General features: G+C 39.4%; 2 protein-coding genes and 1 pseudogene across 2 annotated transcripts; 1 reads left to right on the top strand and 2 right to left on the bottom strand.

Annotated features, from left to right (window-relative positions):
- Window positions 1–6208: 6208 nt before the first annotated feature.
- Window positions 6209–6435, bottom strand: LOC122732580 (metallothionein-2-like). The gene has a single exon (XM_043972819.1). The coding sequence runs from the start codon at window positions 6395–6397 to the stop codon at window positions 6209–6211; it is 189 nt and encodes a 62-aa protein (XP_043828754.1). The 5' UTR covers window positions 6398–6435.
- Window positions 6436–23437: 17002 nt separating this feature from the next.
- Window positions 23438–24254, bottom strand: LOC122732276 (annotated as a pseudogene).
- Window positions 24255–48951: 24697 nt separating this feature from the next.
- Window positions 48952–52577, top strand: CXCL13 (C-X-C motif chemokine ligand 13). Its single transcript, XM_043969772.1, has 4 exons — window positions 48952–49092; window positions 50339–50468; window positions 52020–52100; window positions 52439–52577. The coding sequence occupies exons 1-4, from the start codon at window positions 49026–49028 to the stop codon at window positions 52494–52496; spliced, it is 336 nt and encodes a 111-aa protein (XP_043825707.1). The 5' UTR covers window positions 48952–49025; the 3' UTR covers window positions 52497–52577.
- The last annotated feature ends 19512 nt before the right edge of the window (window positions 52578–72089 follow it).

Below are 72089 nucleotides of genomic sequence, written 5' to 3'. Positions count from 1 at the left end.
CACAACTTGTTTGACCATTCCCCTCAATGGGCATCCCCTCAATTTCCAAATCTTTACCAACATAAAAGGAGCTGCTATAAATGTTTTTGTAAAAATAGGTCCTTTTCCTTTAAAAAAAAATATCTTTGGGACACAGACCTAGAAGTGGTATTGCTGGGTTAAAGCATATGCATAATTTTATAATCCTTTGGGCATAGTTCCAAATTGCTCTCCAGAATGGTTGGATCAGTTCACAATTCTACCAACAGTTCATTAGTGTCCCAATTTTCCTACATCACCTCCAACATTTATCATTTTCCTTTTCTGTCATATTAGTCAATCTGATAGGTATCTGAGTTGGTATCTCAGAGCCATTTTAATTTGCCATTTCTCAAATAAAAAGTGATCTAGAGCATTTTTACATGCCTATAAATAGCTTTGATTTCTTCAACTTAAAAATGCCTGTCTATATCCTTTGACCATTTATCATTTGGGGAATGACTTGTATTCTTATAAATTTGACTCAGTTCTCTATATATTTGTTAAATGATGCCTTTATCAGAAAAATTTGCTATAAAAGTCTTTCCCGCAGCTTTCTGCTTTCCGTTTAATCTTGCATGCATTTGTTTTCTTTGTACAAAAACTTTAAAATTTCATAAAATAAAAATAATTCATTTATATTTTGTAATGCTCTCTATCTCTTGTTTTCCTTTATTCATAGATCTGACAGGTCAACTATTCCATGCTCCCTTTATTTCCTTCCCTTTATGTCTAAATCATATTCCCATTTTGACATTATCTTGGTATATGGAAGGAGATGTAGGTCTATATCCAGTTTCTGTCCAACTGTTTCCCAGTCTTCCCAGGAGTTTTTGTCAAATAGTGAGTTCTTGTCCCAAAAGCTTGGATCTTTGGGTTTATGAAACAAAAGATTACTATGGTCATTTGCTACTATGTATTGTGTACCTAATCTATTCCACCAATCCACCACCCTATTTCTTAGCCATTACCAAATGTTTTGATGATTATCACTTTATAATACACTTTGAGATCTGGTACTGCTTGGCTACCTTCCTTCATATCTTTTTTTTCATTAATCACCTTGATATATTTGACCTTTTGTTCTTCCAGATCAATTTTATTATTTTTTTCTAGCTCTATAAAATAGTTTTTTGGTAGTCTGATTGGTATGGCTCTGAATTAATTTAGGTATTGTCCTACCCAACCCATGTACAATTAATATTTTTCCAGTAGTCCAGATCTGACTTTATTTATGTAAAAATGTTTTGTAATTGTGGTTATATAGTTCCCGGGTTTGTCTGGGCAGGTATACTCCCAAATATTTTATGTTATCTATAGTTATTTTAAAGAGAATTTCTTTTCCTATCTCTTGCTTTTGGACTTTGTTGGTAATATATAGAAATGCTGATTATTTATATGGGTTTATTTTATATCCTATAACTGTGCTGAAATTGTTAATTATTTCAAGTAGTTTTTTAGTTGATTCTCTATGATTCTCTAGGTATACCCTCATATCATCTACAAAGAGTGATAGTTTTGTTTCCTTGTTGCCTATTCTAATTTATCCAATTTCGTTTTCTTATTGCTTATTTCTAATACAATACGGAATAATAGCGGTGATAATGGGCATCCTTGCTTTATTCCAATCTTACTAGAAAGACTTCTAACTAATCCTCATTACAGATAATGCTTGCGGAAGGTTTTAGATGGATACTACTTTTCATTTTAAGGACAGCTCCATTTATTCTTATGCTTTCTAGTGTTTTCAATAGGAACTGGTATTGTATTTTGTCAAAAGCCTTTTCTGCATCTATTGAGATAATCATATTTTTGTTGGTTTTATTATTGATATAGTACCTCTTTTAACAGTTGGCCTATTCTGTTTTTAAAGTATTCTTTTCTTCACTATTTTTGTGCCTCCTGTACCAAGCTATTGATTCTTTCTTGTAAGATTTAAATGAGGATTAAATGAGATAAAATTTGCAAAGCACTTAGCACAGGGCTTGGCATATAGGAGGTGCTTATCTATTTATTGCTAACTCATATGATCTTTTCTCACTATTCATTTTTCTCAAATACTACTCTACAGCAATTAAACTATTACACTTTCTGAATAGACTCTTTTCCTTGGGTTTTCATGACAACACACTTTATCACAGTTCTCTTTCTACCCATCAAATTGATCCTTCTCATTCTTCTTCCATGTACACTTCCATGTACGCTTCCATGTACCCATCCACACTCCACAATAAATGGACATCCCCCAGGGATCTGTAGTGGGTCCTCTGCTCTTCTCTTTCTGTCTCTCTGTCTCTGTCTCTTTCTATAGCTGTCTTTCTCTGTCTCCCTGTGTCTCCCTGTGTCTCTGTCTCTTTCACTATGTCTCTCTGTCTGTCTGTCTGTCTGTCTCTCTGTCTCCCTCTCTCTCTCTGTTTCTCTCTCTGTCTCCCTGTGTCTCTCTGTCTCTTTCTCTGTGTGTGTGTGTCTCTCTCTCTGTGTCTCTCTTTGTCTGTCTCTGTCTCTCTCTGTCTCTGTCTCTGTCTCTCTCTGATTTCATCAGGTCCCATTGATTCAACTTTCATTTCTATGCTGATGACTGTTAGGTTTGCACATCCCATCCTCCTCTCTCTCCAGTCCTACATCACCAAGTGCCTGGTGGACATCTCCCTCTGGGTGTCCCCTTAACATGTCAAGTTCAATGTGGCCAAAACAGACATTATTATCTTTTCCCTAGCCCCAGCATTACTCCTTACATTCCTGGCTATATCAGTACAGGACACCACCATTTTTCTAGTTACCTCTAGCTGAAAATTTCAATGTATGATAGATACTAATAAGAGTCCTCTATAAATGCGAATTTTTACAAAGTACTTTATTCATAACAGCACTATCATGGAGGTAATGTGAGGTATTATTATCCCTGTTTTACAGATGAGGAAACTGGAGAGCAGAAAATTTGTCACAGGGGCAGTTAGGTGGCACAATAGATAAAGCACCAGCCCTGGATTCATGAGGACCTGAGTTCAAATCCAGCCTCAGACACTTGACACATACTAGCTGTGTGACCTGAGCAAGTCACTTAACCCTCACTGCCCCACCAAAAAGAAGAAAGAAAGAAAGAAAAAAGAAAAAGAAAATTTATCACACAATAAATAAATGTTTGGAGACAGGTCTCCAAATGGAGGCTTCCTGATTCTAAATCTTGCTTTCTTTCCATCATCTTCTATTGCCCCTTGAGAAGTAACCAAGCATCTGGGGATACAGTTTTTTACTTGGTGTTAGGAGCTGGAGATGTCCATCTCTTCTCCAGCTTCTCAGAACAGAGTCACATCCCCTGCTGGGTCCAGCCCACTCTGGATATCTCCAGTTTGTAAAATATTGGGGCACACTTCTGATCCTCCCATCATAATGTCTCTTATACCTTTTTAAAAGAAAAGCAAATGGGGCAGCTAGGTGGCACAGTGGATAGAGCACCAGCCCTGGATTCAGGAGGACCTGAGTTCAAATCAGACCTCAGACACTTGACAACTACTAGCTGTGTGACCCTGGGCAAGTCACTTAACCCCAATTGCCTCACCCAAAACAAACAAAAAAAGAAAGAAAAGAAAGTTTTCTAATATTTCTGCAACCCTTCTTCCATTTACATGAAATGAGTATGGTCTTTTTAAAAATTTCAGTTCACATTTTTTTATAGAAAAAGGCGGAAATATGGCTTTTCCTAATAACCTAACCACTTCCCCAATGTGAGTAAAATCAGGAGCCTGTTGTTGTGGTCAGGGTAGAGTAGGTGGGATTCTGGTGAAGTTTTAAGAATGCTTTAGGATTGCTATAGAAGTAAATCTATCCATTCTTCCTGGATCTTTTTTTTTCTTTATTAATAAAGTATTTTATTTTTTCCCATTACATGTAAAGATCTCAACTTTTGTTTATACAGGCTTTCCAATTTCAGATTTTTCTCCCTCCCTCCCCCCTCCCCTAGACAGCAGGTAATCTGATATAGGTTTTATATATATATATATATATATATATATATATATATATATATATATATATATATATATATATATATATATATATATAACATGAATCCTATTTCTGCATTAGTCATGTTATAAGAGAAAAATCAGAGCAATGATAAAAACCTCAAAATAGAAAAAACAATAGCACCAAAAACAAAAGAAATAGTATGGTTCATTCAGCATCTATACTCCACAGTTCTAATCTATCCATTCTTAAAACATACACACATACAACTTGAGAATTTATATTAAAAACTTCTTAAATTTAACTATTTGACCATATTGCATTTAAATAAAATTTAATTCATTTTCAATTTTAATTTAATTTATTAAAATTAATATTAAGATTAAACAGCTGGGAGCAGCTAGGTGGCACAGTGGGTAAAGCACTGGCCTGGATTCAGGAGGACCTGAGTTCAAATCTGGACTCAGACACTTGACACTTACTAGCTGTGTGACCCTGGGCAAGTCACTTAACTCTCATTGCCCCACAAAAAAAGAAGAAGAAGAAGAAGAAGAAGAAGAAGAAGAAGAAGAAGAAGAAGAAGAAGAAGAAGAAGAAATGATTAAACAACTGCTTAGCAAACAAACATGTAGCATTCTTGTCATTTTTTCTTGGCATGTAGCAGGAGCTCAAAAAAAGTTCATCCCACACCTTAAACAGCCAGAGATTAATCCAGGAATTTCTCATACATATACCTGAGAACTGATTGTCAGAGGCCTAGATTCCAATCCTGGCTCTTGTAATGATTCCCTACATCACCTTGGGAAGGTCCCTTGAGTTCTCTGTACCTCGGATGCTTCTTGGGTAAAATGAGGAGAGACCAAATTGCCAGGGTCCCCTACAGCACTAAAATTCCTATGACATTTATACATAAACATTGATGTGATGAACAACAAGAAAAGATGAGTCATAAAAGAAAAGGATTGGCTGATCCTAATTGGTCGGCTCCATTCCGCTAACTTAAAAAAAAAAACAAACCAAACCCAAACCTCAAACCACATTAGTTTGTTTTTATTTATAAATAAGCATGTAAACATAACCCTTGTGGCAGGACCTAGGTTTCTTTTGTGGGTATTATATTTCACTTGGTCCAAGATCTACCTCAAAATCACATTTTTTCCCCCGGAAGGTATTTATCCTTCCTTTCTTATTGCCTTTTTTCCTTCCTCCCTCTCTTCCTCTCTCTTCCTTCCTACCTCCTTTATCTCCTTCTTGTCTGACTCCCTTATTTTTCCCTCTCTCCCACCCTTCCTTCCTTCTTTCCTTCCTTCCTCCCTCCCTTCCTTTCTTCCTTCCTCCCTCCCTCCCTTCCTTCTTTCTTTCCTTCCTTCATCTCTTTCCTTCTTTCTTTCTTCCTTCTTTCCTTCCTTTCTTCTTTCCTTCTTTCCTTCCTATCTACTTTCCTACCTTCCTTTCTTCTTTCTTCCCTCCTTCTCTCTCTCCCTCCCTCCCTCCATTTTGGAACTGGTGTACATAGACTTTTTAATTTCCAAAAGGAGATAGGGAGAACCTTAGCAACATCTTGCTGGTGATAGACTGTTTACCTGGGGTGCACAGACCTGCCAACCAGAAACCAAAAAACTTCCATAGTAGTTAAGGGAAACATATCAGGTACATGCATAGGAAATAAATGTAGCTACAGTAATAATGATATTATTAGTTTTTATTACTTAAGGGATAATATACCTGAGATTTATGGGCCATTGTTTGTTTTTACTTTTTCTTATTGTTTCATTGTATTAAATGTCTTTCTTTTGAACTAGTTTGCTGTTTGGCTGACATATCAGGGTGATTTGTGAGCAGTGATTTTAGGGGATACAGAGTACCTTGAACCTGGATGAGCCCTCAGGTGTATAGTTCTTTGAATTGTAGCCATTAAATATTAAGAATACTTTTTTGGGGGGCAGCTGGGTGGCACAGTGGATAAAGCACCGGCCCTGGATTCAGGAGGACCTGAGTTCAAATCTGGCCTCAGACACTTGACACTCACTAGCTGTGTGACCCTGGGCAAGTCACTTAACCCCCATAGCCCTGCAAAAAAAAATACTTTTTTTTACTATTGTTCAATAAGTTTATTTCTATTCACACATTTCAGAGGGAAAAGGCAGTAGAAAATATGTCCATAGTATGCAAAAGCCAAATCTGTACAGATTCCTCTGTTTACATGCACAAGGAGGCAGTAGCATCAGTGACAGCAGCTGCAACTCTCAGTCTGGGGGGTTTTACAGACACCGCCCTGGGAATACTTGGCACATCCTGCTGGGCAGCAGGAGCAGCAGCTTTTCTTGCAGGAGGTGCATCGGCAGGATTCGCATTTGCAGGAGCCTGCACAGTTGCAAGAGCCACTGCTCACGCAGTCACAGTTGGGGTCCATGTCTGGTAGGGAGATGTCAAGCACGAAATTCTCACAGAAGAAGGATGGATGGGAGAAAGATGTTGTCAAGAATACTCTTTTTTTTGAGGCAACTGGGGTTAAGTGCTCTATCCACTGCTCCACCTAGCTGCCCCAAGAATACTCTTAATGAGGGGCAGCTAGGTGGTACACTAGATAAAGCGTCCTGGAGTCAGGAGGACATGAGTTCAAATCTGACCTCAGACACTTAACACTAGCTGTGTGACCCTGGGAAAGTCACTTAACCCTCATTGCCCTGCCAAAAAAAAAAAAAAAGAATACTCTTAATGACAGATTCCTAGTTCTTCCTAACCCTAACCATCATTTTCAAATATTTTATTCATTCTCCAATGTCCCTTCTTTCATCACTCTTCTCTGGCAAAACAAGGCAGATGGTTCTATTTCAGTGGTGTTCAAGAAGAGCTGGTTACCATCTCCCCAGAGCAGAGTCAGAGGAGAGCAGTCTGACAACAATCACTGCAGCAGCTAATCTTAATTGCTTCTACCACACACTAAACTCCAGCTCTCTTGGGGAGGTTATTCCACAGTCTCTTGGAAATGGCAGTGAAAGGGAGGCTGTGGATTCTTTGGATAAACACGAGCTTGTTCATTTACCAGGACTGCAAAGCTCTTGGAAGAGTCAGCTCAGCGCTTTGTGAATCATTCATCCCCTCTGTGAATATGAACAGTCAGTAGGCTTTGGCAGAGGCACCTTCAACAGTGCTGTGGAGGGGACTGACAGCGCAGGGGGCTGCCTACCCTTCTACTGCTCCTGCTGCAATGAAGCATAATGGGGAGAGCATCAGATTGGTCAGAAGAGGGGGAGAGCTCATTTCTTTCTCAGCTAAAGTGGAAGGGTAGAGCACAGTAGGAAGAGTATGAGATTTTGAGTCAAGAAAGATCTGGGTTCAAATCCTGTCTCTGACCCTCACTGGCAGAACACCCACTCTCTACACCTCAGTTTACTCATCATCAAAACAGGTTAACTACTTTAACACCTACTTCCCAAGGTGGTCTTGAAAAGCAAAGATAAGACATCATTTATTAATGTGATGGTTATTACACATTTTTGTGACCAATCTTCCATTGAAGTTCCTTCATCTTCGAGTCTCAATATATCCCCTCTTTAGTTCATTGCTAGAATTGGTGAGCCTCGGGGCTCCCCAGTCTTTGCTGACTAAGCTTAAATGATTTGCCCAAACTCATTCAAGCCCAAATCTATGACCCCAAACCTAGCTTATTCTGGACTGCTCCATGTGATATTTAGGGTCCTCTAGGTTGCCTCTGACAAGCTCAGGGTGGCTTGGTGCTGGCCACATATACACAAGAAAGGTGGCAATTTGGAACCAAGGATTGAAGGTGGAAGGTAATGCCTTGATGAACCTGGGGAGGGGGAGACCTGTTCCTTTGCTCTCCCCCTTTCTGTTCATTAGCATGGGACACCTAAAAGAATCTTGGGTTTGACAAAATCTGGGGGCTGAAGACCCAGACAGTCCTTGGTGGTTTGTTGAAAGAGAATTCCCTAAAATGATTCTCTTTGGGGGGTAATTGTATCAGGAGCTCTGTGCATTTAATGTCTTTCCTCCCAAGTAGTAGGTTCTTAAGATCCCCCAAAATGATTCTGAAAGGAGTACAATCTGCTAATCAGTTATTAATGTTAAGTCAGAGGCTTGGGACAGACATTTTACCCTTGGTGAACAAGGAGGTTACAAAGAAAGACCTGGAGGCTTGCCTGCCCAACTTTGCTAGGTGTTATAAAAGAGCTTGGCCCCTGGGGTGTAGCTCTCCTTTTGGAGAGGAAGAGGCCCCCAAAGCCAAGGCTGTGAGAACTGACAGACTCTTCATAGGGGAGAACAAGCACCTAAGAGTTTTCCCCAGTCTGCTATGGAGTGTGTGGAGTGTCTGCCTTCTTAAAAGACCTACAACTTCAGCCTCTGGGCCAGAAGTCAAAGGAAGCACCTGAGAGAGCTCACTCTCTCCCATGGGAAGGAAGGGGCTTCTCAGCTAAGGCCTCAGCTAAAAGCAGAGAAGCTCCCCAATCCTGCACCCAACAGAGCCAGTCCCGGCAGCAACCAGCAAAGACCAGAGGACAAGCAAAGGAGCGGCCAGCAGCAGCCATGCTAGGCCTGGAGGGAAAAATGTCCAGCAGGGAAACTGCCTGCCTGCCAGTGTCTGAATCCACATGAGGCCAGGGGAGAGCAAGTCTTGTGGGAGCATATATGTACCACAGCAATGCATTTTTCCTACATACACACCCCTCCAGGTATACGCTGTAACCACACGTGCTCCCTATGCCTGTGCCCTTCCACTTGTCTTCCCCAAACACATCCACGCTTACCACTGATGATGTGTACATTTGTGAGAGCACGTGCCTGGTTCATGGGGGAAGTGTTCTTTCTCTTCTTTTATTGCTGTGTTATCTCATTAAATGGCTTTTCAGTAAGGTAATGATGTACTCTAGTTGACTAATAATAAAATAGTAAACACACTCGTAGGGGCTCATATGAAAATTTTAAGTGGACACAGACCCACAAACTACCTTGAACTTGAGTTGCATGTCTGGGTGGGAAAGGACCCAAGTATGAGCTAATGCTACACAAAATTGGGAGAGATTATACCAGGTGTTTTCCTCCATAGCTGATCCTGAAGCCAGAGAAAGGGGGTCAGGGTGATGTGGAGATCTTATATCTAGGTCCATAGAGCCCCAGTAAAATAGATTCACAGCTCCCTGTACTTAAACCCACTTTCCCCAGCTAGGAGTTAATCAGCCAGAATTATTCTGTTGTTTGTTTTGCTCTAGACTGTCGTAAAGGAAGAAAGCTCTGGACTTAGTGGAAATATAGTCACCAACTTTTCCACCCAGATGAAGAGGGGCCACTTTCCTTTCTCTAGTAACTCTAGTATGTGGGTTAGCAAGCAATATCATTCCTGGACACCCAAGACTATAAGTGTCATCTGGGTTAATTGAACTAATGGCTTTATAATAAATAGGTAAAGAATTGTACTTTTTTTAAACATCCTGGATTAGAAACACGATGCTGCCTTTCTGTTAGAGGCTTGTTATAAAACATTTACATCCTGTAACAAGTAAATTACTGTTTTTAAACATTGCTGTTTAAAGTACCCTTTCTCTGTGGGTTATAAAAGCCATTCAGAATTTAACTCACAAGCTACCAATTCTGATCATTTTGGTTAATTCTCCATTCTGCATTCTTCACCCATTGAGTGCAACATTCACAATTCTCTTAAGGCATGACTCATCAGTAAGATTTCGGTCACTGTAGCAAGCTGAAAGAATAGTGGGTTACTTTTGGTTAGGTATACTTTTTTTTAGCAGCAGCAGCAGACAAACCATATAAGGTAAGCATCTACTATCTGTCCAAGCATAGCACTAGCCCTGTGAAGACCTAAATCTTATGCCATGGACTGGTTACCAGCCAAAATGGCACAGTTGGAAGAACCTTTCAATAGAATGAATCACTTTCTTTTTAATGGAAAGAATTGGGGAAAAAAATTTTTTTAAATCCCTGTGCCTATAAGGCCTCATCATTTCAGGGAGCCCCAAATATCCATGACTGTTGTATGTTCCACTCCAGTGCTAAAGCGTGGTGTTCTGGAAATAAAATACTAAGCAATTTATTATGATGGAAGGTTTGTTCCCCTGAGGCCCTTGGTATGTTTCTTGGGAAGATTGGAAGAAGTGAAAATCCCGATAAGCATAAGCAGGGTCAAGCAGTCAGCTCTACAAGGAATACAGAGTGCTTCTCTGGCTGAAAAAAAACTGGGGTTTCTGTAGGGAGTCCTTGAATGGTTCTTCTCGCTGATATCAAATGAAATGATAATTATACAGGGAATATAATCAGAGAAAAGAGAAATGTAGAAGTTGAGGGACAGCTCACTGAGCAGCAGAAATCTTCATGTTTGAGCATGGACTTTGACTGAAAGCTGTTTAAAAAACGTCTATATTTTAATTGACTCTGACAGAGATTGCTACTATAATACACACCCACCAAGATTTTATAGTCTTATAAAACTGGGCCCATTTATTCCCACAAGTGCAATTTGCTTCCCTCAGCTCTTGCTTGCTGTGCCCTTGCCAGGCATCTTAGATTCTTGCAGGATCTTAGAGTTGTGTAAAGGAATGCCCATTAAAACATGCCTTACAAATGGTTGTCTGGTCTTTACTCAAAGACTCCCTAAGAGAGAAGGAAGCCACCATCTCTCAAGAGAGCCTGTTCTACTTTTGGACACTCTAATTGCTAGGAAGCTTTTCTTGACCTCAGGCCTAAATTTGTTTCTTTCCAACTTCCAATGGGCAACCATTCTGATTGCCCCCCTCTGGACATTTCCACAAATTGAATTCGTCTTAAGTTGTTCCAATCAATTGATAAGTTTATATGAATGACCTCATGTGCCAGATACAGCGTTACATGCTGGGAAAAGAAATATAAAAGTGAGATAATCCCACCCCTCAAGTAGCTTAATATTTTAAGAGGGAAATACACCACTTATGGAGTACTGTTGGCCAGGGAAGAGATTTTTTGGTCTAGGGTGGTCACAGTTATCATAAGTAGAACCACAGGGGCAGCTAGGTGGCTCAGTGGATAGAGCACCGGCCGTGGATTCAGGAGGACCTGAGTTCAAATCCGGCCTCAGACACTTATCACTTACTATCTGTGTGACCCTGGGCAAGTCACTTAACCTCAATTGCCCTGCAAAAAACAAACATAAGTAGAACCACAGAGCAGTAGATTGTTCTGCCCTATTCAGTAGCAAGAATTAAGGGGTGGGGGGCAGCTGGGTGGCGCAGTGGATAGAGCCCTGGAGTCAGGACCCGAGTTCAAATTCGGCCTTAGACACTTGACACTTACTAGCTGTGTGACCCTGGGCAAGTCACTTAACCCCAGTTGCCTCACCCAAAAAAAAAAGAAAGAAAGAAAAAGAATTAGAGTAGGGGCAGCTAGGTGGCACAGTGGATAAAGCACCAGCCCTGGATTCAGGAGTATCTGAGTTCAAATCCGGCCTCAGACACTTGACACTTACTACCTGTGTGACCCTGGGCAAGTCACTTAAGCCTCATTGACCCACCCCCCCAAAAAAAAGAATTAAGGGGCAACAGGGTGGCATAGTGGATAGAGCACTGGCCCTGGAGAAGGGAAGACTCTTCTTACTGACTTCAAATCTGGCCTCAGATACTTACTAGCTGTGTGACCCTGGGCAGGTCACTTAATGCCATTGGCCTCAGTTCTTCATCTGTAACAATGAGCTGGAGAAGGAAATGGCAAACCACTCTAGTATCTCTGCCAAGAAAACCCCAAGTGGGGTTGAGTCAGACATGATGGAAAATGACTGAACAACAAAATTCAGTAGCAATCGTGTAATTAAAGCTGGGAGTGACCTCAGAGATCAACCTTCTTATTTTTCAGAAGAGACTGAAGCTATTCTCGACTAGGTCTGACTCAAGCCAGTCCCCTGGTAGTGAAGGGTTGGTACTGGTACGGAACAAGACACTCACAGATCATTCAACAAGTAACCAAAAATGTGCCTATAGACACATTTAATAGACAATGTGATAGATAATTTTAATAGACAATAATAATTTAATAGACAATTAACCAAAAAAAACTTATAGGAGGGGATAGGTACTTAATAAACACAAGGTAATGATATCGCTGGTCTGTTCCCCCAGAATCTGGTGATTCTTTTGTTTAGTTTTGGTTTTGGTGAGGCAATTGGGGTTAAGTGACTTGCCCAAGGTCACACAGACAGTGTTAAGTGTCAGAGGCCAGATTTGAACTCAGGTCCTCCTGACTCCAGGGCTGGTGCTCTATCCTGGTGATTCTTTTGTATCTCTTTCCTTAGCAAGACTAACCTGGAAGATTTTCTCACTTCATTGGAATGATGAGCACTTTTACTTATATGTTTCTTTCTTGTTTACAAATGAGTCAACATATATCGTTCCTTTAAATTTTCATAACTATATGAAGTAGGTCCTATAGGTATTATCCTCCCCCAAATTAATGTAATCACAGAAGACCCAGACACTTAGATCTAGCAAAAGTATAAACTAAGTATGAATAAGTTCCTAATCATTTGAAAGGATTTTAGGGTTTGGGTCACTATATGAAAGACAGATTTGCTACATAGGAAATATCCCATGACCATTTAAGAAGATCAGGTCACACTTGTTGGGCTACATATAAAAACAGGAAGTCCATTAAGAGGCAAGCCATTCTAATAGATGAAGAGTTCTATTTCAGAGGAATCTAGCTGGAGCCCAAGAGGTCTGTCCCTCATTGACCAGAAAGGCTGGAGCAATGGCAGACAGTGCTCCTAGCTAGGATCAGAGATGCTGAGCCTGTAAGAGATAACACATTCATCTGGGAGTCATAATCACCTGGAGTAAAAGCAGCTTCTCCTCATGACAGAAAGAAGTACTGTCTATAGATTATACAAATGCATTGACCCTCAGACGCCAACAGAGAGCTACACAAATGAAGAAAAGGATTTCCAGTAACCAGGAGTTACTGCTTTACCACAAGTGCCTCATTAATTTTGTACTTAATGTTTTTGCCTGCTCTCTCCGCAGACCCTGTGTATATTCGTGGGAGAGCACACACCAGACTTTTGTGGAGAATGCTTTTGGACCAACTGTTTTTACTACAAAATCTTAATAAATGAGGCTGAGATCTATCTGATTGTTAGTACATGAAATCTACCCTCTCAGATTTACTCCTAGAATCTGGAGAATAGTAGCTGCACCCTTTGGGGAGTGGTACCAGGAGGGGTGCCATATACACAAGAGGAAACTGAGTCATAGACAGATTAAATTACTCATGGTCACACAATGCTTGCAAGTGTCAGAGGTAGAATTCAGATGGGTTTTTCTGTCTCCAAGTCTATCACTCACACCATGGTGCTATACTACATACACATATTTTCATGACCCCCCCCTTTTAAAGTGCCAGTTCTCATGTTTAGCATGACTGCACATGTCTAAATTATATTGAATCGCTTGATTTCTTAAGGAGGGGCAGGGAGGGCAGGAGGAAGAAAATTTGGAGCACAAAGTTTTAAAAAATCAATGTGAAAAAATTGGGATTTTTAACATGTAACTAGGAGAAAATGCTAAATAAACTAACTAAATGAATGAATGGATAAATAAATGGATTGATGAGTAGATAAATAACAATTAATTAATTAATGGGTGAATGAATTAATGAAGTGCCAGTTCTCAATTTATTATGGTGGACTTCCAGGGTGGATCCAAGATGGTGGAGGAAAGGCAGTGAACTCTTGAATTCATGACACGATGGCTCCAAAAAACATCCAAATAAAGACAAAATTTATTATGGTTTAGGAACACAGTAGGATTATGTACTATTTCTTCCCTCTTAGCTAAAATAAACACACAGCAGGGATACATAGCCAGTAAGGGAAAATGGGAATGAACCTGGTTCTGCCTCTCATGGAATCCCAGCATCAGGGCCCCAGGTTCTTGCCCAACCTACCTCTACCTCATTGCATTCTGTGGATGAGAGCAGAACCAGGAGATGGAGCATGTGCAATATCACTTTCCCCAAACTCACCTTCTTGTGTTCTTTCATTTCTTCTTCAATTTCTCCATGTTCCCATCTACACCAGTCACCAGCCAGATGGATGGAACTAGGTGTGCAGTTATTCTCAGGTGTTTACAAAATATACAGGATGGACTTTTCCCCATAGACTCTCATTTTTTCTTTAGAAAACCCCAGAGTAAGAAGAACACCATAATAGCAGGTCATAAACAGTAACTTCTTAGAGCTTTACTGAAGTGCACAATTTATGCCAAAACTGCTCTTTGGCTGCTAGGGTCTAGTTTCATCATATCATAGGAGCAGCTGTTACAGCTGCTGGTTTCTGCAATCCAACAACATTTGGCCCATTTCCCACAAGTACTCAAGGTAACCAATCCCACATGGTCTCCTTTAAAACCAGGGCCTCCTGACTGGTCTTCAGTCGTCCTTGGGAAGGGAAGAGGAGAAAAACTATTTTAGTGGAGCACCAGACACCCCTCTCCAGGAAACAAAAGAAGAGCCAGTTTATAGAGTCTCCAGCCTTAAGGAAAAGAAAGAAATCCCATACCTTCAAGTCTGAGCACGTGTGCTCTCCCCTGTACTGCCTAAGGCAGTACAGAACTCCACCCTGAGGATAATAAAATCCTACCTGATCTCCTTCCTCAGGGATTAACAGCCTTGAAAGACCCTCCCCATCCCAGGGATTCTGAATCAGTCTTCCTCTCCTCAGTTCCTGCCCTCCCTCATACCAGGAGACTCCAAGATGATAGATAGAGAGAGAGAGAGAGAGAGAGAGAGAGGTAGAGATAGAGCGATAGAGATGTAGATAGAGATAGGTATAGATGGAGAGAGAGAGAGAGAGGGAGAGAGAGAGAGGGAGGGAGGGAGGGAGGGAGAAAAAGAGAAATACTCCCACATACACCCTAACATCATGGTTTCTCAATTTACTCATTGCACAAGACTTACTCCTCCAACTCTTGATTTTGCCGCCACCCATATTTGCTCCACTCTCATGTTTATGAACTCTGAAGTTGCCTTGTAAGATCACAGCTTGTTATCATCCCACCAGTCCTTCTGCCTTTCAACCCTAACTCCTGTTCTTTGACCAAAGCATGTTATCCCTCCCATCTCCCTATCCCTCAGCTCTTTCCCCAGAGGTGAACTCATTACTAAAAATAAGCTGACATACTTGTCAGACTGAGCACTCTCTTGCTACAATAACTTCTTCCTTTATCACCTACCCCTCACATTCCTCCACTTCTACCAAATGTACTCTCCATTCTCAATGTGATCTCTGGTTCCTCAGTCTCTCCCAAGTCTCCCAGAAACATCTCCCTTCTGGCTCCCTTTGCTCTCCTCCCTGAGACCCCATAGTTAGTCATTTCAAAACCTTTTCCCTCTGCGTCTACAAAATCTCTCATCATCTCGTCTTCTATCATGCCATCCCTCAACCCTGGTCAGTTTGAATGCATTCTTTAGCCCTGAAATAATAGCCCTGGAGGAGAGAAGGAATGAAATGGTAATTAATTTAGTCATAACAGTTATATGACGCCAGCTTGGACAGGGCACTCACTGCAAATCAAACATCTTTGTTGATCTTTGCTAATTCTTTGTCACATTTCCCCTTAAGGTTGTTCTGAATCTTTCTCTTGTAATATTCCTCAAGCCTGCCACCCCTTCCCAGCCCCTCTCTCCCATAATACCTTACTCAGCAGGTGATTTTGCTTCCTGTGTCTGTAGTCACACAACACCTTAATCTTCACCCATTTGTTTTTCTTCCCCTCTTTCTCAGAGACGGGGGTCTCTCCTTTCCAAGGCTCCATCTAGTCCTACCTGGAAAAAAATCCTACCACAACATACTCAATAAATGGTCATTCAGTCTCTGCCTGAAGATCTGCAAGGGGGATAGAAGGGGATGGAAGAAGCAGGGAACCCACTACCTCCCTAGAAAATCCATTAGAGATTTGGATGATGCTAATGCTTAGGAAATTTTTCCTAACAAATTCCACCCAATCCTCCTGGTTCTGCCCTCTGGGACACATAGAACATGTCTGGCACCTCTTCTGTATGCCAGTCCTTCAATTACAGATGCCATGTGCCCAAGTCTTTCCATCTCCAGGCAGGGCATCCCCATTATACAACATAGACAAGACTCTTCACCATCTTGGCAGATCTACTCTGAACTTTCTCTACTGTGATGTTTAAAATCTAAATTGTGGTCGCCTTAAATTAGAAGCTTTAGCACCAGTCGTTCAGCATTAAACATTCTTTAAAGCATACAGATATTCCCATGGAGTTCAGAAAGTTAAGAAAAAAGCCTATTTAGCCTAGAGTTCCAGCCTGGTCTGGTTCTTCCTCAAGTCCTCTGCCACAAGCCTGCTTCAATCACGAACTCTCTCCAGCAAACTGATTGTGGAAGCTTTTTATAGGTCTGGAACAGAGGAGTCCTTACACACTGCTTCAAGCTGATTGGTTGGCATCATCAAATCCATTGGTTCTGAAGGTGTTCTCAAGGTGTGATTACAATCCAGTTAACTTGAAGTAGGCTAATCAGCAGTTAATCCCTCTCACTTGATTCAATCAGTCTAGATTCATCTCCAGGTGGGTCTTTGAGTATCTGCTAAATCTCATGATTTCATCACACTACTTTCTCTAAGTTTTTATTAAACTGTGGTGCCAAGAATTGAAAACAGAATTTCAGATGGGGTCTGACTTTGGCAAAATTCAGGGGTTCTATCACCTCTTTATTTCTGAAAGCTATGACCCTCAATGGAGGCCAAGAACACCTCAGCTCATTCCGAATTTTAGCACTCCTGATACCATTTATAAAACCATGGCATTCTTATATCTGCCTTCTAGTTGGTTAAGGAATTCCTTGTACATCCACATTAGCCACTCCAGAGAGCTCCCCATTTTCCTCCTCATTGTTTCCCATGTTGTTTTTTTCATCCATAAGAGTTTCTCATACTTCCTCAGACAATATGAAAACAAGAGAAATTCTACAGGTAAAAGACTGGGGGTAGGTTGGGTAGCATCTTAGATTATGAAGATATACCAGAGTAGATAGGTGGCACAGTGGATAAAGCACTGGCCCTGGATTCAGGAGGACCTGAGTTCAAATCTTGCCTCAAACACTTGACACTTACTAGCTGTGTGACCCTGAGCAAGTCACTTAACCATTATTGCCCTGAAAAAAAGAAATATTATTGATCCTTCTTATGAACTCTTCGAAATCTGTTTTCCCAAACACTTGAGTGCATGCATGTTTGATGATGCCTAGATTTCCTCTCCTCTATCTTAAATTCTAAAAGGCAAGTAGAGTGGTCATTTCTCTACAGTGTTCCCATCATATCCATCCTAATAATACACTCCTCCAGGTTAGTGAGAATCAGATCCAGAATAAAAATTCCCCTCTTAGTCTTCCACCATTTGGAGAATTACATTATCATTAAGGCAAATCATAAAACTATTAGCTGTTCTGATATTGGCAAAGAGAGAACTCCAGCAGAAATATAGATGATTGAAGTCTTCCTGTCACTTATGATGTCCTTTTGTCAGGCTTGTGATCTGGTTCCTCAATGCTCCATGTATTTCCTCTTCCTGTCCAAGTGATATGTAGCATAGTCTCATGACGTCTCTTCTGTTGTTTGTTTGTTTTTTTACCTCCATTGGTCATTATCCCAATGCTCTGCACCATGCTTCCCCTCTGTGATTCCTAACCTCCTCACCAAGGTGTATATATCTATATCTATATCTACATCTACATCTACATCTACATCTACTTCTACATCTACATCTACATCTACATCTACTTCTACATCTACATCTACATCTACTTCTACTTCTACATCTACTTCTACATCTACTTCTACATCAACATCTACATCTACATCTACTTCTACATCTACATCTACATCTACATCTACATCTACTTCTACATCTACTTCTACATCAACATCTACATCTATACCTACATCTACATCTACATCTACATCTACATCTACTTCTACATCTACTTCTACATCAACATCTACATCTACATCTACATCTACATCTACATCTACATCTACATCTACTTCTACATCCACATCTACATCTACATCTACATCTACTTCTACATCTACTTCTACATCAACATCTACATCTACATCTACATCTACATCTACTTCTACATCTACATCTACATCTACTTCTACATCTACATCAACATCTACTTCTACATCTACATCAACATCTACATCTATACCTACATCTACATCTACATCTACATCTACTTCTACATCTACTTCTACATCAACATCTACATCTACATCTACATCTACATCTACATCTACTTCTACATCTACTTCTACATCAACATCTACATCTACATCTACATCTACATCTACTTCTACATCTACATCTACATCTACATCTACATCTACATCTACTTCTACATCTACATCTACATCTACATCTACATCTACTTCTACATCTACTTCTACATCTACATCTACATCTACATCTACATCTACATCTACATCTACATCTACATCTACTTCTACATCCACATCTACATCTACATCTACATCTACTTCTACATCTACTTCTACATCAACATCTACATCTACATCTACATCTACATCTACTTCTACATCTACATCTACATCTACTTCTACATCTACATCAACATCTACTTCTACATCTACATCAACATCTACATCTATACCTACATCTACATCTACATCTACATCTACATCTACTTCTACATCTACTTCTACATCAACATCTACATCTACATCTACATCTACATCTACATCTACTTCTACATCTACTTCTACATCAACATCTACATCTACATCTACATCTACATCTACTTCTACATCTACATCTACATCTACATCTACATCTACATCTACTTCTACATCTACATCTACATCTACATCTACATCTACTTCTACATCTACTTCTACATCTACATCTACATCTACATCTACATCTACATCTACTTCTACATCTACATCTACATCTACATCTACATCTACTTCTACTTCTACATCTACTTCTACATCTACTTCTACATCAACATCTACATCTACATCTACATCTACTTCTACATCTACATCTACATCTACATCTACTTCTACATCTACTTCTACATCAACATCTACATCTATACCTACATCTACATCTACATCTACATCTACTTCTACATCTACTTCTACATCAACATCTACATCTACATCTACATCTACATCTACATCTACTTCTACATCTACATCTACATCTACTTCTACATCTACATCAACATCTACTTCTACATCTACATCAACATCTACATCTATACCTACATCTACATCTACATCTACATCTACATCTACATCTACTTCTACATCTACTTCTACATCAACATCTACATCTACATCTACATCTACATCTACATCTACATCTACATCTACTTCTACATCTACTTCTACATCTACATCTACATCTACATCTACATCTACATCTACATCTACATCTACTTCTACATCTACTTCTACATCAACATCTACATATACATATACATCTACTTCTACATCAACATCTACATCTACATATACATTTACTTCTACATCTACATCTACATCTACTTCTACATCTACATCTACATCTACATCTACATCTACTTCTACATCTACATCTACATCTACTTCTACATCTACTTCTACATCTACATCTACATCTACTTCTACATCTACTTCTACATCTACATCTACTTCTACATCTACATCTACATCTACATCTACATCTACTTCTACTTCTACATCAGCATCTACATCTACATCTGCATCTACATCTACTTCTACATCTACATCTGCATCTACATCTACTTCTACATCTGCATCTACATCTACTTCTACATCTACATCTACATCTACTTCTACATCTACATCTACTTCTACATCTGCATCTACATCTACTTCTACATCTACATCTACATCTACTTCTACATCTGCATCTACTTCTACATCTGCATCTACATCTACATCTACATCTACATCTACTTCTACATCTACACCTACATCTACATCTACTTCTACATCTACTTCTACATCTACATCTACATCTACTTCTACATCTACTTCTACATCTACATCTACATCTACATCTACTTCTACATCTACATCTACTTCTACTTCTACTTCTACGTCAGCATCTACATCTACATCTACATCTACTTCTACTTCTACATCAGCATCTACATCTACATCTACATGTACATCTACATCTACATCTACTTCTACTTCTACATCTACTTCTACATCTACTTCTACATCAACATCTACATCTACATCTACATCTACTTCTACATCTACATCTACATCTACATCTACATCTACATCTACTTCTACATCTACATCTACATCTACATCTACATCTACATCTACTTCTACATCTACATCTACATCTACTTCTACTTCTACTTCTACATCAGCATCTACATCTACATCTACATCTACATCTACTTCTACATCTACATCTACATCTACTTCTACATCTACATCTACATCTACTTCTACATCTACATCTACATCTACATCTACATCTACTTCTACATCTACATCTACATCTACTTCTACATCTACATCTACATCTACTTCTACATCTACATCTACATCTACATCTACATCTACATCAACATCTACATCTACTTCTACATCAACATCTATATCTACATCTACATCTACATCTACATCTACATCAACATCTACATCTACTTCTACATCAACATCTACATCTACATCTACATTTATATCTATATATCTTTTTGGGGGGAGGGAGGGGGCAATGAGGGTTAAGTGACTTGCCCAGGGTCACACAGCTAGTAAGTGTCAAGGGTCTAAGGCCGGATTTGAACTCAGGTCCTCCTGAATCCAGGGCTGGTGTTTATCCGGATACTGCAACACCTAGCTGCTCTGGTATATCTTCTTAATCTAAGATGCTACCCAACCTACCCCCAGTCTTTTACCTATCCAATTTCTCTTGTTTTAACAGTCCAAAGCAGTTTAACCATTTAAACAACCTGAGCTTGAGTCCCATCCTAACTTAGCATAAATTTTACTGAACAATATACAAAATTACTGTATTATTTTAAGAAAATAATTTTAGATCTAGAAATTAAGTCTATGTTGAAACAAACTGAATGTGCTCTCAGGTGAAATATTATCATAGATGCTGCAAAGAATAAATCAGGGGTAGGGAAGGGATATGTGTCCAAAAGCTATATGCTCTCGCTCTCTCTCTCTCTCTCTCTCTCTCTCTCTCTCTCTCTCTCTCTCTCTCTCTCTCTCTCTTCCTCATGTATTCTTCTTCTCCCCTCCTCTCCCTTCTCCTCTCCTCTTTCCTCTCTGTCTCTTATTTGTCTCTGTTTCTGCCTCTCCCCAACATTCTCATGTGTCAGAATACAAAAGGTTAAGGAAGAGTTTCTGTCCTTAATTAGAAAAGGGATAATATTCAAGGTTAACAAATATATTGTGATACATACACATCCTATTTCTTTCTAATAAGGCACACCTATCCAGATTTAGTCATTGATTTCACCAAGTCTCAGTGGTACCTATAAGGTTGAATTGCCTTCCAACATTAGGACCATCAAATCCTCTTGCTTACTGCCTTAGCTTTGTGCATCTATGCATAGACCTTTTCAACGATGGGTTCCCTGCTGATTCTTTTCTTGGATTCTGCCTTCTGTAAACTCCTGGGTATCTCAACTGTTATTCTCCTCCCTTAATTGTAGGTATACTTCATGGCATCTAGCTTGGAGGATACACAGAGACAATTTTATTCTTCCCTCATCCTTTTTGATTTGAAACTTTTGAATAAATTGACTGGACACCTGCCAAATTCTTCATTCCTTCCTCTTTCATTGGGTTTGTTATGGGAGAGGGGGAGGGAATACAGCAAAAATTATTTCAGTCTCTCCCTTTCTAATGCCTCTTTCCCTTATGTTTTAAAAACTGCTCAGATCTCACCCATGTTAAAAATAAATAAATAGGGGCAGTTAGGTGGCACAGTGGATAGAGCACCGGCCCTGGATTCAGAAGGACCTGAGTTCAAATCCAGCCTCAGACACTTGACACTTACTAGGTGTGTGACCCTGGGCAAGTCACTTAACCCCAATTGCCACACACACACACACACACACACACACACACACACACACACACAAATCCAGGACAAGATAAGCAGCATCTGTAGCAAAAATAAATAAATAAGTACACGTATGAAAAAACAAGGGTCATCCTCCAATATACAAGTAGCCAAAAGATAGGAATATTCATTTTCAAAAGAAATGCAAATAATAACAACAATATTTTAAAGCCTTCAAATAACCAATGATAAGAAAAATGCAAATGAAAATAACTTTGAGGTTTCATTTCAAAATTGGCAAAGATAATAAAGACAGAAATAATTGTGTTTTCATGGCTCTAGGAAGACAGGCACACTAATACACTGTTGGTGGAACTGGGAACTGAACTAACATTCTGGAAAACTTTGGAATGATTCCAAAAAAGCCACTAAACTCTTTATACCCTTGGACCCAGAAGTTGCATCACAAAGAGGGAAAGTATATAAAGGTCCTATAATTTGTCAAAACATTTGTAATGCATTTTTTATGATAGCAGGTGTGACCTGATACCTGAGGGGGAAAGAGATAAGAGAGATGGACTCCCACTGGGGTTCCTGCTCTGGACTCACCCATACTAGGTTCAACTTAGACTAGGAAGTTAGGGTATTCTTATCTCCCGTGCTTACCCCACCTTGAAATTCTGAAGAAAGTCTCTACACTAAAGCTTGTGTAGCAAGTATATTCTCACTCACTCTCCTAGAGCTAGACCAGCTGCATCTGCCCCCTTAGTGTTATAGAGGTACTCTGCAGGGATTATAGAGTTTCTTCTCTACAGCCATCAGCTTGAGCCTCTGTTGACTGAGTTCTTCCCACCGTTCCATTTAACCAGTTAGTAGAAACCCACTCCTATTTAACCATTGAATATTAATGCATTTTTTACAAAGATAAAGCTAAAACAAGAATAAATTACATATATCTGTCATAGGGTACAGAGCACCCCAGAAGTTCTCTGGGGCACACCAAGGAATCTTGTCCTTGAGAGGCTAAACCAGAGGACAGATACACCTAGAGAGAGAAGCTGAACCAAATGAGACTGAGCTAGCTTTGGATTCCAACCCTTCATTCTGGTCTCCTTTACCCCTGGGGAGATAAATTTGGGTGTGGCTGTGGCCTTTGTGTCCTGTAGCCACACCTCACCCAATTCCTCCAGTCACTGCCAGTGGGGGATGGTCCTCCCTCACCAAAGGAACTTTCCACAGGCAGATAGTCCACCCCCATCAGTCCTCTATAAAAGTACCTGCCAGTCTCTTGCTCAAGGAGATTGGTACCTCTGAGCCACGTGCTTTGTGCCTATCTCTCCATGAGAAGTCCAAGGATTTCTTTCATGGTTTCTTGATTCTCTGATGAGTACCACCAATCTAGGAACTGCAGAAAGAAAACACCTACAGAAAGGCCTGTGGAGACGGACAAGGCAAGGCCCCCTATAGTTTTCTTGACAACCGACTGCACCTTCTTACGAATGCTAGTGGCTGGCTGATGCATCCCATGAGCTCCAGCTAGTGTCTTTTCCAAAGCTCGGACATCCTCCGTGGAGAGTCTGCCTAGCCGAACTCCAGCTAGGCTCAGCAAGGGTGAATGATGCTGAGCCTTCCCCAGGATGTAGCGTAGCTGCTGAATGAGGAACCAGCCTTCCCAGGCCATGGTCACAAAGGGATAAGCTGCCAGGAAAGTTCAGTAAACCTGCTTCCAACGGGAAGAGGGGGGATGGATGGAATATTCAACCTTTTCTCTCAGGTTGTAGACCAGCTTCTCCAACTTCACTTTCAAGTAGGGAAAGAGGACCAGGAACAAGAGGGATCTCCAAAGTTGTTTCTTTGGGAGGCCAGCACTGGCCAACCTCAGGACCCCCCACCCAGGGGTCTCCCATCACGATCCTCTTTAAGCTGTAAAAGTTTTTGGAGAAGGAGGCACTGGCTTTAGACAAGTAATGCTGCTGCAGCAAGAGATCCAAAAAGGTGAAGATCTCATCAAACCACCTCCATAGAAAGCCGTAGTGGGCAGGGTTGGATTCTGCAAGAACCTTGGCCACGTGCTGAAGATCGGGCTTCACGGTGGCCATCAGACTGTCCTGCGCTACCACCTCGAAGATGGAGGGTCGAGCGGCCGTGATGTGAGCCCCGTGCTCGGCCATTGTGTCTGCTCTGTGCCGGCCAGGTGGCCCCCACATGTCACCAGGTGAAGAGGTACGGGGGCCATAGGCGACCCCGACCGTCCTGAACTGCGGGGGTGGGGGCGGGGGAGCGACAGCTCAGCAGGTTTGTTCAGCGGGAAGGCTATAGAAGCCAGGCCGCCATGTTCTGGACAGCCACTGCAGCCCACCTGGCCTGAGAACCCCAGCCCCATCAAAGCCATGAGGGAGGGCCCCTGCGACTGGGAGCCTTCCCAGCCCGCACAGCCGTACTTGAGGCTGGGGACGGAAACCATGAAAGAAATCTTTGGACTTCTCATGGGGAGATAGGCACAAAGCACGTGGCTCAGAGGTACCAATCTCCTTGAGCAGGAGACTGGCAGGTACTTTTATAGAGGACTGATGGGGGTGGACCATCTGCCTGTGGAAAGTTCCTTTAGTGAGGGAGAACCATCCCCCATTGGCAGTGACTGGAGGAACTGGGTGAAGGGTGGCTACAGGACACAAAGGCCGCAGCCACACCCAAATTTATCTCCCCAGGGGTAAGGGAGACCAGAATGAAGGGTGGGGATCTGAAGCTAGCTCAGTCTGATTTGGTTCAGCTTCTCTCTCTAGGTGTTTCTGTCCTTTGGTTTAGCCTCTCAAGGACAAGATTCCTCAGTATGCCCCAGAGAACTTCTGGGGTGCTCTGCACCCCATGATATATCTGATTGTTTACTGCCTCAGGGATGGAAGGAGGGATAGAATTTAGAATTCAAAACTTTAAATAAAAAGGTTTATTATTTTTTTAAAAAAAGAATAAATTAGAAGCATTTCTCCCTCCAACACCTCAGGAACACACTCTTAGCTCAGTTTCTACATAACATTGATCCCACCAGGTTCATGGTTGCCTAACTCTCAGATGAGTCCCTGCCTCAGCTACCACTGGAATAGGTCTAGAAGGTTACTCCTTGCTCAGCAAGGAACTGATGCTCTGCTGACTGTAAACTCAGACTCTGGAATTCTTGCACACCAAAGAGCTCTCTTGATCTTTCCAAACTCAAAGGACTGGAGGCTCCACTCTGTTCAGCTAGAATAAAGATCAAAGACCCAGGTCCCTTTCTTAGGACCACATGGGTTCAGAAGGAAGAAGACTTCAAGGCCTTCCCCCCACTATTGTCTCTCACCAGACACCAGAAAAGGAGAAAATTATCTAAATATGCATGGTAAAAAGTAAAAGCTTTTAACTAAGATTTAAGAGTTGGTTAGCGATAACTGAAGGATGCCAGTTTTTGAAGGACTGCCCTTTCAGGGAGGAGACCGTGATGAATAGCCGTGCGTCTGCTAAGCACTCCACTTCCGGGGTGCAAGCTTAAAAATGAGGAGAGAACAGAAGTGGTCTCTCTCGCTCTGCACACACACACTGACTCAGGTTTGATGGCGTGGTCCTTGGTGATCGGCCTGGTCCTCTGTAACAGCATGTGCTTGATGCGGTTCTCAGCCTTAGAGGTGGCCTTGGGATTTGGTGAGTTCTATACAGAATATAGACTAAGCTTAGATCTAAGACTATTTATTTATATTTCTATTTTCCTATTTCTCTAATCAGCATCACCTTGTTTGTTGGCTAATTAATTCCCAAACAATAATCCATTTCTAACTAAAGCTCAGAGGTTTCTTTCTCTTACTGGTCTGGGAGATATATAAGGGAAAGGTAAAAGGGGAGTTTAATGCTCTTATATCCAATTTTAAATCTCACATAGGTACAGAGAAATGGAAAGGACTAGGACAAGGGAGTAGGCTGTAGCTGACTTGGCTTTTTTGAAGACAGTCCCCAGTTCTACACATCCAATCAAAAAAGGGTTAGCATACTGGAAACAATTATAGTATATCTACTTACACATGCTTCAGTCTTTCCAAGACACTTCCATTCTATTTCTTTTTTTTTTTAGTTGTTTTTTTTTCTTTTTTAGTGAGGCAATTGGGGTTAAGTGACTTGCCCAGGGTCACACAGCTAGTAAGTGTGTGTTAAGTGTCTGAGGCCGGATTTGAACTCAGGTACTCCTGACTCCAGGGCCGGTGCTCTAACCACTGCGCCACCTAGCTGCCCCACTTCCATTCTATTTCATGATGATATTCCCTGCAGTAGGATTCTCACCTCTCCACATGGAGAGACCATATTGGAAGCCCTCTGCACATATGCCAGAGTTCTGCTCCTCTTAGGTATGTCTCATGTCTAGAGTCTCATTTCAAGAGATTCATGGAATCCATTCTATAAAAGGTACTCAATATACAAAAGAGATATCAGATATAAGACAGTAATTTACTTTACCACAAAAGAAATGTTTAAAATGCAAAAAAACTCATAAAAATGAATTAACAAATACTAAAACCAAAATAATAACCCAGTCACACCATTGGTTCCACCAAATTCATGTAAAGGAAGCAAAGATGATAAAGATAAAAATAGAAATGCTAGAGACCTGGTGGTGAAGCTACAAATTGATCCAGCCATTCTGGAAAACTGAAATGTTTATACTATTTGACCCAAAGGTCCCATCCCAAATTGTTCAAAGACCTTTGTTGTATATATGCCAAAATATTTGTAATAGTAATAGGAAGTAAAGAAAACCTTTGAGGTGTGAGAAATACATATTTCACATTCACTTCAAGCTTTCAATATCTTTGTGATTCACAAAGTCCCAATATTCCTGGTCCTTTCAGCTACATCTTCCCAGTGGATGCCCTGGGGCGCCAGGAGGCATCTCATGCTGGGCAGCCCCACCAACTCATGTACTCAGGGAATTTGCAACTTATGAGGGAACCACCAAATGTTGGAAATATCTGTCTTTTAAGATGGATATTTGGTGACCTAAGCTTAGGGAGAGAAAAATAAAGCAGAAGAGGAAGGTAGGGACTTGAGTTTCAGTCTTGGGTCTTGCCAAGCACATATTCTTACTCCCATTGCTTAAGTTGCAGCTGCTGCTAGTGCTGGGTAATGGGAAGAAAAAGAAATCTCCCCTCCTTGCTGGAAGTTCAAGGAGAGCTCCCAAAACATCTGGATGCAGAGAGGGAAGTACAAAAGAAAGAGAATTTGAAGGCTTTCTACATTTTTAATAGCCTCCTGAGGGGAGAGGTTCTGCATAAGACATTGTCTTCCATGATACCCGTGGCCAATCCTCTTTGCACAATCCTTAATCATGGATACATTTGAGGAACGCTCCAGAGTTACTGCAACATGTCACCAAAGAAACAAGCAGCCATTCCTTAGTGAGAGGCCAATGGGAATGTCCATCCTCCCAGAACCAAGAACATGTGCTCCACGGAATCACTAATACCATCCAAAAAACTGAAAGTGATGTAGGTGCCCTTCAATTGGAAAATAATTAAAATTGTGGTTTGTTAATAATATAGTACCACAGTAAATTATATATAAAAGGAATTCAGAGAAGCATGGGAAGACTGGTTTAACTGATGTAGAACAAAGAAAGAACTAGGAGTATTACATTCACAACAGTTACAATTAGGTAAATGAAAATGAGACACATAGCAATTGCCAATGACCCATCTGGAGGCTGGATAACAAATGTTGAATTACATTTTACTCTTCTCAGATGGAAATAGAGAGTTGCAAAATGTTTCACATGCTATCAGATACAATTTTTGGCTAGACTGTTTCATTTCTTGTGAGGGATTATTCAGTGGTTCCAGGGGTGAGGATGGAGAAATAGAAAAAGACTGTGATGTAAAAACAAAAGTGAATTATTTCATCTCTCTAGGCCCCCATTTCCTCAGTTCCCTCTTGGAGGAGTTGGGTCAGTTGACCACTAAGGCCCCTTTGAGCCCCAGATTTTGTATTCTTTGAAAGCAAGGACTTCACCTTTACTACTTCACATCTGTAGCATGTCACACATAGTAGGTCTTCAAATGTTTGTTGACAATGGTGATACTTAGAAGAACAACAGTGAGTAGACCAGTAGTATTAGAAAAAGCGATTCATCAGATTAGAGATAGGAGCCAAGAGTATAAGGCCACCAAATTCTTCCTTTTCTCAAGAAGCCTGCCAAATCTCTACCTGCCATTTACATCATGTGAGTGCCTGTAGCAGCCTGATACACTACTGAACACTCATTCACCAAACCCTATATTCAATGCAGGTTAGCTATGTGGTGCAGTGGACAGAGCACAGGTCCTGAAGTTGGGAGGACCTGAGTTCAAATCTGATCTCAAATACTTACTAGCTGTATGACCCTGAGCAAGTCACTTAACCCCAGTTGTCTTTTTTGGGGGGTGGGCAAAGGGGGTTAAGTGACTTGCCCAGGGTCACATGGCTAGTAAGTTTCAAGTGTCTGAGGCTGGATTTGAACTCAGGTCCTCCTGAATCCAGGGCCAGTGCTTTATCCACTGCACCACCTAGCTGCCCCCTGCCCCAGTTGTCTTAAAAGACACCCAAGGCCATCTCCAGTCATCCTAATAACATATCTTGTCAATTGACTCAGATGACTCTGGAGGAGAAGGTGAGCCTGGTGACTTTGCACAGCTCTGCCTCACTTAAATCCAATTCATTGCAAGTCACAACCTCTGCCATAATCCTCTTCAAGAACAAAGGACAAATAACAACATATTCAATGCACAGATTCAATTCAGGTATAGCAGTAATAACACTCACTGGCTTTTAGCCAGATGCACTAGGGTCTCAACTGAGCCTCACTTGTGGTTGTCCCAAACAAGGACCTGACCTGGTCATCCTTGCATAAAATTTAGAAGGCCAAAGTTATTTAATCCTGATTTTGCCACTGACTGATAAGAAAAAATGCTTTGGTTGAAAATGAACCACTTATGGGGCAGCTAGATGGTGCAGTGGATAAAGCACAGGCCCTGGATTCAGGAAGACCTGAGTTCAAATCCAGCCTCAGACACTTGACACTAGCTGTGTGACCCTGGGCAAGTCACTTAACCCTCATTGCCCCACAAAAAAAACAAAAAAAACAAAACCAAAAAAAAAAAAGAAAGAAAGAAAATGAACCACTTAGAACTCATACTTCCCTCATTTCAAGAAGGTATTTTCCCTCCTTGTAAAATAGGGGACTGGGGCATTTTCTCTAAATCATGAAGCTTAGCTTTAGGCTGGGGGTATTTTCCATGATGCTTTTACAGTTAAGGCCACTGGTTCCTCTTCTGGATTTCATTGTGTGACTTGCCTTCCCCTAATGTCATCTGAAAAAAAAATGTGTGAAAACAAAGAATGGGTTTGAAACCACAGGTCCCATATGCAAACTTCAGACTCATCAGTAGTGCACATCATTTAATTTTAGACAGAATCTCTGTCCTCTTCAGTAGGTGGCAGATGATGTGAAACCACATTATGTCTCAAAGCATGTTAATCCTTCCTATCTTAGTCACTACCCAATTTAGCAGACTTGCTAACCCACAAGATAGTCCTGACTTGCTTCATCAACAATCTATTCAACAATAAAATCCGGTAAATCTATTGTCATTGATGAGCTGAGCCAGTCAAAACAAGAAAAAGAAAAAGGGCTCCGTGGAAAGGTCTCCTCCAACGTTCTTGCCTCCCTCTTGAACCGCCCCTTGCCATTTTCCTCCACCACTTACTAGTTGGGTGACCTTACACAAACACTTTAGCCATACTGGGCCTCTTTTTACCACATTCTTGGTTTAGAGGATCCGTTGATGGCTATGGTTATGAACATTGCAAAGCTTAAGTGTTTATGATTAACATTTAAATGTCAGTGATAAGGCAGATCAGAATAGAGATTTGTTTGGAGACCCTTGTGGGTTGTACAGGGTCATCCAGTCTTCTCAGAGGTAATAATTAAACCTAGGTGTTCCAGGCAACTAGGGATACAAAAAACAAGTAAAAAAAGTCCCTACTTTCAAGGAGCTTTCAATCTCACAGGGGAGACGACAGGCAGACAGATGTTTACAAAGCAAACTCTATACAAGGTAAAAAGGAAATAGTTAACAGAGGGAAGGCAGTAGAATTAAGCAGGGTTGGAGGTTTCCTGTAGAAGAAGGGATTTTAGTTGGGACTTCAAATTGAACCTCTGTGCTTCTAGTTACTGGATGAACTGTCATTCCTTGAAGTCCTTTGTTTTTTGTTTTGTTTGTTTGTTTTTTTGTTTTTTTTTTCTTTTTGTTTTTTGTTTGTTTGTTTTTTAATTTTACATATAAGGTATTTTATTTTTTCCGTTACATGTAAAGATAGTTCTCAACTTTTGTTTATACAAGCTTTACAATTTCAGATTTTTCTCCCTCCCTCCCTCCCCTCCCTCCCCCCTCTCCCCTCCCCTAGACGGCAGGTAATCTGATATAGGTTATATCTATATATCTATATACATATAGATATATAGATATATATACACACACATATATATACACATAATAACATTAATCCTATTTCTGCATTAGTCCTGTTATAAGAGAAAAAATCAGAGCAATGATGAAAAACCTCAAAATAGAAAAAAAAACAACAGCACCAAAAACAAAAGAAATAGTATGGTTCATTCAGCATCTATACTCCACAGTTCTTTTTTTTTTTCTTGGATTTGGAGATCCTCTTCTATCATGAGTTCCCTGGAACTCTTCTGTACCATTGCATTGGTGAGAAGAATATAGTCCATCACAGTAGGTCAACACTCAATGTTGATGATACTGTGTACACTGTTCTTCTGGTTCTACTCATCTCACTCATCATCAGCTCACATAAGACCCTCCAGGTTTCTCTGAACTCCTCCTGCTCATCATTTCTTACAGCACAATAATATTCCATTGTATTCATATACCACAACTTGTCCAGCCATTCCCCAATTGATGGGCACCCCCTCAACTTCCAATTCCTTGCTACCACATAAAGAGCAGCTATAAATATTTTTGTACATGTGGGTCCCTTTCCCCTTTCCATGATTTCTTTGGGAAAAAGACCTAAAAGTGGTATTGCTGGGTCAAAGTGTATGCACAGCTTTATCGCCCTTTGGGCATAATTCCAAATTGCTCTCCAGAATGGTTGGATCATTTCACAGCTCCACCAACAATGCATTAGTGTTCGAATTTTTCCACAGCTTCTCCAACATTTATTATTTTCCTTTTTTGTCATTTTAGCCAATCTGATAGGTGTCAGGTGGTACCTCAGAGTTGTTTTAATTTGCATCTCTCTAATCATTAGAGATTTAGAGCATTTTTTCATATGGGAATAGATAGCTTTGGTTTCCTTGAAGTCCTTTTTAATAAGGTAGAACCCTAGCATAGGTGTCTTCTGTTGGATGAGCTCAGGTTGCTACATCCTTCCCTTTCTGACCATTTCCTCCATTTTGTGGAGGTGAGTGGGACCATCCCTACCCACACTAAGTACTGGAGAGCCTTGTTTACTATCCTTTCTATGAATGACCTACAAGCACCACATTTTGAGGGTGGGAGTTGTGGAGGAGAGAACAATTTTGAGCCAAAATCAAATTCACTGGAGAAAGGGTCTAGTCAACCTAGACCTGAGGGTCTAGACCAAGACTTCTTAAACCTTTTCCACTAGCGACTCTTTGTCTTCTGAGAAATTTTTATGTGACCCTGGGTCACATATAGGTATATAAAATATCTATATGTAACTTTTACTGTTGTCAAATTTTTTGCAATTCCCACATTCAGTTAAGGGACCTCATTTGGGGTCATGACCCATAGTTTCAGAAGCTAGGGTCTAGACAACAGCTACCAGGATTTTGATTTGGTGGTAGAGATGATAGCATGAACAAAGGAGGCAGGATTACTGCATGATGGAGGGAGGGGGAGAACATGAAAGTGGCAATGGGGAAGAAGGAATTTTCCAACCCTCTTGCCTTGACCAGTAGCCAAGGGGCAGTCAGTACTGGAAAGGGGAGGTAGGGAGGCCGTGATATCAAGGGTATCCAGGTTTTAATAATAGATGTTTTAGATAAAAGATGGAAGGAGTGGGAGAAGAAAAGATTTAGTGTAAAGGGAAGTTTGCTGTCTATGGAACTGGTATTCCAGAGAGTACGGTGGAAGGGAGGGTGGCGTTCTGTTGAGTTGTAAGGGTGGGAGGACTGAGCGGGAAGGGAATAAGGAATTAGGAGGTGGGATATGGGGAATAGGGTTTGGATGGTGACTTATAAGGGTTCTGAATCATGACGTATAGAGTATAAACAGGTGTGAGAATGCTCATCATCGAGTGGAAGGCACCACTCCTCTTCCCAAAGGAGGCTGGGGTTCAGGAGATAGAAGGCATGCCATCAGATGGTTAAATGGGAAGTCTCATTTCACTCTCCTTTTCCCTTTTTTAGGGTGGAGATCAGGCAGGAAAGGGTACAGCAGGAGTTGGAACCAATCCTGCACAACAGGAGAGAGAAGTGTCATTCCCCACCAATTTTCTGCTTCCTCTTGTTCAAGGGACAGGTGCAGCAGGTCATGGAAGGTCTGCAGTCAAAGGAAGGGCAGCTCTTCTTTGCATCCGATGTTCTCCACATCACATTAGGGGTATCAGGCAGGCAGCAGGAGGTGGGATTTGCCTTGTGCTGTCACAGGTGGAAGTTGTTAGGCTCAGGTCCTTCCCACCTTCTCTCAAAGGGTACATTACAGCCAGAAATGGGAGACGAGTGGTCAGAGGGAGATTTGTCTCCTCTTCTCCTCTGAGGCTGGAGGGCAGGTGGCATAGCAGGAAGTTCAATACTCTGAAGTTCAAAAATCAAAGTGGGGCTGAAGCCCCTAAACTCCAGAGGGAGAAAAGTCAACAACCCAAGTGCTAACATAGCAAGATTATGCAACAAAGACAGAGCAGCACTTGGGTTCTGTAGATGTGGTCCCCATTGTAACGATTGGAATAACGCCACCTGCTGGATACTTACTGTAGAAGAGTTCTGCCCATGAAGGGAAGGTCTTTGAGGGCAAGACCAGGAGTCAGGAAGTGACGCGGGCTAGTGGGAGGAGGAAGGAAGAGACTGGCGCTCAGTCTCGCGCTTTTTCCTTTGGACTCTGGTGGAGAGCGGAGCTAGAAATGTGCTCTCCCTTTAATAGATAGGAATCTAGGCCTTTCTCTCTCTCTTTACCAAATTCTTATTCTCCTTAATAAATGCTTAAAAGTCTAACTCTTGCTAAAGCTTGTAATTTATTGGCGACCACTCATTAGATATTTTAGACAGTTTAGCTAGAATTTTAGCCCTTAACAGATGGCTGACCACGAAGAGGAAAGCTAACCCTCAGTCTTCTTCTGATCTTCTGGTTGGGTAAGAAATTTCCCCTCCCTCTCCCTTTAACTGCTAAGTACTGGTGTACTGGCTGTGTTTTCCTTTAAATTTTTTCGAATGGACCTTTTAAACTCCCTAATTATCCTATTTTTGATTTTAGTCTGTTTAACCAGACAAATGGGAGATAAGATCATGTTAATGCTTTGTTTTTGTGGATTTTCTATTTTTCTTTTTATTTTTGTTAAAAGAGCCAGCAACTTACTCACACAAGGAAATATCTCTCCCTCTCCCAACCATGCTTTTTCAGAGAAACCTGAAGAGATTCCCGCAGCTTTTCCCAGTTCTAACAGTAATTGTTGCTTTAATTTTGCCTGCCTGGAGGCAATGACCCACCCTCTAGAAGCTTTTAATCCCCTAGCACCTGGAGGCAAAGTGGGGGAAGAGGAATCCAGGCCTGAGTTCAAAATCAAGTCTGATTCAAATTGCTCTGGTCCCTCCCCTCCTCTCCAGACCCCACCCTCTACTCCTCCTATGGCCAAGCCCATAGCTTCCCCTGCCTGGGAAGTCCAGAGATCTGGTGCACATGCTCAACTTTTTCTACCTGCATTTGCAGCTTCAGGCTCAGCCCTTCCCCGCCCTGGCTGTGCTTTTGAGACAATCTTAGAAAACTCTTTAAATTCCAGATATGCTCGTTTTGTTCATAATTTTGCTAACCTGCTTTTGTCTTTCATTAGTAATCTTATAAAGCATTTGTATGGTGAAAAGACTGACAGACAATATAGAGGGGTTAAAGAAGAAAAACTTAAGCTGAATAAGAATGACAATCATCAACATAGTTCAAGACTCTGCTTTTGCCATGGAAGGGTATATATTTTACAGAAATGTAGAAGTAAGCAGCAAGGTATTGATATGAGTATTGGGGATTTTAGATATCGGAATCAAGAGTGTTCTGAATTCACTCAGATTATTAATGTCAGTTCAGAGGTTACATAGGATTTCTATGCTATTACATATACATTTTGGAATTAATGGTATAGGTTTATTTTCATAGAGATTTTAATGCTTTTGAGATTGTGTCTTATACTTAGTTTCTAAAACAAGGAGAATATTTGTAAAAGCTTTTTATAGTCATGCGATCAAGTTTATATTTTGTAATACTCTTATTAATATTAAGTTCATATTCATTTAGATTTCCCTAGTTTGAATTTCATTGTCTTTTATTATTCCACGTGTATTTTCTTCTATTCATTCATCTATCTAATTTTGAAACATGGTTTTGATTTCATAATACAATGTTAATTCTAGGAGTATTGTGCTCCCATATTCTGAGTTATTTGTTTTTGCTATTTTTTCTCAACTGATTATTTGATCAAACTCTTTAAAGCATTTCCCTGGCAAATTGTTTGCCATGGCAAGTGTAAATTGATTCTAGAAGTATTATTTTTGATAAGCATATTCCAAAAAAAAAAAAAAAGAGAGGGGAACATTTGTAAAAGTTCTTTTTTCAAAAAAAAAGTTTTCTTTGAGATTCTGTTATGCTTTAACTTGTATTTAAATATGTTCTGATTTTTCACAAAAGTAATTGTATACTAAGTAAAACAAAAGGGGTATTATTTGAAATTGTTGCATAATTATATATTGTGTTCTGAGTCAAGATGTATTCACATTTTTTTGCAATCATTTATTATCCTCAATTTTTAAATCCATATGAGACTTGGATTATGGGAATTTATCATTTAAGACATTAATTGCCTTTATTCTGAGTTATCAGATGCCAGTTGGCCAAGATGCCATCCAATCACAAGAGGAATACATGCAAGAGCAGACACTGAACTGTCACATGAGGGGAGACATGCATGAAGTCAAGGTATGGCCAAGGGAACGGCTTTTGACAAATGTTGAGGTTGGATTCTCTTGGTTTAATATTTTGTTCTCTTTTTCCCCACAATATTGTACAGATGGCTGGAAGTATTCATCCCACCCATCTCACTTCTACACCTGGCTTCTATGCTCCCTCCTATATGCCTGATGCCATGGACATCTGAATCCCATGCATCTGATTAAGTCTGACTCAGTTTCCTCCAATATGTTTGGTGGCATGGACATGTATTCCATCCACCTATTTTAAGCCTGGCATACTGTATGGGCAGTACATATTGCTCAAGTGTGGGAATGCTCATATCCCATCATTTCTCTGTTCTTTTATGGTAACCCCCATAATTATCTCAGGTGTCATGATAAATACAGTGTTGAATTTGGCCTTGACACCTGTTACCAATTATATTAGATTTTTAAATTTCTCATAATGGCATGAGGATAATTAGGCAGATGATGCAAAAAGTGATGAAACAAAGATAAAAAATTATTTTTAATAATTAATATCACAGCAATTGTCTTCTCAATTACCCTCCATAAGGGGGGGGCTATAGTAATATTATAATTTTAAAGAATGGTTCAATTTTTGTTTTATTATATGTTTCATGTGTAACAACTAAGATTCTGAATTCCCTTAGACATGTTTTTGAGAACTTTCATTGTTTGATTTGATTATTGACAAAGCTATTTTAAAGTTGTGTTAAGCTCAATTTTGTAGGAAATTTTCCTGGCTGATTACCAGCATCCACACATCAACCCCTGAAGAGACTTCCATTCTACGACTACACCTAGAGGACATCTGAGAAAAGACTTTCAGAGACTTTAAATGAACAGTTTTGATTTGTTGTTTTTGTTGTTTTTTTTCTCTTTCTGTTATAATATACACCATCTGTAACATGTATTCTCTGCAGAGGCCCTCCCTTTGCAAGACTAATGTCAAAGTGTCGGTTCATGAGGACAAAAAAAAAATCGCCCCTCTGGACAAAACTTTCCTCTCTTCCTTTTCTATATTGTCGTTCACATATTATTAGTTAGCAATAGTTATTGTATTCTTTTTACTGTTCCGTCAAGGAAACATTTTGTTTCTTGAGGAACAACAGGGGGGACTGTAACGATTGGAATAACGCCACCTGCTGGATACTTACTGTAGAAGAGTTCTGCCCATGAAGGGAAGGTCTTTGAGGGCAAGACCAGGAGTCAGGAAGTGACGCGGGCTAGTGGGAGGAGGAAGGAAGAGACTGGCGCTCAGTCTCGCGCTTTTTCCTTTGGACTCTGGTGGAGAGCGGAGCTAGAAATGTGCTCTCCCTTTAATAGATAGGAATCTAGGCCTTTCTCTCTCTCTTTACCAAATTCTTATTCTCCTTAATAAATGCTTAAAAGTCTAACTCTTGCTAAAGCTTGTAATTTATTGGCGACCACTCATTAGATATTTTAGACAGTTTAGCTAGAATTTTAGCCCTTAACACCATCATTCCCATACTTTAGTCAGCACGGCAGGGTTTGGTAACCCATGTGGTCTTCAGACATCAACAAGATGGAAAGCCCAGCCCCACACAGTGGGACTTTTATGCCCCTAAGTGACTGGGAAGCCAAGTCAACAGAGGCCACCAGGAAGCTGGATCAAGGGAAGCCCAGTCTGAGCCTTGCCTATGAGAAGGGTATATACATATGGAGGAAGAGATGGAGGAACAAGAGATACCTGAGCCTCACTCATTCATCATGTTGGGGGAAGCTCCAGTCTCCAGTCTCTGCAATACCCTAGAAACTTTTTACACTGGAAGTTCACTCTTCTTGAATATTCTAGTAGTTCTCTCTCTCTTTCTCTCTCTCTCTCTGTCTGTCTCTCTCTTATCTCTCTCTGTTTCTCTGTCTCTGTCTTTCTGTGTCTTGTTCTTGTCTCTCTCATCTCTCTCTGTCTCTCTCTTATTTCTCTATCTCTGTCTCTCTGTCTCTGTCTCTGTCTTTCTGTGTCTTGGTCTTGTCTCTGTCTGTCTGTCTCTGTCTCTGTCTCTCTGTGTGTCTCTGTGTGTCTCTTGTCTCTCTCTGTGTGTCTCTCTTGTCTCTGTCTGTCTGTGTGTCTCTCTTGTCTCTGTCTCTCTGTCTCTGTCTCTCTGTCTCTGTCTCTCTGTCTCTCTTTCTCTCCTTCCCTCTTTGTATAGTCTCTCCCTCTGATAGGCAGGTTCCCATGAGAATACCCATTTTAAGGAGGAGGCCCAGGCCAGCTAAGTCTTCATTTCTCTCTAGGATATACTATTAGACTTTCTCTATAATTCCCCCATCCTTCACCTCTGTGCTGGGTGCCTTCAACTTTCCCCGCCCCTACCCTTTTTTAGCTTCCTTTTAAGTATTGTCTTCTACTATTAGAAAGGAAGCTCTTTGAGGGCAGAAACCATCTTTCTGCAGCCAGCTGGCTACTAAGCCTGGAGTCAGGAAGACCTGAGTTCAAATCCAACCTCAAATACTCTTCCCACATCCCATTGATGGAAAATAGCAAATTCCACCCCCTTATTCCTCCCTTCTACTCTAGTATATTCTTCCTTTTACCCACAGGACCAACAACCTACCCTGGTTAGGAAAGGCCAGCAAGGTAGGAAATTGGGCAAGGCTCAATTCAGCCTTTCTTGATAGCTATATGACCCTAGGAAAGTCACCTCACCTCTTTCTATCTCAGTTTCCTCAACTGTAAAATGAAACTGATAATACTAGCACCTACCTCTCATGGTTATTGTGAAAATTAAATGATATAATATTTGTAAAATGCTTAGCCCAATGCCTGGCACATAGTAGGCACTTTATAAATTCTTGTTCCCTTTCTTCTTTAATTAAGGACGTTAATTCCTTCATTCCATTTGCACAGTACTTGGCACTCCTACCTCCATTCCTTCAAATAATCTTCATACAGCATGAACCCGAAGGTCTTGACCATCCTGGTCACCCTCTGATACCCCCAAGAGTGCGATCTTGCCAAATCTGAATGATGCCTTATTAAGATGCCCACCAACAAACACCCCTCACCGTAGACACAACCAGACAACAACCCAGTACTTCCTTCCTCTATGACCACAAACTGAAGCAATGAAAGTTATCTAAGCCCATAAGGGTTAAACTAGAAAATATACAAGAAATGAAAACGCAACTGCTCCCACTTAGAAAAGTTTTGTCTAAGCCACTTCCATGTTTTTGTGGCTGTCCTATTCCAGTCAGAGCATGGTAGGAAATGCTACAGGTTATAATTAGATCGCTCAAAAACTGCAACTTCTTCTACACACATGAGGTGCATGGTCTGGGGATTTTAGAAGCAATTGGAAGGAAAAAAAAAACTTGCTAAAAGTCAGCCTCCTCTCCCAACCTTTCCTGTGACTGTTAGGAAAGAAAGCCTTATGGGATGTTAACTGACCTGCCTGATTTAATCCTGGGGCTTCATAACTTGGAGGCCTCCCTATCTAAACCCACATAGATCCAACCAGTATATTTTCAATTTTCTCCCCATCTCAACCTCCAAACCATGCACATTATGCACTCTCCAAGTCCCACCCCCAATGTTAGAAGACTATAAAGGAAAAGGTTTCTTTCTTTTCTTTTTTTAAAAAGCATTTTATTTAGAGAGCAGCTAGGTGGTACATTGGATAAAGTACTGGCTCTGGATTCAAGAGGACCTGAGTTCAAATCTGGCCTCAGAGAGGGCAGCTAGGTGGTACAGTGGATAAAGCACCGGCCCTGGATTCATGAGGTCCTGAGTTCAAATCCGGCCTCAGACACTTGACACTTACTAGCTGTGTGACCCTGGGCAAGTCACTTAACCCTCATTGCCCTGCCAAAAAAAAAAAATCTGGCCTCAGATGCTTGACACCTACTAGCTGTGTGACCCTGGGCAAGTCACTTAATCCTCATTGCCCCGCCAAAAAAAAAAAAATTATTTAACTGGCCCAACCCCACTTCTTGCCTTTCCATCCCAACCCCACCCCTAATTGAGAACACCAGAAAAACAAGATCCATTACAAACATGTAGCAAATCAAAACAAATGTCCACGATGGTTATATCCTTCTGCACTCTGAGTCCTTCACTTCTATAACAGGAGGTGGGTAGCAAGTTTTGTCATCAGTCTTCTGGAATGCTGGTTGGTCACTGTATTGGTAGGAGTTCAGCATCATAGGAGCCCATCACATTTATGTGCCATGACTTGCTCATCAATTTTCCAATTTATGGATACTCGCTCAGATTCCCATCCTTTAACACCTCAAAAAGAACTATAAGTATTTTTGTATATCCTTAGAGTTTGTTTTTCTTAGAAATTATCACCTCTCCCTCAAATCCTCCCTTCCCCTTCCCCCTTTCCTCTTATTTTGAGTGAAATGGATTTTTGTATCCAATTCTGTGTGTGTGTGTGTGTGTGTGTGTGTGTGCGTGCGTGCACAGCGGCAGCTAGCTGGCTCAGTGAATAGAGCGCCAGCCTCGACTCAGGAAGACTCATTTTCCTGAATTCAAATCTGGTCTCAGACACTTGCCAGCTGTGTGACCCTGGACAAGTCACTTAACCCTGTTTGCCTCAGTTTCCTGATCTGTCAAATGAGCTGGAGAAGGAAATGGCAAAATCACTCCAGTATGTTTGTCAAGAAAACCCCAAATGGGCTTGAGAAGAGTCAAACATAAAATCCAGCCTCAGACACTTGACACTTACTAGTTGTGTGACCTTGGGCAAGTTACTTAACCCTCATTGCCCTGCCCCCCCTCAAAAAAAAACAGGATTAAAAAAAGAAGAGTTAAACATGACACACAACTCCAAATGGGGTCATGAAGAGTCAAACATGACAAACAACTGTGTGTTCTTCCTTCCCTTTTTTGACTAATAGATTTTTACTTGTGCATCCTGAATATGTGAGATAATTGTGCTCTAACCTCACTTTCCCAACACCCCAACGTATCCCTTTTCTGCTCTCTTTCCATTCTTTTATTAAGAACATCAAAGCATAACAGAGCTACTTCCAGGTCTTGTCTAACTGGATTCCCTCCATAAGCCCTGACGATGATGAGGGTCTGAGGGGATACATATATCACCTCTCCATATTTGCGTGTAAGCAGTTCATCCTTGTTTAGTCATTTATCATTGTTCATTCTTTTTGCCTTTTTTGTACTTCTCTTCACTCCTGTGTTTTAATTTTGGAATGTCTGCAGCTCTAGTCTTTTCTTTTCTCTTCTTTTTAGTCTTTTCATTAGAAATGCTTATGAAAGGCCCTTTTTTTCACTTGTAGGTTAATAGTTTTTCTGGGTAAGTTATTCTTGGCTGTAAGCCCATATATTCTTTGCCTTCTGGAATACTGTATTCCAAGTTCTCCATTGATTTATAATGGTTGCATATACCATCATTTATACTGGGGATATAGTGGGTTTATCACGTGTGATCCTGACTTTGGCCCTTTGATATATGAATTCTTTCTCTTTAGGTGCATGCAGTATTTTTTCTTTGGCCTGGAAGCTCTGGATTTTGGCTATGGTGTTCTAGGAAGTTTTTATTTAGAGGTTTCTTTAAAGAGTTGACCAGGTGGGTGCTTTCTGTTTCTACTTTTCCCTTTGGTTCTAATAGATCTGGGCAGTTTTCACTTAAGATTTCTTGAAACAGGATATCTAAAGGTTGTTTGTTGTTGTTGTTGTTGTTGTTGTTGTTGTGGGGGGGGGTGTCATGACTTTCAAGTAGTCCAATAATTCTTACATTCTTTCTCCTGTTATCTGTTTTCCAGGTCATATGGTTTTTGCTATGAGATACTTTAGATTTTCTTCCTTTTTTGTTTAGCCTTTTAACTTTGTTTTAACATATCTTGTTGCCTCATGAAGTCATTGGCTTCTATTGTTGTTGTCAGGTTATTTCAGTCATGTCTAACTCTTCATGACTTTATTTGGGGTTTTCTTGGCAAAGATACTGAAGAAGTTTGCCATTTCATTCTCCAGCTCATTTGAAAGATGAGGAAACTGAGGCAAACAGAATTAAGTGATTTGCCTAGGGTCACCCAACTAGTAAGTGTCTGGGGCTAGATTTGAACTCAGGAAAATGAGTTTTCCTGACTCCAGGCCTAGCACTCTATCCACTGCACCACCTAGCTACGCTGGATTCTGTTGGGTCCATTCTAGTTTTCAGGGCAAGGCATTCCAGTATTCAGTTACTTGAGCAAGGTTTTGTACCTCTTATGTAAAGCTTTTAATTACCTTTCCAATTCTTTCTTCCTTGGCTCTCATTTCTTTTCCAATTTTTTCCTCAAGTGCTTTTATTCCATTTATAAAAAAAACATTTTAACACTTTAAAAAAAATCCTTGTTTCATCTCTTGTGTAGAGTCTGTTGTTGTTGTTGTCATTCTCTTCTTCTTGGTTTGTACTTTGGCCATCCTTAACACCATAATAACTCACTGTAATAAACTTTTTTTGCCCATTTCTCCAGCCTACTTCCTGACTTTGAACTTAATGTTAGGGCTGGACTCTGCCACACTTCTAGAGGAAGGGTCTGGGCTGGTCCTATTGCTGCTTTTCAGAGGAGGGCTATGGATGAGAAGATACCAGATAATACACAGTGTAAATGAGCTCTCCCAATGGGAGCAGGTATCTCAACTCAGTCAATCAATAAGCAATTATTAAGCACCTACTACTCTGTTCCAGACACTGTGCCAAGTACTGGGCATGGAAACAAAGATGAAAGACAGTCCCTACCCTCAAGGAGCTTACAATCAAATGGGGAAGACAAAAAAGCATACAAATATGTATAAACAAGTAATATATAGGATAAATAGGAAAGAATGAGTGGAGAGAAGGTACTAAGGAGTGTCAGTGTCACTGAAGGGAAAATTTCCTAAAGTGTCCAGGGCAATAAGCTGGGGGTAGGTACATGGCTGAGCTACTGGCTGCTCTACAAGTTGGCTTCTCCCTTGAGTCTCTCTCTTCGGGGCCTTTCCCTGAAGAGTATTTGGAACTGTGGGACTTTTCTCTAAAAGTTAGAAACCAAAAGACCAAGATGTCTCTTCTCTCAAGTTCTTGTCAAGTTCGCCACTCATACAGATGAGCATCGATTAATCTTCACTGAAGAAGAGAATCTTATGCAAACGAACTTTGAGTCTCAGGTCACACAATTTTTAAAAAACGCATATTTTTCCAATATATTTTATTTATTTCATCAACTATTTCCCAATTACATGTAAAAAATTAACATAATTTTTAAAATAAAATATGTGTATTTTAAACATGACACAGCACAATAAGTGTTTGGTAATCAGTTACCAAGTCTTGTTTCAACCTCTATGATATTTCTTAACTCTGTCCTCTTTTCTCTTCTCAAAAAGCCACTGCCCAAATTCAGGCCCTCTCCCCTATATTCAAAGGATATTGAGGGGGTTAAATAAGGAAAATAGAAGCCCTGGTGAGATGGATTTGTTCTATTCTGACGGTTTTAAGAGGGGAAAGAGAAGGGAGAATAAAAGGAATACTCTAGTAAAGAAAGGAGGAAGATAGGGGAGAACAGAAAGATCTATTTCTCATAATTGGAGTGTGTGAGAAGAAGAGTATGCAAGTACAGAGGAAGGGGAGAAGGGTGTAAGCATTAGATGAACCTTAACTGAATCAGACAAAGGAGGGTTTAAACACAGAGAGAGTTTAGTGTAAATGCATCAAACACAAAAGGAAAAAATGGGGATAAGGATACAGTTAAAAGGGAAGATAATAGCAAGGAAAGAATAACTTCAAGAGAAACATTTCCCAATTCTGAAGAGAGGAGGAAAAGGGAGGGAAAAAAAGTAAAGGAAAAAAATTAGACTCTAAAAGGGTACCTTAGTTTGCCTCTTAGACAATAAGAGAATGGCTGGCCAAATTGTGACATGTGAATATAATGGAATAGAATTGCACTGTAAGAGATGACAAAGAAAATGTCAGAGAATCAAGCACAGTATGACTACATGCAGAGTGGATTGAGCAGATACAGGAGAAGAATTTGGACAAGGTCAGCAACGTTGTAAAGAAAAACAATTTTATGTTTTAAACAAAGAAAAACAATTATAATTTTAAAATGTTAAAGAAAAACTATTTAAAAAACTGAACTAATTGATGCAATGACCAAAATACCTATGATCAAGCTTGTTATCTTTCTCCTGACAGAGAGACAAGGGACACAAGGTGCAAAAAGAGACAGATATTTTTGGACATGGTCACTACGTTGATTCATTTTGCTCGACTGTGCTGATTTGTTATAAGTGGATTTTTTACTTTTTTTTTTTAAGTGGGTTTTTTTCTTCCAAAAAGCACATAAGGAAATTTCAAAGGAAGAACAGACGAGCAGGAGAGTTTTAAAAGTAATATATGGAATTTTTGTTTGAAAAAAGTTTTATTATGAAATAAAGATTCACAATTTAACAGAAAACCCTATTTTGTGTTCTATGTATAGAAATGCCCTTATTGGATGTTTAAGTTAAAAATAAATATTTTACATAAGAAAAAATAATATTTAGTCACCATGTAACTTCAGGACAGCTTAAATCAGTGTTAAAAGACACAAGAAAATACCCATTACATACTCTGGGATTCTCTAAAGGCAAAGTCATAACCCCATTTGGGGATGTGGTCTGGATGACCTTAAATTCACATACATATGTCTGGTTCAGTTTCCTAATTTGACAACCACTGGAAAATGCAAAATAAGAATCTGAGATGGACTTAGATCTTTGGGGTGGTTTTTTTTTTCATATCTAGAGCATGCATTTTTCCCATCTAGAACTAAAAGGGGAGACACAGACAAGACGAATGCTTCTTCATCTGTATGTATGTTGTACTTTAATATGTCTTGAATATTCCATTGAATCTGTGAACCCATCAAGGCGAATGTTTCTTCCAGTCATTCAGATAACAATCCATCCTCACCCACCTAGCTTCTACAATTCTTCTACCCATCCTCCACAGAGCTTCCATCCCAGCTCCCTGAATGAATTTCTCAATTGCTCTTACCCAACACAATGGAGCCAATGGGCCCTCCAATCATCATCCATTGCTTTCACCACATATTCAGCCTATGTTCTGTTTTCATTATATGACTGTGGAGAAATTAGGAGTGATTTTTCAAAGCCTGGAAACTTGAGGTTCTTTCTATATTGGTATGTGGTAGTTTCAGTTTTCTTAGAATACTTTCTAATTTCAGAGAGCTCAGATATTGTTGCTACTGAGACCCAGTATGATTCCTTGCCAATAAACTGAAACATGAACATGATTTTGCAATCTCAGGGGCCAAAAAGATTTGGATTTAACCCAAAATTTGTCTGATTATTCCAGATTTTTAGGGGTTTTTTTCCTTCCTGTGTTAACATTTTAATCTAATCAATCCATCATGAAAAACATCAAAGAAACAGTCTATTCCTTTAAAAAAATTCAATTACACAGATTTAATCATTGCAATAACATTACAGAATAACTGCATCTGTATCCAGAGGTGTGTTTATGTAAGGAAACCCATTTCAATAAATCACTTTTACAAGAAATAGTGCCACTTAGTAGCCATGTGGCAAATTGCCATCACCATGAGTTATGAAATTGATATTAAAAATAATCTCACCGGTGAATTTATTATAGTCTTTTTAAAACCTTCCTTCATTGCCTTTGCTAATTGCTTAGGAATGGTCACATGCTCTTAAAACATTCTACCAGCTTGGGTTTTGGAAGACATCTCCCAAGGTCATCTGGTCCAACCTGTATCTGAATGGGTCTACTACTCCATCCCTGACAATTGGTCCTCCAGCCATTGTTTGAATTCCTCCTTTCAAGTTAGCCCGTTCCACAGTGGGATGCTTCTAAATCATTAGGAAGTTTCCCCCGACTTTGAGCCTAAATCTACTTCTGCAGTTTCTCCCATTGCTCCTAGTTTCTGCCTTCTGGGACCAAGCTGGAAAAAAAAAATCTCTTCCTTTCACAATATAGCATTTCAAATAGTTATGTCAAGTACTATATCCTACCTAACTTCTCTCCTCCAGACTACTTCCTTCAATTAATCTTCCTAGAATTTTCCCCTTGAAATAGAAGCTCACTGAGGTATTTTATGTTATGCTGGGTCATTCTGTTCATTCATGATCATATAAAACCCAGAAAACATTACAAAAACAATGTGCCATCATTTTCAAATGATGTTAATTTGGTTTACAAGTTGGTTAAAACCATGAGATGGGAATGGGAAGATATGCAGGTATTTTTTTTCCTTTGTTGTTTAGCTGTTTTTAGTCATATCCAACTCTTTGTGATTCCATTTGGAGCTTTCTTGGTAAAGACAATGGACTGGTTTACCATTTCCTTCTTTAAAATTTTGTCCTACTGGGGCCCTAGAAATAGCTATAGGGAGGTAATAAGCATTTATATGGTATCTACTGTCTGCCAGGCACTATTCTAAATGCTTTTTAAATGAATATTGTTTCATCTGATCTTTATAACAACTTTTACTGTTGAGGAAACTGAGCCAAACAGAGGTCAAGTGACTTGTCCAAGGTCACACAGCTGGTAAGTATATGAAGCCATGTTTGAACTCAACACCATCTAGCTAGCTAGGTAGGAAGAGAAGAGCAAATTAGGAAAATTTTTACTGAGGGTCCAACCATCCCCAAGTGGTTTAGAGCTCCAGTATGGTGACAACCCTAGAATGACCACTCTTTAGGTGGTCTTATAAAAGAATAACAGCATTCTTACTCATACTCTAGTGCTTAGCTAGATATGGTCACATATATAGGGTCACATGACCGAATATGGGAGGTCACGAAAAATTTGGCTATGTATAGGGGCAGCTAGGTGGCGCAGTGGATAGAGCACTGGCCCTGGAGTCAGGAGTACCTGAGTTCAAATCTGGCCTCAGACACTTAACACTTACTAGCTGTGTGACCCTGGGCAAATGACTTAACCCCAATTGCCTCATCAAAAAAAAAAAAAAAAAGGCTATGTATACCTATTTTATATACCCGGGGTTGCATAAAAATTTCTCGGGTGAAGAAGGGTCACAAGTGGAAAAAGTTTAAGAAGCCATAGTGTAGTGTACTGGAAAACTCCTTCAAAGTAACCGCACACCTCTGTAACAAATCCCTCTGTAATGGCTTGCTGCTAGTGCAAACCTCTCTGCCACTGTCTTATCTCGAGGGACTGAAAAAACTAAACTACAAAGCAAATCAAAGATTTGTTTGGATATACTTGACCAGAAGTGGCACAGAAAAGCCAGGAGAAAACCAGATGTGAGAGATCCAGTTTGAAGGAGAGATTTTACCGTTAGAGATGTGAGCGAGGTCCAGAGAACTGAATCCTGATTGTCCGGACTATTTCACAGGACTATTGAGAATAAGGTGCCTCACCAAGCTTAAGGCACTGATATGAATGGAAGTTAGCATTATCATGCTTATTTCCTGACCCAACAACAAATGAGACCAACCCTTGTACTGGAAGAGGATGGTCTGGTATAGGTCCACCGTGAGATGGTTATTCTTAGTAAAGAAGCATTTTTTAAAAAAACCCCTATGTACCAAACACTGTGCTAAATTCTGGGGAAATATAGGTCAAACAAAAGCAACAACAAAAGACAATCCATGGCCATGAGGAGCACATAGTCAAAGGAAGAGACAAAATGGAGGCAACTATGAACAAAATGAACAACCAGGATATCTATATGGATAAATTGGAGATAATAAATAAAAGGACAGTACTGGCATTAAGGGGGATCAGGAAAGGTTACTTGTAGAAGGTAGAAGTTCAGGTAGGATATGAAGGGAGGCAGGGAAGCCTGAGGAAGAATAGATTTCCAGGTATCAACAGCCAGTGAAAATGCCTGGAGTCAGATGCCGGAGGAATGGTAATGAGAAGGTTTTTTACTTATCCTTTCCAAAGTCAACCACTGGGAAAGTCAGGGTTAAGAAGGTAGATCCAACAAAGGCTAAAGTGGAATAAGCTTATTTATGCAGCCTTAACTGTAAAAAGCACTGCACTAATGAAGTGGATAGAAGGAGTAAACTGAGGGCTACACAGCCCAGGCAGATGCAGCTGGAATTTCTTCTGACGGTTGTGTACAAGGTATAAGCAAAACAACCCTTTCCGACATATGTGGCAAGAACAACTTCTCAAATTTCCCCTTAGAAGTTTCTGCTGGTCAGTTTTAATCATTTCTAATAGCAAAAACATTTTGCTTCTTCCGAGGGACCAACATTCATCTTTCCCAGAGCTTCACAATCCATTTCTTTCCCTTGCTCACTGTGGAAATAGAGACATTTGTAGCTTTTATTGACCTAAAAAAAAAAAAGAGAGATGGGAAAATTTGACTGGAAAAGTGGATCTCCACCATCACTGTTATCATCATCATGTCACTTATACAGGTCTCAATTAGTATGAACAATGAATCCTGAGAAGTGGGTACGTTATTCCAGTGTGCAATGCACTGCATTCTTCCATTAGGCTGGAACCAATGACCAAATTTTACAAAATTATGACTTTGAATAGTTCAAATGTGAATATAGGCAACTACTTGAGGGGATTTATTATTGTCACTAACCAGGACCTAGCTGTATAGTACTTTTTTTTTCCCTTTCTTCTTTTTCTTAGTAAGGCAATTGGGGTTAAGTGACTTGCCTAAGGTCACACAACTTGTAAGTGTTAAGTGTCTGAGGCCGGATTTGAACTCAGGTACTCCTGACTCCAGGGCCGGTGCTCTATCCACTGCGCCACCTAGCTGCCCCGTATAGTACTTTAATGTTGTCAGAGCACATTACAAATTATTTCCCATTTGATCCTCACAACAGTAAGCTTGGGAGGTACATACAATTATAACCCATTTTACAGATGAGGAAACTGAGGATAAGTGGATAAGTGACTTAGCAACACAGCTAATAAGGCTAGATATGAACTCAGTCTAGGTCGGGTATTATATCCACTAGCTGCCTTTGAACTCTAAATAGTTTCTCAAAAGACTTGTTTATCTTTGCCACATATTTTCATTTGATATACTAGTTACAGGGGCCTGGGGCAGCTAGGTGGTGTAGTGGATAAAGCACTGGCCCTGGAGTCAGAAGAACCTGAGTTCAAATCTCACCTTAGACACTTACTAGCTGTGTGACCCTGGGCAAGTCACTTAACCCCAATTGCCTTAAACATCTGGGGCCATCTCTAGTCATCTTGATATCTTGCCACTGGACTCAGATGGAGGAGGGAGTGAAGTTGGTGACCTTGCACAGCCCTCCCTCACTTAAATTCAATTCAGTGTAATTCATAATATAATGGTCTTCTTTGGGAATAAACAACAACAGCACAGGAGCCTGAACTTTGCAATTCCTCAATAGTTCTCTTTCTTTGCTCCCTTAACCCATGACTTTTTTTAGCATTTCCTTTCACATTCTAGGAATCCATAGCCCATATTTCTAAAATGATAATAATGGTACTAATAATAACGCTAATAATAATAATAATGGTTACTTATGCTGACAGTGTTGTGCAGCAAAGGCAGAGAGTGTGAGGGACACTTAGGGGAAAAGCAAGCTCAGCAATAACTTTAGGTTTCAAAGATTGATGACATAGCTGGTCCACTGGAGACCCAGGCAGTGGGAGGATCCTCATTAGTGTAAATAAATAGGAGGCTCTGGTCCTGAAAAGACCACAGATGAGATTCAGATCCAGATCGTGAATCAAGCCTGCCTCTTCCCCTTCTTCCTCTTCCTCCTCTTCCTCCTCTTCCTTGTCAAGCCAGAATGAAATCCACTACTGCCTCCGTGGTTGTGGTTCTGCTGATGGTCATCAATAACCCTTCGGTGCAAGGTAAGAACTTTCACTTGTGTTTTTCTGGGTATCTTTAAAAAAAAAAATGAAACTGAGCTGGGGAAGAGGCATTTAGAATCAAGTCACTCTCTCTGCTGAGTAGAATATATTCAGTTAAGAGTAATTAATTTTATTTTTAATTTATGGAATAAAATAAGCATTTCCATAACATAGTATAATTTTTAAAAAAAAGGATGATTGCACATGAAACTACAAATCTGCCATGTACAACTTAACAACAGTTAAGACTAAAATGAACCAGATTCTCCCAGGGTTCAGTGTGCTTCCCTAAAAGGTAGATATTTCAGGAAGCAGCATAAATTGTGAGAGAAATCACTTTAAAGATGAGGGAAGAAAAGGAAACCAAAAAGGGAAAGAGATCAGAAAAATCATCACTTACCAACATGAATCACAGTATCTCCAAACAGTTTTGGCATCAGTAATTAATTTTTTTAAATTTATTTTATTTTTGGGAATAAAACAAGCATTTCTATAACATAGCATAATTTAAAAAGTATATATATATAATTGCACATGAAACTGCAAATCTATTCTGTACAAGTTGCTATTCCTTTTAAATATATAATAAAGTAGTAATTGAAATTTTAAACTATTGAGTAGAAACTGCTGTAGGGCATTCTTGATAACAGCTCAGATGGAATGTTTTGAATTACATCTTATGTCTACGTGAGTTTAGCTCGTATGATTTACTTGGGCTCATCTGTTTCATTGCAAATCACATGTAATATTATCAACAAAGTATGAAAAGGGGAACTAGGAAAAAATAATCTAGAGCTTCACCAAGTTAGGGATTATAAATCCTATACTATGATAATAGCCTGAAGTATAGATTCATGAAGTGTTCCTAGGGAAGTTATAGAACCCTATATAAGATAGCAAGAATTGAAATGTTTAAAATCTCATTATTTAAGAGGATATTTTGACAAGAACACTTCAATTATAATGCCCATAGATGGAAGCAATTGATCCCATGAGTTAACAAAATGCAGTGGGTTTTTGTTTGTTTGTTTGTTTGTTTGGGTTTTTTTAGCGAGTCTTGAGACAATCTGACTAGGCTTGACTCAGTTATTTTAAAACCAAGAAGAAACAGGGTCAGAAGCAAGAACTTAACATTTCAAACTTTTGAGCTATCCAGGATGTCATTCAGTCCGTTGACATGTATCAGAACTTGTAATTATCAAAATAAATTGGGTACTGTTGGGTTGGGTTTTTTTAATGGCTACAGGTATTCTAGAGACCAATGATGCCAACCAGAAGTGCAAGTGCCTCAGGATGTCTGAAGGAGTCCCTTTACACTCGATTAAAACAATATTTATTTCACCACCTAGTGGAGGTTGCCGAAATACAGAATTCATGTAAGTAGCAAGTAAGAAAATAGACTTTCCTTCTTCTAATCCCATTAAAATAAAATGAACTTAATCTGAGTTTCTCTTGTATGCCTTCCAAGGCAAAGGCTTTTTCTAGGTTATTTATCTTCTGTTTTCTACCTCAGATGTTGGAGGTTTGTTTGCTCCTCATTATTTTTCTGATATAGGAACATGGATCTGTATATCTTGCCATTTGCTAAACGATCCTCTGAGCTTCTGTCAAAACCTACTCTTTTCTCCTATCCAAAGAAAGAGAAAGCAGGACTTTTATTAATGGTGGAGAATCCCATCCAGGGCAACCATTGGTCTAAATCAGATGTCTAAGCTAGGAGTCAGGGAACTTATTTGTTAAAAAATATCTTTTTTGAGAACTATATTTCAATATAATTGGTTGCCTTTGTAATCATGTGTATTTTATTTTATGTCCTTAAAATGTCAATTTCAGGAGTCCATGAGGTGCACACACACACACACACACACACACACACACCCCATTTAGAACCCCATGTCAAATCACTTCTCTATTGCCTCCAAAGGTCTGTTTTAACAGAATACTCACTGCTCTGGGCTATATCACTTGTATATTGTTTTCCTCTGAGAGGAAAGGAATGTAGGGTTAGACACACAGAATTGTTGCACAGCATGAGAAAGCAGAGATGAACTGTGATCTATTCTGTTCTTATTACAATGCTTGGCATACAGTAGGCACTTAATAAATTCTTGTTGATTGATTTGTGGAGGTACTTACATCAATGTGATCACAGATCCATCCAAACACTGAAGAATAGTATTATGCTCCACTAAAGTCCTACTCAGATGCCAAATCATAGCATAGAGGTGACCCTGGGTTCTCAAAGGTTATACTGAAAGAGCATTGGTCAATTTGACCAGAATGGAAGGCTTCAAGTGTAGGCTGAGCAATGGGTTCGTTTCAACTTCTCTATCTGTACAGTAAGGGGGTTGAACAACATGACATTTGACATCCCTAGAAGCTCTAAATATATGAACCTATGAAAATGAATGAGTCAGAAATGAACAAGTTTTACAAGGTCCCTTTTAAGGCTAATGTTCTGCAATTCTATAGACACTGCATATAACTATAGCAGCGATCTCTTTATGTTATTGAAATAGATATTACCTCCATGTCCCTGAAAATTTTAGTCCTTTTAGCCTCTACCTACCAGGAACCTACCTTCTTCTCAACTGCCACATTAATATAAGAAAAAACATTGGCTTTTGTATACATTCATAGAGAAAAATGCTATGTTCAATGGCATTACCTGTCTCTTATAGAGGCTAGGTTCTATACAGGATGGGCTCTCCAAGTCCATGGCTTTGTCATAAAAAGCTCATAGAAGGCATCTTTGTTTCTTAATTCTCTTCTAACCATCCACTATAATTCATGCCCCAGAGTATAACCCATCACCCAATTTCATCTTGTTTCATCCTCGCAAAATTGACATTTGATAGAGATGGAATATTTAGAATTGAAAAACAATACTTTGAGAATTTGTTTTTTTCTTTGTGTTTTTTTTTCAGAGTCACATTGAAATCTGGGGGGAAAATATGTGTGGATCCAAAATGCAAATGGTTGAACCTTGTCTTAAGAAATTTAAGAAGGTAGGCCAATTGGATTGCATTTGCTTTTAGATTCAAAATACTGTTCCTTAGAAATGTAAAGATTCTATTTCTCAGGCTGTTCCCATAGAACGAAGGCTGGAAAGTGTGTATTCTGGTTCAGAAGTTTTTCATGATCCCAATTTACTTTCCTTTGGGCTTAAAAAGAATCCCACCTATTACACCAGTCCATCAAATAAGATCTGGTGGTTTTATGTTCAGCTTCTTTTGTCTTGGTGTGTTGTTTTTTCTAGTGGGAAAAGAGAATTAAAAAAAAAATAAAGACTATTATTTAGCTATAGATTTATTTATTAATTAGTATTGATTCATTTGCTCCTTAGAAACAAGGCTACCACACCAAATGTGAATATTCAGAAACAACACCGGGATTCCACATAAGATCATCTGGGCTTGTCTTCCTTCCTGTTGTGAATCTTCATTTCTTTTATTAATTGCTTTTGTTTCCATGAAATGTTTTTGGGTTTTTTGTAACGGAAATGCACTTCCTTCCTAGAAACAAATAGCCAAAATGATCTTTCTATAGCAATCAAGCAACACATTAGCTTCTCTCTAAGGATATATACCCAAGTGCTTGGTTTACATATCCTTAGTCAATACTAGTAAATAAGCTTATCAGAAATATTTAAAGATTCTTTCAGATCAAGGTCACACGCAATTTTGACCAATGCTGGAAGTAAGACTAACCATGCATGAACCCCAATTCTCACAATGATTTTCCTTTAAATGGAAGGGTAGCTTAGACATAAGTGACATTGGAACAACTGGCACAAGTTAGCAAGGGGAGCAAGTAATCTTTTCTCCACCTGTAGATTACTGAAATTACTAGGAGAGAAAGCTGCCCAGAGAATTTACATCATTTCAATTGAAGTATGTGGACAAAGTCACAAGCAAGTGAAACTTTAGGTTCACTGAGCAAAAGAAATTGGGACTTGGTGACCCTAAAGATTCCTTCCACCTTAACAAATTGTAGCAAAGGAAAGCCAAGTGATGGTCTCTGTTATCCTATTTACATTAACAGTATGCCAGAAGCTATGTGGCAAAGCATGCTTGGGATGAAATCCCACCTATGATAGTTACTTCCTATGCAACCTTGAATAAGTCACTGAGCCTTCCTGGGCTTCAGATCCCTCATCTCTCAAGTGCAAAGAATTGGGTGAGATAGCCCAGGGGTCTTTTCCAAGCCTCCATCTAGCATCCTTCAAAGAAACCCCCCAGAATCAAACCCCAGGGCAATCATGGTTATTTCCAGCTAATCTTGTCATACAGATTTCTTGCCTCCTGTGATGTGTTACATACCAAGGAATAGACAATTCTGAACATTAAGTGTATTTTTTCTAAAGTGTACCACTCATGTGCTGTTCTTCAATAAACACAAACAGATGTTTTACTTAATTGTGACAAATTCTTTCTTCCTCCGTAGTCATTCAGACCAAGTCTCTGTTTATGGTGGATGTTCTATTTCTTTATAATGAAAATCACAGCTCTGTCACATTGAGGTTTTTTAAAAAATATATCATGTGTTATCTTTATTTTTCAGATAATCTAAAATTATATGGAATTGGTCAAGGGCAACATTATTTTTAGATCTTCTTAGTCTTAAAAATTAAACATTTTCCCACTGTCTTATTAAAGACTCATGTGTCAGTAGGAACAGCTTATGTTGAGCATGAAGACAGGCAAAATCATAGTTAAGCACTATGGATTCTTTCCACTGTCTCTTTAATGTCTCATCATTTTAAAAGGCTTTAATTTTGGCACATTCCAGGAATAAGAGTAAATAGCTGCCATTTTTATAGGGCTTTATAATTTGAAAATCACTTTCCAAATATATCATTTTATTTTCAAAACAATGATGAAAAAAACAAACAAAAAAAACAATTTATGAGGGGGCAGCTAGATGGCGCAGTGGATAAAGCACCAGCCCTGGATTCAGGGGGACCTGAGTTCAAATCTGGCCTCAGACACTTGACACTTACTAGCTGTGTGACCCTGGACAAGTCACTTAACCTTCATTGTCCTGCCCCCCCCCCAAAAAAAAAAAACCAATTATGAGAAGTACGCAATATCACTATTACCATCTTTGAGCTGAGGGAACTGAGGCAGACAGAGGTTAAGGGGGGAAAGGCCAAGCATCTTAGAGGTGGGGAAAAAGTATTCTTGGGGTGGTGTGGTAGGCAGGGGGACTGTGTGGGCAAGGATTATCCACAGAAAACCATACAATGTGGATCAAAAACAAGGAAGACAAAAAGAGAGGGTAAAGAGAAGGAAGAATGTCTCCTTTTTTGTCTGGTGTCTTGGGAGGAGCCGTCTGCTTCATGAAGTCTTCTCCCTTGGAATGTCTGGGTCAAAGGCATCATCCTTGACCATTGTCTACAAATTGTCCATTTTAATCTACTTTAACTCAGAGATATGCAGACCAGAATCCATAACTTAGGTGTTCTTAACGGGGCTGTTTGTTAACAATACCTGGAATGAGTCTTGTTTTTAGGACAGATTTGCAGGGGTTTCTGCTAATAGATCCATTTTCTAAGTTCTAAGCCACTTTAATGGAATTCAGATGATTGAATAGACCCTTACAAAACCTAATGACATCGGCCTTCTAGTAATCATTTCATATGGTGAAAGTCTGTTCCATCCTTAAGGAGTCAGCCTTATAAACATCAGAGTTATAGGAAAAACATCTAATCAAACTACGTGTAACTCATCTGAAAACTTAGAAAGTTTGTCTTCACATACCATTTGTCCTTTCTATCTGTATCTGAACCCTATATGTGATATGGATAATATCCAAAAGCTAGAGGAAGAATATTTTTTTTTCTTTTTTAAAATTTATTAAATAAAACAAGCATTTCCATAACATAATACGAAGAGGACTATGACAGATGTCATGACTGGCAGTGAATTAGATTTAAGTGAGGAAGGGCTATGCAAGGTTACCATCTCTCTCTCCTCCAGAGCTATCTGGGTTCAGTGGCAAGATATACATCAGGATAACTGGAGATGGCCCCAGATGTTTGAGGCAAGCAGGATTAAGTGACTTGCCCAGGTCACACAACTAGTAAGTGTCAAGTGTCTGAGACCAGATTTGAACTCCCAGAGTCCTCCTGACTCCAGGGCCAGTGCTCTATCCACTGCACCATCTAGCTGACCTATAATAACAACAGCAAAATTATGTCAATTTCTTTTAGAGGAAGAATTTTAAAATGGATCCTTGACTTTGCAAAAATACTTTCTTTCCCCTGATATTTCAGAGCAAGTGAGCGAGCAAATGAGTGAGAGAGAGAGCCCAAATATTTTTTAAAAATCAGTCTTCTATATAAGAATTTTGAAAACAAGATACTAATTTATTATTTTAAAATTTTTAATATCTATTTAACCATCTTGCAAATGCTGAAATACTTTGGATACTCAGTCTATTTAATGTATAAGCTTCAACATATTGAGATGGACCTTTTTCTAAAGCTAAATTCTTTAAGATTATGTGACTATAAAGACCTACTGTTTTTAATGAACCTATATCCAACTACTTTGAATGGAGTATGGCCAAATGTCTTAAATGAAGGAGGGGAAGTGAGCTTTGGTAGTTTGTTTAAGGCAAGAAGCCATTTTTACTGAGTAACAGAGAATACTGGATTCCATATTTACTGTCCATGTATCTCTTTGGACAGGTAAGGTATACAATGGTTTTGCAAAATCACACTGTAGAATAAATTAGGAACATAATAAGTGGCACAGTGGATAAAGCACTGACCCTGGAATCAGAAGGACATGAGTTCAAATCTCACCTTAGACACTTACTAACTGTGTGACCCCAGGAAAGTCACTTAACCCCAATTATCCAGGGCCATCTCCAGTGTCCCAGTGTCTATCTTGCCACTGGACAAGATGGCTCTGGAGCAGAGAGTGAGGTTGGTGACCTTGCACAGCCCTCCCTCACTTAAATCCAATTCAGTGCAAATCATGACATCACCCTGATGTCATGGTCTTCTTCAAGAACAAAGGACAAACAACAAAAACAAGGGCTTAAAACATGAAATAAAGCTTAATGCTAGTCAAATGATATCAATTCAGTTGAATTCATTTCTGAATTACTTTATATAGAGAATCATGTCAGTTGTTTATCAGTTCTGACATTCTGTACTAGCTGTATTCAGAGACCAGTATAGAGTAATTAAAATCAAATTTCTATTAGAGTTCCCAAAATGGCATCAGTAGTTACCATTCAGAATGCAGATTAATCATGCTATAAATTGTAATTTTTCCTAATTAATTTATCAGAGACCAAGATAAATTCATCCTAAATTGTTCAACTTTAAATATTGCTACACAATTTATGTTACTTTTCTACATCAACGAGAATATCAAAATTGGTTAAATAAAGTTTGGAAATCATGAAAAATCTAAAAACTAACTTCAACTGGTGACAGCTAGGTGGCACAGTAGATAAAGCACTGGCCCTGGATTCAGGAGGACCTGAGTTCAAATCCAGCCTCAGACACTTGACACTTGCTAACTGTGTGGCCTTGGACATGTCACTTAACCCTCATTGCCCTGCAAAAAAAAAAACTTTATAAATATAGTAATTTATTCAGAATTGAAACACACCATTTTATACATGGCACAAATACACTTGATTAATCTTTTGGTAACTTCCCAAATTATGGATCAATTTTTCACCATGCTAGTTAATGAGGTACCTAGCTCTGGGGTACTTTGTGAATTTCCCATAAATGGATTAGTCTATCTGGAGTTAATCCCGTATTGCTTCTCTAGAAATTACTCTTAAGGCATTCCCATGGCTTAGTCTAAACAAGGCTAAGCCTGTAGCTAAGAACCTGGGCTATTCAAGCCAAGTCTGGTTGTCTTTACTTTACCTAAACAATTAATGCTGTTATATAATGCTTTGAAAGTTCTACTTCAGCCTTTCCAATAGACTTTCCTAGTTCTTGATCACCTCTGCTCCTTCTGTCATTGTGAATATCTATCCAGGGTCTAGGCCCAGGCAATGGTGGGGGTGTGGTAGGTGGTCCCTCCTCATGGACCCACTTTTAGCTCAAATCACTCTTTCCATTCCTTAATTAAATTTTACTCCCTTTTAAGTCGTTCCCTGATTTAAATAAGCTTTTCTCTTTGCATGGGCAAACTGCATATCTATTTTTTTCTTCTTTCTGGGATTACTTTCAAACTAACTGCTTTACTTCATTACACTAAAACAATATGTCTATCAATCTTAAGGGGGAAAGTGATTTAACTTTTTTTGCTGTTGTTTCAGTCATGCCCAACTTTTTGTAAACCCTCTTGGGGTTTTCTTAGCAAAAATACTGGAGTGGTTTGCCATTTCCTTCTCCAGCTTATTTTATAGACGAGGAAACTGAGGCAAACAGAGTGAAGTGACTTGCCCGGAGTCACACAGCGATCAAGTGTCTGAAGCCAGATTTGAACTCAGCAAGACAAGTCTTCCTAATTCCAAGCCCAGTGTTCTATCCACTGTGCTACATAGCTGCCTGATCTAAGTGATATTTACTCCCTAAAACTTTCAAAGAATTTAATTCTTCTTTTTCCTTACAACAAATTCTACAGAGTGGTACCCCAAAACTCACTAAGATATTTCAACATATGTTAAGTTTCTGCTAAATACCTTATCAGATAGGACAAAGAGAAGGGGGTAGGTTCTTGAAATTACACAAGTCCCCAGAGTTCTCCCCCACAATCTAAAAATGACTGCTTTCCAAACTCCTTAATGATTAATCTCCAGTCTCCTTAATCTCCAAATCTCCAAAATCTACTAAAATGCTTTTAGCAGTTCTGCAAACCAGAAAAAAGCTTCCCGTTCTTTGGTTATATGACTTTATCTCTGTAATTCCAACATGGCCAAGGCTGAATGAAAGAGAAATAAATATTTTTCAGGGTTTTTTTTTTCTTTTTAACCTAATCTCCCAGTGAAAGCCTAAAGTGGGAGTTAATCCTGCTTACTGGGATAGAGAGTTTAGTATCTCAGAGAACTGCTTCAAGTAGGAAATTTCATTAATCTTCCCCAGCACACTAAACTCTTTGGCTGCATCTTTTCAGCAGTCTTTCTGGCTGACTGCGTTTTACCCTTAGAAATCTTTCAAAGTGGGGCAGCTAGGTGGTGCAGTGGATAGAGCACCGGGCCCTGGAGTCAGGAGTACCTGAGTTCAAATCCGACCTCAGACACTTAACACTTACTTAGCTGTGTGACCCTGGGCAAGTCACTTAACTCCAATTGCCTCACTAAAAAAAAAAAATAATAATAAAGAAATCTTTCAAGGTAGTAGAATCTACAAATGATACTAAACACAAGACAAATTTTGTTTGCATTTTACCAAGAAACAAAAACACTGCAAAAACAACAAAACAAATACATACTTGCTAGTCACCTTATCTCTTACTGAAAGTCTAATCTCAAAGCTTTTTCATTTGCCACCAAATTGGGGACCCATTTGGATTTTTATGTATTTTAGCCTAATTTGAGAGCTCTATCTTTTAGTCAACCCCTCCATTCCTGTATGGGAAGTTCCAGGCCAATAAGAATTTCTCTAAGAGGGTGTTAATTTCTTCCCCGGGACTCATGCCAAAAGAAACTTTATCCAAGGGGGAACCCTTAATTATTTTACTTTTACTATTACCATTACCATTACTATTACTATTACTATTACTTATTTACTATCATTTCCTTTAAGGGAATAACCTTTCCCCACTCTTCAGTGTTTTTGAGAAAACTTTAGCCCTTACCCAACCTTCAGAGTAAAGGCAAATCTTACTTTAGCTCAGAAGAATTTACAATTAAGGGGGAGTTTAGCCCCCTTAAAAATTTTATGCAACCCTGATTAATTGCAATTAATTAATTGGGGGAAGTCTTCTGTGAAAAAGTCCCTCAGTGAAAGATTAGCTGGAGTACTCTAGGGAGTTTTTGTCATCCTGGGGGCTGGGAGTCTGACTACCTGGCTGGCTCCATCAGAAACTGTGGTGGGTGAAATCTGAAATAACTGAGGAAACAAAGGTTTGAGCTTCCTAGTATATCATCTTATGAAATGATGCATGCCAATTGCATAACAAATTGGGTCCAGAACTCCTTAGCTTGGCATTAGACCCCAAATAGAATGGGAAACAGATTATTATGCATTAATAACAATTAATCAAATAAGACCAATTAATAAGAAGAAAAAAATTAGGATGCAAAATTAAGTAATCTGATTTCTAATTGGAGGAAAGATTAAAGGCTTTCTGAGTTGGGAAGGAGAGAGCAAACAGGTACAATAAACTACAATCAGGGGGCGGCTAGGTGGTGCAGTGGATAAAGCACCGGTCCTGGATTCAAGAGTTCCTGAGTACAAATCCAGCCTCAGACACTTGACACTTACTAGCCATGTGACCCTGGGCAAGTCGCTTAACCCCATTGCCCCGTTAAAAAAAAAAAAAAACTACAATCAGAAAAAGAAATGTTCCACTCCCCCAAGTACCTATATCCAATCAAAGGTAAATGGAAAAATACCTGATTGACCAGTAGGAGCCAGTTTTCAGAAAAGACATGTGTGTTACTTGAGGTGTATAAATGTAAGAAAACGTCTTCATCAGTCTTTAAATCTAATGTGGTTTCTGATTAGCCTAACCTAGTCCCTCAGTTAAGGCAGTTCATTGAGTGCTGAGCCTGGAATCAGGAAAGACTCATTTTCCTGAGTCCAAATCTGACCTCAAACACTTACTACTTGTGTGACCCCGGGCAAGTCACTTAACCCTATTTGCCTCAGTTTCCTCATCTGTACAATGATCTAGAGCAGGAATGGCAAACCACTCCAGTATCTTTACCAAATGAACTCATGAAGAGTCAGACATGACTTAAATGACCGAACAACAAAGGTCCTTAATTAAGGGTCTCTGAGCAATGGGTAGAGGTGGTCTAGCTTCCCAGACATGCAGAGATGTTGTTCAAACAATACAATAAAGTTTTCTTATAATTCCCAAAACCGAACAAAATTTTCTTATGAGACAGAAATTGGATTAAACTCATAATTGAACAGAAAGAGAACTGAGTTAGCTCCAGAATTGAGTGACACAGAGTCAGTGTGGTTCATTCAGTTCCCACAATTCTCTCATGCCTGAATTGTGAGCCAAGAACAAACTACTTAGATATAGCAAGGAAAGGTGGTCTCTGGACTCTGGGAGGGGCCTAGCAATACATTACACCATGCTTAAAGAGACTGTGAGGAATCCATGAAGGGGGGAGAAAAGACTTGCGGGAATCAGGAGATGTGAATTTACCCCTTTGCTGTAGGCTGTCTATAGGTCTAAGCTTGCAAGTCTCTGGATTCTGTATATACCAATGAGAGAACGTATCACAGACTTGAGAGGGATGTTTGGAACCAACCATTCCTTTTATGTCTCCTTACAGAATCCTTCTAACTAAATGCTAATTCAGTCTGGCTAGCTCATTGATATCACCTGTAATCATTAGGGACAGCATACTGGTAGAATCTTGTGAGCTACTAGAATCCAAAAAAAACACCCAAAAAAACCTTTCTGGGCTCTCCCTATAACTCATAAGGGGACATGTATCAGCTCAATGCTGGACACTCAACTTCCTAATCCAAGTATGGGTTAGAAGATGGAGCCCCAGAGTCTATGTTACAGAATGGAGGGAGATATATTGTCATTTTCTTTTTTCAGGGCCTAATTTGATTATTATAATTACCCGGTGTTCATTTTTAATTTTTGGTTTTTGTTTTTTGTTTTGTTTTGGTTTTGGCAAGGCAATGAGGGTTAAGTGATTTGCCCAAGGTCACACAGCTGGTAAGTGTCAAGTGTCTAAGGTTGGATTTGAACTCAGGTCCTCCTGAATCCAGGGCTGGTGTTTTATCCACTGCATCATCTAGCTGCCCCCCATTTTTAATTTTTAATGTGTCTTTGCCATTTATGTCTTCTAAAGTCATTGTGTATATTGTCTTGGTGGATCAAAAGGTATGAAGATTTTAATCATGGTTTATTCCTAAGTGCTTTCCAGAATGTTTGGACAAATTCACAATTTTATTAACCACTGTAGCTGTGGCAACAACATTGGTCATTCTTGACTTTTGTCATCTTTGCCAGTTTACTGGGTTTGAGATGAAATCTCAGAGTTTTGATTTGTGTTTGTCTTATTAATGATATGGTGAAGTCCTTTGTATAATTGGTAATCGTTTATAATTCTTCTTTTGAGAACTGTTTGCTTATGTCCTTTGATCACGCCTCATTGTGAATGGCTTTTGTTCTAATGTATTTATATTAGTTCTGTATACATTGACGATTGCAGACAAAGGTGATTTTTAACAATGAGTGAGACGGTATAGGCATTCTGACAGAAACCCATGCTATGGAGATAGCATTTTGAAAATAGATGGTTGGCAACAGTTCTGTTATATGACAGGTTACCAAAAATGATGTGCCGCTTATAAAACATACATATCAGAAATATATTTCAATGTATCTGAAAATCTTCCAAAGGCTCTGTTTCAGGTGTTTTGTACCCATTAATTAAAAGTACAGAAATGTAACATATTCTCCTTAGTGTACAAAAATGGTTGATATCAAAGGAGGTTGGAATTTACTAGCTCCATTTCAACATAATATTTTGCATAATTGGTAGATGGAACTAAAAAATAATGATCATGACTACAGATATGCAGCTATCTGAGTACTTATTCCATTTGCAATGATGTGTCTTTGTGATGTATCATTTGCAATTATGATCATCATTAAAACCAAGTATCAAGGGGGCGGCTAGGTGGCACAGTAGGTAGAGCACCGGTCCTGGAGTTCAAATCTGGCCTCAGACACTTGATACTTACTAGCTGTTTGACCCTGGGCAAGTCACTTAACCCCAATAGCCTCACCAAAAAAAAAACCCCAAGTATCAAAATTAACCACATTTAAAATACACATATGTTGAGAAACTTTGACTGATGGGGGGTGGGGTGGGGTGGGGTGCTGTGATCAAAAGGTTTTAGAAAAGGAAGATATAGATCACCTCTCCCACAATCCTGCCTCCTTCTACATATGAAGAAAATGTAGCACAGAGAGTTAAGTGACTTGTCCAGAGTCATAGCATTAGTAAGTCGTAGTAAGGGATTCAAACTCAGGTCCTTTACCTCCAAACCAATTGTTCTTCCTACTATGTCACCTTACCAAAGAAATAAAGATTCTTCCAAGAGATTCCATTGACATAAGACCTCCCTCCCCCAATACACACTCACATGAAAGGACAATGAAATATCATATTAAAACACCAGTTTAAAGCAGCATACCCTACTCTTGTGTGTAAGTCTTGCTGTTTAAGACTTTCAGGAAAATTCTTAGGAGAAGAAGAAAATGAAGGAGGAGGCAGTAGAAAAGAAGTTGGAGGATGGAGTAGCTTAGATTTGGGGTAGGAGAAGACAGGGACAAGTAAGACTGGAAGGAAAAGGTAAGAGGGGTTGCAGTGAGGTGGCAGCAAAGACACTGAATTCCAATCTTTCTTCCATATTAGACATCTAGTCCTCCTGTTAATTAACTTAAGCAGATAGCCAAAATAGTGGATGGAGCACTGGATCTTGAATCAGGAAGCCTCGAGTTCAAATTATGACTCAGGGACCTACTAGCTATGTGACACTGGGCAAATTTATTAAATTCTCTCAGTTTTCTGAAGGCAAGATGGGGATGAGATCACTTACTTCTTACAATTTTTGTGAGCATGAAATGAGATAATATTTGTAAATTTGAAAATTTCAAATCACTATGTGAATGGTATTGATTATTTGCCCTCATTCCCAGAATGGGCCAAAATTAAAATCTTTCCAAATGATAAGACATTGAAGAGACAGTGGAAAGAATCTTTAGTGCTTAACTATGATTATCTCTGTCCTCATGGTCAATATAAACTCTTCCTTCTGACATATTAGTCTTTAACAAGACAGTGAAAAAAAATGTATGATTTTAAATGAGAGATTTTAAGACCAAGATCCTAGAAATAATGCCACCCTTGACCATTTCCATATAATTTTAGATTGTCTGAAAAATAGAAACATCATGAAGTATAAAAAAACTCAGTGTGGCAAACCCAGAAACTATATGAACACAGTTACAAAACACTTTTCACACAAATAAAATCAGATCTAAACAAATATCAATTGCTCATGGGTAGGCCATGTTAATATAATAAAAATGACAATTCTACCTAAATTAATTTACTTATTCAGTGCCATCCCAATCAAAATATTAACAAAATTAATCTGGAAGAACAAAAGATCAAGAATATCAAGGAAATCAATGAAAAAAAAATACAAATGAAGGTGGCCTAGCTGTACCAGATACAAAACTATATTATAAAGCAGCAATCATCAAAATTATTTGGTACTGGCTAAGAAATAGAAAGGTGAATCAGTGGAATAGATTAGGCACACAAAACACAGTAGTAAATGAATATAACAATCTCCTGTTTGATAAACCCAAAGACTCTAGCCTCTGGACTAAGAACTCACTATTTGACAAAAACTGCTAGGAAAACTGGAAAGTAGTATGGCAGAAACTAGACATAAGCCAACATCTTACAGTGTACACCAAAGTAAAGTCAAAATTAGTACATGATCTAGAAATAAAAGGTAATAACATAGGCAAATTTAAAAAAGGAAGAAATAGTTTACTTTTCAGATTTATGGAGAGGGCAAGAATTTATGACCAAAGATGAGATTAAGAATATTATGAAATGCAAAATGGAGCATTTTGATTACATTAACTTAAGAAGTTTTTGCACAAAGCCAATGCAAACAGGATTGGGGTGAGGGCAGAAAGCTGGGAAATAATTTTTATAGTCAGTGTTTCTGACAAAGGTCTGAAATATATAGAGAACTGAATCAAATATATAAGAGTAGAGGTCATTCCCCAATTGAGAGATGGCTGGGGCATATGAACAGGAAATTTTCAGATGAAGAAATTAAAGCTATCTATAGCCATGTGGAAAAAAAATGATCTCAATCACTACTAATTAGAGAAATGCAGATTGAAGTTTCTCTGGGGTACCACCTCACACCTATCCAATTGATTAATAAGACAAAAAAGGAGGATGATGGATGTTAGAGGAGATGTGGGGAAATTGGAGCACTGGTACACTGTTGGTGGAATTGTGGACTGATCCAACCTTTCTGGAGAGCAATTTGGAGCCATGCCCAGGGGGCTACAGAACTGTGCATGCCCTTTGACCCAGCAATACCACTACTAGGTCTACATCCCAAAGAGATCATGGAAAAGGGAGAGGGACCCACATGTACAGAAATATTTATAGTTGCTCTTTTTGTGGTGGCAAAGAGTTGGAAATTGAGGGGATGCCCATCAGCTGGGGAATGGGTGAATAGGTTGTGGTATATGAATGTAATGGAATACTATTATGCTATGGGAAATGATGGACAGGCAGATTTCAGAAAAACCTGGAGGAACTTACATGAATTGATGCTGAGTGATATGAGCAGAGACAAGAGAACATTGTGTATTGTGTCAATTGCATTGTGTGATGATCATTTGTGACAGACTTGGCTTTTCTCAGTGGTGCAATGATCCAAGGCAGTACCAGGGGACTCATGATGGAATTTGGAACTCAAAAAATATCTTTACATGTAATTGAGAAAAATGAAAAATGAAAGTGAAAATATTTTTAAAAGAAAACTCTCTTTACATTTAACTAGAAAAAAATAAAAGTTTGGGGGAAAAACTCAGTGTGACAGAGCTGTGATTTTCATTATGAAGAACAGAATTTCCACCATAAACACAGCCATGGTCTTTGAATGACTACAGAGGAAGAAAGAATTTGTCACAATTAAGGAAAACATGTTTATTGAAGAACAGCACACGAGTGGTACACTTCAGGAAAAGACATTTATGTTCAGAATTGTCTGCTTCTTGGTATATAACACATCACAGGAGGAGGCTTAGCCAGAAATAATCCTTATTGCTCTGGGTTTGACTCTGGGATGCTAGATGAAGGCTTGGAAAAGACCCCTGGGATATCTCACTCAATTCCTTGAACTTGAGAGATGAGGGATCTGAAACCCAGGAGGGCTCAGTGACTTATTCAAGGGTACATTGGAGTAACCATCGTAGGTGGGATTTCATTCCAAATCCATTGTCTACAGAATCAGTTTGCTTTGCCACATAGCCTCTGGCATACTGTCAATGACAACAGCACGACACAGATCATCACTTGGTTTTCCTTTGTTGCACTTTAATAAGGTGGAGGGAATCTTTAGGGTCACCAAGTCCTGATCCCTTCTCTTAGCCCTGTTTGCCTCCGTTTCTTCATCCGTAAAATGAGTTGGAGAAGGAAATGGCAATCCAGTCTAATATCTTTGCCAAGAAAACCCCAGATGGGGTCTCAAAGAATTGGACATGACCGAACTTGTGGTCTCTCCATATTCACATTTGGTGTGGTAGCCTTTTTTCCAAAAAGCAAATGAATCCATATTAATTAATAAGTAAATCTACAGCTGAATAACAGGCTTCTCTCTTTTTTTCCTAAATATTTTTTTTCTGTACTGGAAAACAAAATAAGACAAGTTAAGCCAAACATAAAGGCATCAGTCTTATTGATAAGACTCTTGTGATGGGTAGGATTCAATTTTGTTTGTTTGTTTGTTTGGTTGGTTGGTTGGTTTTTGGTTTTGGTGAGGCAATTGGGGTTAAGTGACTTGCCCAGGGTCACACAGCTAGTAAGTGTTAAGTGTCTGAGGCCAGATTTGAACTCAGGTACTCCTGACTCCAGGGCCAGTGCTCTATCTACTGCACCATCTAGCTGCCCCCTAGGATTCAATTTTAAATTGAAGTAAATGACCACAAAAAGCTTCTGAACCAAATTATACACTTTAAAGTCCTCATCTGAGGAGACCAACCTAGGAAGGAATCTTTAAGTTCCCAAGAAACAACATTCTGAGTCTGAAAGCAAATGATAATCTAATTGGTCTACTTTATTTAACTTTTTATGACAGCTTATACCTATTTTCTCTTTGGATCCACACATTTTCCCCCATTCTTCAATAAGAACCTGAAAAAAAAAACAAACAGAAAAAAGAAATCTTCAAAATGTTTCTATTCAATCCTAAATGCCACACCTTTGTCCAACAATTTAGCAAGGGTGAGAAAGGTAAAATGAGATGACTGGCTAGACTTTGGGCCATGGATTATAGCAGATGGTCTTTTGATCATGTCTGACTCTTCTTGACCCCATTTGGGATTTTCTTGGAAAAGATACTGGAGTGGGTTGCCATTTCCTTCTCCAGCTCATTTTACAGATGAGGAAATTGAGGCAGACAGTATTAAGTGATTTGCCCAAGGTTAAACAGCTAGTGATTTGAACTCAGGTCTTCCCAACTTCAGGCCAGGTGCTCTATCCACTGTGCCATCTAGCTGCCCAGCAGATGGTCAAGAGGTAATAAAAATAAGCAGTCTTGTATGAACTATTTATGTAAAAACCATGGGATGAGAAGGTCTATCCAACATAGTACCTAACCTCTGTAAGAGAACTTTACACCTCTAGTGAGTGATATTAGATATTTTTCATGGAAATGGAGAAAACAATAGCTATATAGATTAGACTAAGAAAAGATGAGCAAATGTGACCAGGAAAATGGACCCTGTCCACTATAACAATAATATTGCAACAACAATAACAATTCCAATAATAATACTAATAAATAGCTAGCATTTCTACAGTAAAGTCCTGATTACCATGAACAATAAATCCTCTCAAGTGGGCTCATTAGTCAAAATCACATCCCAAACTTCCGTTGGGCTGAACCAATTGTCATATTTTATATAATTATAATTAGTGTGAATAATTACAGTAGTGTGAATTTGAATAAATGTGACCACTTTATGGGATTCATCATTGCCACCAACTAGGATCATTGGTGAGCTTTCAGGTTGGCAAAGAGCTTTACAAATTTTATTTCTTTTGATACTCCCATTAACAACAGTAACAAGTTGGTACTTTTATTATCTCTATTTTGCAGTTCAGGAAAAGGAGGCAGACAGAGGTGAAGTGATTTGCTCAGGGTCACATACCTAGTAAATGTTTTAGGCTTGATTTGAACTCATATCTTCCTTATTTCTGATCTAGAACTCTCTCCACTGGGCCAAGCTAGCTTCCTCTGGGCAAACTGAATACACTGTCAAAAGTCCCGATCAGAGACTTCCAATTTCCTTTGCTACCTACATTCACTTAATCTCAGTCATAGGGGCCTGAACTTTGGGATTTTTCTTTTTTGTTGTTGTTAATTTTATTTTTAATTTGTGGAATAAAACAAACATTTCCGTAACATAGTACAATTTTAAAAAAAGATGATTGCACATGAAACTGCAAATCTACTAGGCAATAGCATTCTTGCTTCCTTTCTGTAAGTCTTTTCTTTCTTAGAACTTCCAGCTATGGTCCAGGGAGCCACAGTCTATATTAAAAAAAATAGCAATAATGGTAACGCATGTTGACAATGACCTGCAGCAAGGTCATGGAGTTTGTAAAGGATGTTTAAGGAAAAAGCAAACTTAGTAATGACATTTTTACGCTTCAAAGATTGATGACTCAAAAAAAAAAGAGGAAAAAAAAGATTGATGACTCAGCTGGCCCACTAGAAACTTGGGTAGTGGGAGGATCCTTGATGGTGTAAATAAATAGGAGGTGCTGGACCCCAAAGAACACAGGTAAGATTCAGAGCTATTCATCAAATCTGACTCCTTCCTTGCCAAGTTAAAATGGCATTCACTGCTGCATCTCTGATCTTTGGTCTGCTGGTGATCATCACCAACTCTTCAGTCCAAGGTAAGAATTGTTTTTTTCTGAGTATCCCTTTAGAACAAAAATTAAAATTGACTAAGCAAGTTATATTTAGGGGCAGCTAGGTGGCACAATGGAGAGAGCACCAGCCCTGGAGTCAGGAGGACCTGAGTTCAAATCTGGCCTCAGACACTTGACACTTACTGGCTATGTGACCCTGGCAAACCCCAATTGTCTCACAAAAAAAAAATGATGTATTTAGAGTCAAGTCACACCCCACTGCTAGATAAAAGTTTGTTGTTCAGTTGTGTCCAATGTTTCATGACCCCATTTGGGGTTTTCTTGGCAAAGATACCAGAGTGGTTTGCCATTTCCTTGTTTTATAGATGAAGAAACTGAGGCAAACAATGTTAAGTGACTTGCCCAGGGTCACACAGCTAGTAAGTGTCTGAGGCCAGATTAGAACTTAAAAAGAGGAGTCTTCCTGATTCCTGATTAGGTGCTCTATCAACTGCACCATCTAACTGCCCCACTGGATAGAATACTATTCAGTTAAGACAAAAATGAACTAGGTTCTTCTAGGGTTCAGTGTACTTCCCAAAAGGTAGGTGTTTCAGGAAGTGGCTTAGACTCCAGGAGAATTCACTTTTAAGATGAGGGAGGATAGAGCCCAGAAAGGAGTGAGACCAGAAAATCATCCTCTACCAACATGAAACAGCAATGTCTCCATGCACGCTTGCCTTAGTTATTGGAATGTTCAATTGCAACTCACTGCTGTCGGGGCACCCTTGATAACAGTACAGACGGAATGTTTTGAATTACACGTTATGTTACACAAATTGGTTTACTTGGGTTCACTTGTTTCACTGCAGACCAAACATCATATGATAGAATGGATAGTATTTCCCATGAAAAAGGGAACAGGGAGAAAACAGTCTAGAGTTTTACCAAATTGTAAGTAGTAAATCTTATAATTTGATGATAAACCTGAAATATATTCATGAAGTATTCCTAGAGGAATGACATAACCCTATACAACAAATCAAGAATTAAAATATAAAAACCTCACCATTTAGGATTATACTTTGATAGGAAACAAAATTATAATGACTTTAGAAATAGTGGGTTGGGGGGCAGCTAGATGGCGCAGTGGATAGAGCACCGGCCCTGGATTCAGGAGTACCTGAGTTCAAATCCGGCCTTAGACACTTAACACTTACTAGCTGTGTGACCCTTGGGTAAGTCACTTAACCCCAATTGCCTCACCAAAAAAAAAAAAAATAGAAATAGTGGGCTGGGTACTTCGACAAACTGGAGTGTCTAAGGTTATTTTTTCTTCTAAGGTTTCATTTATTATTTGTTCATTTATTTATTCATTCATTATTTATTCATCCATTTATTTATTTATTCATTTACTTATTTATGTTTGTTTATTTGTTATTTTTATTACTTTAAGAATTATGACTAGACTTTTCTCAGTCACTTTAAAGCCAAGAGAAAATGGAATCAGAAGCAAGAACTCTTTAACATTTCTAATTTTTGAACTGTCCAAGATGTAGTTCATTCCTTTAAAATGTAATTGAGGGGACAGCTAGGTGGCATAGTGGATAGCACATGAGCCCTGGAGTCAGGAGGACCTGAGTTCAAATCCAGCCTCAGACACTTGAAACATACTAGCTGTGTGACCCTGGGCAAGTCACTTCACCCTGATTGCCTCCCCTGCCCCAAAAGATGTCATTTACAACTTGTAATTATCAGAATAAACTGGATGCTGTTGGGTATTTTTTATAGCCACAGGAATTCAAAATGTCAAAGATGTCAACGACAACTGCTTATGCCCCAAGCCGTCATCTGTAATGATCCCTTCGCACCTCATTCATAGAGTGACTGTCTTGCCACCCAAGAACGGTTGCAAAAATATGGAAGCCATGTAAGTAAGAAAAATAGATTTCCCTTCTCCTGGTTCCATTAAATAAAATCAGGTCAATTATAGCTGAGATTCTCTTGCACACCTCCCAAGGCAAAGGCTTTCCCAAGGTTACTTATCTTCTATTATCCAGCTCAGGTTCGGGGGTTCCTTTGTTCCTCACTATTCTCTGATGTAGGAAAGTGAAAATGTCTTGACTCAGAAGACCTTAGTTCAAAGCCTGACTCTCCCACTTCCAAGCTGTGGGCCTTTGGACCGGTTGCTCATCCTCCTTGAGCCTCAGATTCCCCATTTATCCTATGACAAGGTTGACCCCCAAGCTTTCCACTGGTCTCAGTTTCCTCATCAGGAAAGTGAGGGGTTTGACCTCCGAACCCTACATGACCACTGACCTCCCATGCAGCTTTAAATCTACGACACCATGAAAATGAAAGGGTTGGACTTTGTGGTCTCCAAGGCCCTTCTAGTTCCAATATTATGTGATTCTATAAACATTTCAGACGAACCCCACTGTCCCATAGCAGTCATCTCTTTGGTATGACCCCTAAGTCCCGGAAAATCTTAGTCTTTTTTGCCTATAATCTACTAAGAAACTGCCTTCTCTTTGACTGACACTTTAAGAAAAAAAATATTGACTTCTTTTGGGCGGAGGGGGTGTATACAGTTCTCCCTCCCACATTGTGTCCCCCCCCATGGTACCCCCACAATCTAAAAAATCTGCATAAATTATTTTGGCCCTCCCTTCACACCAGAGAATAAGCCTAAACTAGTGTAGTATTAAAAGTTAAGATATGTTGATATTATATAATACCACACATCTATTTTCTGCATTTCTGAGTTTCTAAACTCTGTCTTCTGCTAGCCTTTGCATGTTGTCTGCACCTTCTGCAAAACTCCCCCAAAATTCTCATTTAATTTCTTATGCCAACCCATGGTTTATCAGAACTGAGATGGGGAAAGTTACAATGAGAAAGGGATAACACGCACACACACACACACACACACACACACACACACACAGAGGGAACAATGTTTAATGTCACCAACAAGAGACAGAACGGTCCTCGTGTGGAGGCTTGGTGGTATCTATGGCGTACAGGCCCTCCCTTTCCATGGCCTTTTCATAAGTAGTTCAGAGAAGGCATATTTTTAAATTATCTCCTGATCATCTGATACAATCCACGGCCCAAAGTCTATCCCATCATCTAATTTCACCTTGTCTCATCCTCACCAAATTGTCATTGGACGAAGGTGTGGCATTTAGAAACATTTTTAGGATTTATTTTTTCTGTGTGTGTGTGGTTGTTTTTTTCCAGCTTCATTTTGAAGAGTGGGAAAAGAGTATGTATGGACCCAAGGAACAAATGGGTACAGGAAGTCTTAAAGGGTTTCATGGGGTAAGCTATCATTTCTCAGATACATAGAGAATTCAATCAAATTTATTAGAATTCAAGTCATTTCCCAGTTGATAAATGGTCAAATGATATGAACAGGCAATTTTCAGACAAAGCAATCAAAGTCATCTGTAGATATATGGGAAAATGCTCCAAATCAGTACTAAATAGAGAAATACAAATTAAAACAACTCTGAGGGGCCACCTTACAACTATCAGATTGACTAATATGACAGAAAAGGAAAATGACAAATGTTCTAGGGGATGTGGGAAAATTGAGACACTAATGCACCGTTGGTAGAGTTGTGAACCAACCCAACATTCTGAAAAGCAATTTGGAATTATGACCAAAGGGCTATAAAAGTGGCCATGCCCTTTCACCCAGCAATACCACTATTAGATCTGTATTCAAAATAGATTTTTTTAAAAAGGACTTATATGTACAAAAATATTTATAGCAGCTCTTTTTATGAAGGCAAAGAATTGGGAAATAGCTGAATAAGTTGTTGTATAAGATTATGATGGAATTTTATAGTGCTGTGAGAAATGACAAGCGGGATAGTTTCAGAAATCTGGGAAGACTTATTTGAACTGATACAAAATGAAGGGAGCAGAGTTAGGAAAATATCGGACACAGTAGCAGCAATATTATAAAATGATAAACTGTGAATGACAGCTATTCTCAGCAATACAATAATCTAAGATGATTCCAAAGGACTCAAGATGAAAAATGCTATTCACTTCCAGAGAAAGAACTGATGGGGTCTAAATGCATATCAAGGCATACTTTAAAAAAAAAAAAGTATTTTTCTTGTTTTTTTTTGTTTGTGTTTTCTTTCACAACTTGACTAATATGGAAATAT

The sequence above is a fragment of the Dromiciops gliroides genome, chromosome 6, assembly GCF_019393635.1.
Source record: "Dromiciops gliroides isolate mDroGli1 chromosome 6, mDroGli1.pri, whole genome shotgun sequence".
Lineage (NCBI taxonomy): Eukaryota > Metazoa > Chordata > Mammalia > Microbiotheria > Microbiotheriidae > Dromiciops > Dromiciops gliroides.
Note: the sequence above shows the minus strand (reverse complement) of the source record. Positions and strands in the feature narration are given on the sequence as shown.

Coding starts and splice junctions, on each gene's coding strand:
- LOC122732580 (XM_043972819.1), bottom strand. CDS start 6,397: ATGGACCCCAACTGTGACTGCGTGAGCAGTGGCTCTTGCAACTGTGCA.
- CXCL13 (XM_043969772.1), top strand. CDS start 49,026: ATGAAATCCACTACTGCCTCCGTGGTTGTGGTTCTGCTGATGGTCATC. Junction 49,093..50,338: donor CAATAACCCTTCGGTGCAAG/GTAAGAACTTTC, acceptor TAATGGCTACAG/GTATTCTAGAGACCAATGAT. Junction 52,101..52,438: donor GTCTTAAGAAATTTAAGAAG/GTAGGCCAATTG, acceptor TTTGCTCCTTAG/AAACAAGGCTACCACACCAA.